Below are 70,370 nucleotides of genomic sequence, written 5' to 3' on the forward strand. Positions count from 1 at the left end.
CTGAAGGAAACTTATCTTCTCTGGTCAGAGTGGGAGATTGTTGGGAATATTGCCCACTTGAAGATAATGAATAAATGATTACTAAATTCGATAATAAGATTACTTTATTAGCATTATATGATTAGTGGGTTGAGTTCTAAACAATTAGAATCAATAACAACTATCTTCCATAGCCTCCGTATCTAACTGAGTCACGTGCTGGGCACCTGAGTTCGGGCGGTGTGCTAAAACATGGTCGATGACTGATATACACCTGGAAAGCTATATCTAAAGTCATATATGTGGAACACATAGGTGAAGGCTGATCACTATGTGAGAGCATTCTACACTTGTGGTAAGTGTACGACCTGGACGGGTCTTGGTGTAGATGTGTCGTTTAAGGACTGTTACGACACACTAACCGAGGCCACTATGATGGTCATAGTGAGACTTGATCTAAATCATGAAGTGATCATGGACACTGGGTTATGTTACTGAGCTCTTTGACTCATTCACTAAAAGGCTATTCATGCTAATCACAGCTTATGTCTTGGGAGTTTTCTCAGAGCATGATTCGAGTGGGAAGTGATTTACAGATACGGAATCCAGCCTTCCTGAAAGAAGGTTAATGTTCACTCACCTAAGAGTTGATTCCAGAACCGATAGATTGCTAGCACTTTCGAAGTAAGTAACGTTCGAAAGAATCTTTAGCTGGGGAAGCAACAATGCTTAGGGATGATATGTATCAAGAAAAGTATAACGGAAAAATTGACTTCTCTTGACACGGGTTGAACCTGGAGGATCTTGATCACGAACTGACTATATCAGTGGACACTCGTCACGATGAGTAAATATAATTCTAGTATAAATGAGAGTTCAGTCTTGGCTTACAAGGTGGAGTATTTGACCAAGATTAGACGAATCGATGGACAAAAGAGAAATGACTATTTCGTCTTTTTCATCGGATTTGTTAAGCTTCTATTACTAGGTCCATAGTCCCCGATTCGGCTCTGATAAAGGCGGATAAGAACTTTCGTATAATAATGTTTATCATTATTAATCTCACTTGCTGTAATTGTGATTGACAGCATTAATTCTGGAAAACGGGTATTCGCAGAATTAAATAAATATTTATGGTATAATTGTTTATTTATTGTTTGATCAAGTAAATAATCAATTATTAATTATTTGTTTATTGTTGGACCAAGTAAATAAATAATTAATTGGGTTTTAAGCAATTGGGTCTTGCACAAAATATGAAAATCGGATTTGGGAATTTTTGGCACTAGGGTTTGCGCAATTCCCCCCTTGGCCGTGTGCCTAAAATTCGAAATTCATAATATTGGTATTTACCAATATTTTCTCTTTAGTTGTTTAAATAAAGGAGAGAGAAAAATATAAGATATTGTCCTATATTTTCTCCTTATTTAAAGGAAAGTATTTATGAGAATATTTAGGAGAATAATATATTCTCCTTTATTATCTCACTAAATAAATTATTCTCTATTTAAATAAAAGAATAATATCTCATAGATATTGATCTGATGGATGAGAGAAAAAATAGGATTCACTAGATGAGATCCAATGGCCTAGATTTAATCCACTAGTGTGAACACAATAAAAGGAAATAAAATATTCTGGAAGATTCCATGAATATCTCCTTTTTACTACTATAAATAGGGGGTCATGAGAAGGCAAAAAGAAGCAATTATTTTAAGGAATTTTGAGTGAAAATTTCGTGCATCACTAGCCTCTCTTGGCCGTGCATCTGCCTCTCCATCCCCTCGGAAATTCGTTTCCATTCTTAGCAAAATAAGAGAGAGATCTCGAAACACATAGTTTCATGATCTAGTGAGATAAAGACTGTGCCCACTCATCTTTCTTATTCGTCTCGGAGATTACGTTTCGGAAGACTAAGGTGTCATCCTCGAGTCCTTCATCAAGACGACGCAAGGAGTAGGCGATAGGATTGGAGCGTTCTGTAGCTGAACCGAAAATCAATGTAAGTACTCGTTTACTCTTATATCGGTTGCTTGTTAATTATAACCATAATTTAATTAGCTTATGATCAGCGTAATTAATTATTTTTCCGCATTAATATGGTTATATGGTGGAATAATCTCAAACGAGTCGCATCGGAGCGATCGTTCGTGTCCGATGCGCGCTCGATCCACCGACATCACACACGTTTAATGATCACCTTGCACATACTCATATTTATTCATGTTTTACGAGGGGTCACTCGATTTCAAGTGATAGCAATTTATATTCATGTGGTAATGTAATTCAACTTCATGCTCTCTCTCTCTCTCTCTCTCTCTCTCTCTCTCTCTCTCTCTCTCTCTCTCTCTCTCTCTCTCTCTCTCTCTCTCTCTCTCTCTCTCAATCTAGAAAAATATGATATATGAACATGCACAAAACTACCTAATTTTTTTGTTTTTGATCTATATATTTAATTATTTAATTCAACAAATAATTGCATCAATATGTAGCATGTTCTTTAATAAACTCATTATTCTAATTTTAATTTATTCTACATTATTGTTTTTTTAAAATAAATAAAAAAAACTTACCATGCAAGTTTATTAGGCTTAGCCTGATTTTTTTTAATTAATCATTCAATTTAGAGCCATGCCAGTCAAATTATGAATTAATGACTCCCCAAAATTAGTTTTTTTTACTCTTTAATAGAAATCAAGGTTTTAAATGGCGTGGAAATCCGGCGAAAATCGGCGACGCCACCGCTATCAGAGCAAAACGACCGACGAAGATTAATTTTGTCGTTTTGCCGTTAATTTTCGTTCGATTTTCGCCAAAATGATATGTCGATCGACCCAAAAACGGCCAATCATTTTTCGTTTCATTTATTGAATAAAAACATCATTTTTTCGTGAAACATTGAAAAGAAACGAAGGAAATGTATATTCTCTGGCGATTTTCGGTGACCCAATTCAAGCGATGGAGACCTACTCGAATCCAACTATAATCGGCGATAATCGTTAATTTCATTGTCGTTTCGTCAAAGCGGTACAATTTCCACAATTTTCCGGCTAGAATTGTAAACTTTCTTCAAGATTTCATGTACGCTTTTTCAATCCTTGAACCCTTATTCGAATTTGTTTATTTTGGTGAGTAATTTGATTTTTTTTAATATAATCTTGTTCATTAATATTGTTTGTATTGTGATGATCTATATCACATATTTTTTCAGATTTTCTTAGATACTTTTGGCGAACCACCACTTTTTTCGGCGACTCAAAAAACTGATTCTCAACCATTTTTTTAAGTAAGTTTATTTTTTATGATCTCAAAATTATATATATATATATATATATATATATATATATATATATATATAATAGATGTTGGAATTGTGATTCTTTGAGAAGTAATTGAAATTGGTTGAAATTGAAATTGTTTGGAATTGAAATTGTTGGAAATGAAATTGAATGAAATTGAAATTGTTTGGATTTAAAATTGTTTGGAATGAAATTGTTGGAATTGAAATTGATTGAAATGAAATTGTTTGAAATTTTGGAATTTTTGGGAATTGAAATTGTTTTGAATTGAAATTGATTAAAAATTTTATATCAATTGGTAGGTATATCCCAATATGAGCGACGAAGGAGTTCGTAAGCATTGTACACAGGTGACAAAAAATCCAAATTATTTCACATGCAATTATTGTGGACATGTAACGAGGGGCGCGTGAATCACGCGGATGAAATTTCACTTAAGTGAAAACGATCCGAAGAAAAATGTCAAGAAACGTCCGAGTTGTCTTGTCTACGGTGGTTAAAGAAGAGGGGGAAAAGAATGTTGTTCATACTATCACAGATAATAGTTCGGCGTAAAAGAAGTGTGGACAGAAACTCATGAGTTGCTACCACCTTTATTGGACTCCGTGTGATGTGCATTGTATTGACTTGATGCTCAAGAATGTGGGCAAACGAGGAACCGCTGCTAAAGTGGTTAAGAATTCCAGAGATGTCACGAAGTTCATCTACAACCATGTGATAGTTCTATCGAAGATGAGAGACAAAGGTCAAGGGGAGCTAATTTGTCCATGTACTAGATTTGCCACAAATTATTTAGCCCTTACAAGTCTGCGAAGTAATCGATCTGGGTTGAAGAAGATGTTCACTTCGGAATGGTGGGATTAATCTTCATTTCGTCTCACTGCAGCTGGACAATTTGTGGAATCAAAAGTGTTGGACAACAACTTATGGCTACATATTGATAATGTGTGTAAGATGTATGAGCCTATGTACTCTGCTTTGCATTTGGTCACAACTGAAGTAGTTTCGACTATGGGCTTGCTTTATCATGTCGGGGACTCCGTCTCGTGGCTCCGGCTTCATCGCATCGCTGAGAGGTTCGACGGGGACACCGTCTTGTTCGTTGAGGACATGACCGGAGGCAACGCTCATCTGTGGAGTCTCTTCGACTTGGTTTCATCGTAGTGTGGGGCTTCGTGGTGGCTCACCGGCCAAGGGCTTGTCGCGGCTTTCTGCCCAAGGGCATCGCGATGGCTCGTCGACCAAGAGCTCGTCATGGCTCGTCGGGCAAGGACTTCGCGGTGGCTCATCGGCCAAGGAATTTGCGGTGGTTCAGCGTCCAAGAGTTCATCTTCGTGTGTGATTCTTATTTTGTTGTTGAAGCTTTCCTCGCGGAGAGAAAAGAGAGTTGCCGTTGGAGAGCCCGTGGTTGTTATCGGGACCCCCTCATTCTACCGCTAAAATGTTAATGCGTTTTTTTTTATCAACATTCACGAGACACGTGTCGGGGTGCGAGCTTGCGACGTGTATCGATCTTGAGTTGCGGACATCGAATCTCATATGGCTCCGAATAGATCATAACAAGTCGGGGATATCCCGTGGCGTTACGATCATGGTGGAGACCTTCGGGAACTCGACGTGGGTGGTGTGATTCGCCGTGATCTTCATTTTCCTTAGCTAAAATAGAAGATACAAAATGTGATATATATATATATATATATATATATATATATATATATATAATGGAATGTTCCTCTTATTAAGTGAAGAACATGAGAATTGAATTTCTCAAGCTCTTGGACACCATTTTAGATGGAATGTAATGTGGCATAATTTTAGCATTTGTTTGTGAAAAGAAATATGAGAGAGAGAGAGAGAGAGAATAATTCTTCTTCAATTCTAGAGAGAAAATAAGTAGATCATTTCTCTTTTTGTATTTTTCTAAATCAAATGGTAGAGATGTGGAGTAAATCTAGCATTATTTTGCGGGTACGTGTTGAGTGAATTTTTAGAGCGAAAGAGAGAGAGAGAAGTTGTAGTATTTTTCTTCTCTTAGAATCGGTTTCTCCTTTCTTCTACATAATGGATGGTATTTATAGGGAGAGTTGAATTTTGACTTGTCTCAGGTGGTTTCACACTGTGGGAATATTAGGGGCTCGGAGCCGTTAGAGGCTCTGCCTTCGGAGCCATTTGTGGCTCAACCTCCAGAGCCGTTTTACGGCTCGGCCTTTAGAGTCGCTTGTGGGAACGTTTGGGGCTTAGAACCGTTAGAGGCTCTGCCTTCAGAGCTATTTGTGACTCAGCCTCCAGAGCCGTTTTACGGCTCAGCCTTCAGAGTCACTTGTGGGAGCGTTTGGGGCTCAGAGCCATTAGAGGCTCTGCCTTCAGATCCATTTGTGGCTCAGCCTCCAGAGCCGTTTTGCGGCACAGACTTCAGAGTCGCTTGTGGGAACGTTTGGGGCTCAGAGCTGTTAGAGGCTCTGCCTTCAGAGCCATTGTGGCTATGGCCGAGCCTACGGACTTTGTTCGCGTGTTCGACGTCCAGAGCGGGTTCGAGAAAGAGCAAGAGATTGACTTTTTTGGCGAGATCTCAGGCGTGTCTTTCAGCCCCGACACGGAGTCGCTCTTCATCGGAGTGTGGGACCGCACCTTCGGGAGTATGTTTCAGTACAACCGGAACTGGGACTTATCATAAGGAAACAAAATTAAACGTGGAAGTTTATTGTAACTGGACCGATGCTAAGCTTAGATCGAATTTCTAATGCTTTGAGATGTCCTAAAGATCTCATGTTTTTTCTTCTAGTGTCAATGTTCAAAACTTAAAAAACTAGCTACTTGGCTTTACTATGCCGTGCAATTTCCAATTACCAAGTCCTGCCAAACCAAATGCCTGCAAGTTGGAATATTGGGTTATAGAAACACCACAAATTGTGGTATTTGAATACGAGGTAGCTCAACACATACGAGAAAGAGTTGCCGCATCTATCATAAATTTCAATTCGGTGTCTCCGTTTCCTTACAATCACAACAAAATGATTCAACGAAAGAAACAGTGACCTAAAAACTAATCAGATTAACTAAGCCTACTGACACGTATAAATGCTGGGTGGGTATTGTTCTCAGAGCCAAAGTTCACTCTTATAAATCTGTGCTCCACAGGCAGCTGCAAATCTCAAAGGTAATTTTCTACTAACCAAGAATCAAGATTGACCTCAACTCCCATTATATCAGAATTACACTATACTTAGTCAATCAAAGAGGTAACAAAGACACAGATTAAAACCCGTGTATGACGAGCTGAACCAAGCTTAACAGTATCCTAAACCTGGGGATAAATGGAGTTGGAAGAATCGGAGTTGAGAAATCATCCATTTAAAGAGTTAGTTAACTAATGAGAAAGCACTATAATAGCATATGGTCCATATTTTTTTCATAAGGAAAGAGTGTTTTGCCCTCATCCCTTCATTAGCAATCGGAACTCCATAATAAAAAAAATCCTGTCATACCTACTAATACTAAATACACATCTTCACTGTGATTTAGTCACCAAAAGGAAAATGATGCGGAGCAAAGAGGGTTCAATAACTACGTAACTTTCTACAACTGAGAAAAGATAAGCAAAGCTATATCGCTCTTCATAAACTCCTTGTTCCGAAAACAAACTACCTTGAAAATACGAATGTAAGAATATGGCCTAGAGAGTTTGTAGCAACGCAGCATTGCGAGTCTTCAATGCTATGGAGGAACCTGCAAGAACCGAGGTTGCTTCTTCCCAACCCCTATTATGCCTCATACACCTTCAAATTCATGCCATGATTATCAAACTGTTCTTTCTCATTTTGTTGGTGCCATAACAGTACAACAAGAAAAATCTTCAAACTGAACTGTGTTCGGAAAGAGAAAAAGAAGTTAAAAAGCAATCTGACAGAATAGGGTTTATCAAGAATTTTAACGAAAGGTAACTCCGAGGGTTGCAACGATTATATCAGGAAAATGACACAATTTTTCCATTTCTGTTTTCCATGTCATTTGTCGCCTGATGATATTGATTACTCGTCAGCATCTCGAATCATAGGTTCCAAAATATTCCAATTTAGAATCTTAGATTCCAAATCAGAACAAAAACAACAATAAATGGAAAAACCAGCAAACTGTTGGTATTCAAGCACCAAAATCGCCATTCCACTTCAGCTCCCACCAACTGTGCTCTAATTTGGGCCGATTAAACAGCTAACACGAAAAAAAGCTCATTTTTTTTACCAGATAAACTCACATTATAGTTACAATATCGTTGCTCGAATATCTGCAGATAACATTCTGAATATGCTCGGCAGTCTGTCCATCGATTGCCGCAATTGAATAGAAGCTCGAAATGAATCGCACATCGGCCTTCGAGAATCCTTGCACTTCTTCCTGCATTAACTTAAGCGTCTCCTTCGTTCTCAGCGCATCACTACAAAAACATAAACTGAATATCTAACCTGAATCTTCATAGTCTACTAAGACTTGGTTGATTAATCACAGCTCACCTTGAAAGAATAAGCTGAGGAATCCAATCCAGTTCTTGTAACTTGTGAGCGATTTTGATTGCACCGGTTTATCCTGTTTTGCTCAGATGCCTGTCATGGACTCATGATCTGCCAAAATTCGACGGGGAAAAAACACAAACTCCATCGTCATTCATTGCAGCCTCACAGCCAATTCAGAACAGAATAATCAAGAGAACAAAGAAAGCGAACGATCCTTGAACGATCTCTAAGCGTGACGAAGAAGAATTAGCCGGCGAGAAACCGGTTCAATCGGAGATGACGAAGTTTTGTCGTCTTCTTTGGAAACAGACCAACCTGTTACTCAAGCCTCTGAATCTCCGGCGACGAACCGAGGATTTCGTCGGATTCAGAGGCTTAAAAAAAATGTCTGGTTTAGCTGTATCACATTCATATTTCATACTCGAATTTTATTAAGAGAGCGAGAGAGAGAGAGAGAGAGAGTGACAGTTGAGACTAATCCGCAGAGACGAAGACGACGACAGTTCGTTTCATTACAAACGACACCAAATGAATTCCCGCGAATCTCTTTATCCTCTTACTAATCAGTGCTTAATTAATTTAATTATCAAGCAGCATCAGCCTAAAGAATACGAATTAATAATAACTAAATAATATTTTTTCTGTACGGATTGAATTTGAGATGAGATGAGGAAGAAATGTCATTCGCGTTTCATAATTTCATTATCTGTTTAGTCGTGTCATGAGGGCAAAATCGTAAAGTGCTTTTTACGGGACCGTCCATCTATACACATGTCGCTCATCCCAAGTCTATATTTTGAGAGATAAAACTAGACTAGAGAACAGAACGAAGACGGTGATGTATGAAACAAACGAAGTAAAAATAATAAATAAATAAATATAATTAAGATATTTTATATTTTATTTTTATTTATTTATAAATAACTAAATAAGAACCAGAGAAGAGAAGTGGTGGCTCGAGAGAGAGAGAGAGAAAGAGAGAAATCGAAACGCCTGAGGGACAACGAAGACAACGTCGTTTCGAGCCGCCATCGCCGCCTCGGTGGAATTCGTGTACGTAATTTTTTCCCGATTCAATCGCTTCGTGTTCTCGATTCGACGATCGAGTTTTTTCCTTTTTTAGAATTTTTTATTTATTTTTTATGTATTTTTACAAATGTTAACGAAGAGATTAGATCGTTAAGGGGTTTGATTTGGCCCCAGATCGCGTCGTTATTAAAGAGCTTGCTTAATTGCATGGAGATTCAGTTTTATTTTTTCTGGTCCGGATTCAGATTATTTTTCTTCGTTTGTGCTTAGATTTTTCGTCTGTGGCTATGATTTGACGGGTTTAGAGGATTTATCTGGTCGTGCTTCAATTTTCATGAGCGAATTGTGCTGTTTAATAGGGTAAATTTGCGGATTAGGGTTTTGGAGTTTCTTTCTTCTTAAGTCTGCTGTTTTTGTTAGGTATATAGGATTGTTAATTTTTTTTTTTTTTAATTTAGAAACTGAGATTACTATGAAATGAGGACTACAACGCTTATAGACGTGTGAAGTTGGTTTCCTTTTCTACTGAGAACTATAAATGCATGCAATTTTCACCTACTTCATATTTCATTGGTTCTTGGTAGCATTAGTAAACCAAGTATATTGAAAGCCTGAATATTTTATGATAATTTTTATTGACTATTTTTGCTCTGGGTTTGTGATTAATCTTAGTTTTGTGTGGTGACCGTGGTGATTGAAATTTGACCCAAAAAAATTTATTGAAATTTTTCATTAGTCTTAACTTGTGTTATAATTTCTTTCGTTGTGAATCATTTTATAATTCCTTTAGGGTTTTTGTTTTACGGTAATTGTGCGTGTAGCTTTTTGGTTTGGTCAGAACTTATTCTGGACGCAACTGCTTGAAACAAAATAATTATGCCTTGTTTCCGCTGTCTTGATGACACTGTGGGAAGTAATTAAGAACACTACAAAAATCACGAAAAATTATGCGTTGCTATTTCATCTCTCTTATGATTATAAACTTATGTGTCATTTTCTTCATCCTGAGACTTCCTTTCCTAATCTTGGACTCACCTCATCACACTTATTTATTGGCGTTGGCTCATATACAGACTCGAAGGTTAACATGGCAGACTACGAAGGGGACGAAATGGATCATGTCGCAGACGATAATGAAATGGAGGAAGTAGATGAAATTATGTATTTCCGCGGCAGAGTTATTGGTGATTCAGAGTCAGATGACGATGACGATGATGAATATGATACTCTGGTTAGTTTTCTTTATATGATTCACATAGAATATTAGCTGTCAGCTTGTTTGTTAAAAGTAAGCAATGTCATAGACACTTTTTTTGTCATTACTATATTTTTTTTTCTCACTTGGTGATATGTGGTGTTACAGGACAGTAAAATTACAGATACTTCAGCTGCGGATGCTAGGAGAGGAAAGGATATTCAGGGCATTCCTTGGGAGAGACTGAGCATCTCGCGTGAGAAGTATAGACAAACTAGAGTAGAGCAGTATAAGAACTATGAAAATGTTCCTCAATCTGGAGAAGGTTCAGAGAAGGTAATGTTAGTTCACCTGTTATTAGTGTGTGTATTACAGACCATTTGCGTTGTTGGACCCTCTGTCACCCAAAGTTTCTTTCTTTTCTAGGAATGCAACGTGACCAAGAAAGGAGGCTCATATTACACTTTTTGGCGAAACAATAGAGCTGTAAAATCAACAATACTCCATTTCCAAGTAAGATTTTACTGTTTCGGCAGCACATTACTGGTTGGATTTGAGTATTTTTCAGCATACTGCACATAGCTTTTGCATTGCCTGTTATTCTGATAAGTGAAAAGTGCTTTCTATTAAGTTGATCAACTGTTATGATTTGTGATTTGTTTAGTTCATAATTTATTGAATTATTGCTTGCCTTTGAATGACTTTGTTTTCAATCATGATTGACCTTACTCTGTTGATTGGTGTCTTTTCCATCTGCAGTTGAGAAACCTGGTTTGGTCAACATCAAACCATGATGTCTATCTTATGTCCCACTTCTCTGTCATTCACTGGTCTTCATTAACAGGGAAGAAAACTGAAGTTCTTGACGTTTCAGGACACATAGCCCCTTGTGAGGTGCTAATATTTTCAAGATGTCATAGTATTTTTTTTTCAAATGCTTGAAATTTCTCTCTCTTTGTATTGTTGAAGGCCCTTGTTTACTTTCTGTAAATGGGATATCTCGACTGATTTAGCTTTTTCTTATAGAAACACCCTGGAAGTCTCTTGGAAGGGTTTAGTCAGACTCAAGTTAGCACACTGTCTGTGCGGAACAACTTATTAATTGCTGGTGGGTTTCAGGGAGAACTCATTTGTAAGGTAAATTAATTTTACTGCTGTCTTTGTTGCCTCTGTTTCTTTCAATAATTCACTTTCATAAGAAGTACAAATGTCATTACTCGTGGAGTATACCATGAATGTGAATACCAGAATGGCAGTAGTTCGTCTATTCTTCAACAACCTTTTGTTGAACTTAGATTTCTTTTCTGGTGTGATAACATTTCCGCGTTCATTGTTTTCCTTGTCAAATTTTCAGTATTTAGATCGACCAGGAGTAACCTACTGTTCCAGGACAACATATGAGGATAATGCAATCACAAATGCTATTGAGATCTATGATAGCCCCAGGTTAACTCTCTTTATCCAATCTCTTTACAAATCATTCCATCTCACTTGTAGTATTGTCTCCTATAAAGAGCTTATCGTATACTTTTGTCTCTTATCAGTGGAGCAGTGCAATTCATGGCTTCAAACAATGATTGTGGAGTCAGGAACTTCGATATGGAGAGATTTCAGATCACCAAACAGTTTACCTTTCCGTGGGCTGTAAATGTAAGTACTTCATTGTTAGACAAGCATGTGATGTAATAAAGAAGTTCTAGACTTACTTGAGAGTTCTTGGTTTAGCGGTCACACCCTTGGTTTATTTCCGAGAGGTCTTGGCTTCTAGACTCTCTAAAGGTACCCATATAGGAATTCGTCGTGTTTCTAGTTCCCCAAATATTGTGGGATCAAACAGTTCACTTTGGTAATAAACCTTAGTTTAAAAACAATTATATTATGCAGAGATTGGGTATTGGTTGAAAAAATTCAGTGGTGTGACTTCTAAGATCTGTACTGTTAACATAAATTAAAGCTAAGAGTAAAGTAATAAACTTATGGACTTAAGAATGAAATGGCTGATTTGAATAATAATCAATTTTAACGAGCTGTTTGGATATTTTTCTTTTGCAGCACACATCTTTGAGTCCAGATAGTAAGAGCATTGTCATTGTCGGCGACAACTGTGATGGGCTGCTAGTCGATTCCCAGACAGGAAAGGTCTGTTTGCCCCTTTGCTCGTTCTCCCTCCAAAACTAAACTCAACTACGAAATGGATTGGGTGTTCTTAACATGTGTTTTTTCGTCTCTCTGTTGAAAATAGAGCATAGCGTCCTTGTGTGGACACTGGGATTTCTCATTCGCATCGGCGTGGCGGCCCGATGGGCGAATCTTTGCCACGGGAAACCAAGACAAGACTTGCCGGATTTGGGACACCCGAAATCTCTCGAAGTCGGTGGCGGTGCTGAAGGGAAACTTGGGAGCCATACGATCGATCCGGTTCTCGTCGGACGGGCAGTTCATGGCTATGGCCGAGCCGGCGGACTTTGTTCACGTGTTCGACGTCCAGAACGGGTTCGAGAAAGAGCAAGAGATTGACTTTTTTGGCGAGATCTCAGGCGTGTCTTTCAGCCCCGACACGGAGTCGCTCTTCATCGGAGTGTGGGACCGCACCTACGGGAGTCTGCTTCAGTACAACCGGAACCGGGACTATTCGTACCTCGACTCTATGATGTGAATTTAGAATAATAAATGATAATAAAAATAATAATGTTGTGACGCTTAGTGAAAAGTTTGTACAATTGGTTTGCTATGCTATGGTATGTGAAATCTATATCCATTTTTCTAATAAACTTTAGAAATATATGGTTGTGGAAGCACAAATGAACGAGTGTCGTCGTCATGCTACAATTTACAGAGAGGAAGAGGATCTTGGTGTGTCTGTGTGTGACTGTTGGCACTGTACTTTATTGTTTACAGTTACTATTTGTCAATAATATTACAGAGAAAGAGTGACGGCATAGTGTAACTTTGCGTATCAGGATATCTGGTAGCCAAAACGGTGAGATGATTTGATTTGCAATCATTATATATTTTTTGTCGACGGTGTCTTTAGTATTTACACAATAGGTCATTGTTTGATTGCAATTAAAATAGTAACGAATGTGATTTAACATTCGGTGCTTTTTTTTTTTTGTGTCAACAGTAAAAAAAAAAATTGGTCAAGTTTCCGGACTAGAGCCCGTAGCGCTAGCTCAAGAAGTTTCATTCAAATTTGGAGAGGTGACAAGAAGCCACTTTCTTTCCATTGTTGAATGAAAGATATAAAAACAACCCTAGTTTAAGCATAAGCATTCCACCTAAACTAGATTCTTAATTTCAAGAAACAAACATCTAATTTAGTTACCATGCCAAGGAGGGACATCGATGAGGACGTCTTCGGTCAGGGGGTTTGAAGAGGACCTATATGGCGTGTACCTCTTCGTTTTCTTGGCGTCAAAGTCTCTTTTTTTTTCCGTAAGATATGTTTACCACAAAGCTTTAATTTACTAGGGTCTCAATTTAGTTTTTTTTTTTTTTTCACTTCTACCATATTATTTGTTTTGTATTTAATTGATAAATTCAATAAAAAAAATATTACACTTATTGAACTGACCATTGAAGCTTTGTATTACCTAGACAACTTAGTGAGTGCTTAATTTCCTCTGATGGTATGTGATACAGTTATTGAAACTATGTCAATCTCATTAGCATCGTGACAAAAAATCACCCAGTTAAATTATTTGACCGTCTCGTGTTAGGGCAAGTTCCGGTTTATGAAGAATAAAAAATAAACCACAATTTTTGGGTCCTCCGCAAAGCTGAATACCGTGTTCTTCAATCCGCCACGAGTGAACTTGTATGGCTAAACCAATTACTCCAAGATTATCAAGCCGCTATCCATTTAGCTTCGAATCATGTTTTCTACGAACGCACTAAGCATATCGACAACAATTGTCATATTGGTGTCACCATATTCCACACTTTTTCTTTCTTTCAACAAGTGGTATCATTTTCATATGTTGTGAGAATAAAATAGTCTTCCTTTCTTAAATATTAAAAAAGAAAACTTTTTTTATGATAATAATAATGTTGATGACAAAAAATAGATACAATAATTGTCTCGACGATTATACAACAAATGCCGAACAGGGTATCAACTATTTTAAATATAAAGATCAGACTATTCTATACTAGACGAATTTCAATACAAGAAGCAATTGTTAAGGAGTTTGATCCTAGTGAAAAATCCAATCCATCCCTCTTTTCTTATGAAAATCCTCTTTTTATAAGGGGGGTTAGATGCGTGGTTTGATCAAATCCACGTTTATGATAACCGTTTCGGTACGTGATAAGTAACTGCTCTCGTAACAGCTTGTCGGTTACTGAGTTGACTATTGGTGTTTACGTGGCCAACGTAAGCCTATTCGATTTGACTAGTCTTTTATTACCGAAGGCTTCTCCGTGTTTTAAAGTTATACCGATCGTTATTCGAAATTTAACTTATGTACATGTTCGTTTCTCTTTATGTGACGCCTCGAACTCTGGCCATTCGGTGTTATGAAATTCCAATCATAACGAATAATATACCACATATCACAATCCGGATGTGGTGGTCTTTATATATATATATATGTACATCAACTGTCTAGAAATCCCATATACCGATATATCATCGTCCAGATTTATATTCAATTCAACCATGCATACAATGAAAGTCATAGTACACAATAAACATAAAGCCATTAATTAATCATACACGTACGCATATATATATATATATATATACCTGTCAGTTACACCCTCCTGGAGCGAGGCCAATCCTGGAATTGTCGACGTCATAGGTGACGGTGTACCTCTGCTGCTGGTGGTTTCCGATGATGGCGACGCCGTCGGTGGCCGCAAAAGCCAGGCACACCACTCCGTTGCCGGCGTCCACCACCGCGTTCTCCGCTCCGACCACCAGCTCGGCGCCGCCGCGGAAGCTCAGCCGGAGCACCGGCGCCGCCTTCTTCGCCGCCGCCATGCCGCCCTTGAAGCACGCGTCCAGGATCGAGATTGCCGGAGCTGCCGCCAGCTTTCCCGCTACCGCCGCCTTGAACGCGTCCCTCAGAGGGCCGTACATTCCACGTGGCAGCCTCGTGATCACCGTCCCGGAGTCGATGATTGTCCTCGCTCCGTCTTTCGCTGCGATCCTTTTCGCGCCCACGCTTACGCCGGCGAGGTCAACGAAGTATAGGCTTGGGTTCTTTGGGTCCGTTATCATCGGCGTGTATCTGATATTGAATAACAAATATTAAATCACGATGATGTATCCATATCATTTGTTTTATTTGACATTACATCATCACAGTTCACAAATTTTTTCTGTTTTAGTACTGATGAATTCTAGAGAACGACTCACATTTAGATAAATTATGTTTTAGTCAAAGATTGTCAAATTCCAACTACTGGGATCCTAAAAATACTAATATACCATAATATACCATTTTACGTTTGGGTGAACCCATTTTTTAAAATTTTAAAATAATTAACCTAAATGTCTAAAATATTTTAATCCACTATTTTTAATACATTTTCTATATGGTATATAACAAATAGTTTCAAAATTAATTTCATCGTCAAAACTAGACAACAAAATTTCATAAAAAGTAATCGTACCTTCAATTTTGTTTATCCAATTTTCAAAGACATAATAAACAAGTTACATAATTTCAATCAAGGTACATGATTTCAAAATATTTAATCGTACTTTCAAAAAACTTAATCAACTTTTATAGCAGAAAACAAAAAACCTAACTAAAAAATCAAGTTTAAATCCCCATCTAAACAGAAAACAAAATGGAAATAAAAACACTAAAAAAGAAGAGGAAGTATCAAAATATTAAATCCACCTTTCTATGACAAAAACACTCAAAAAGAATAAAGAGAAAAAGAATAACAAAAACACTCAAAAAGAAGAAAGAGAAAAAGAAGAAGAAGGTGAACCATTGCCCCTTCTAAACTTTAAAAAATTTAATGCTGAATCTTAAATTTTAAAAAAATTAATTTTTTCTTTAATATTTTATATTTTTAACAAAAAATTGGCTACGTAAGCCACCTAAACTATAAGAATTGTAAATTAGCCAACCTTTTGTAAATACTTTGTAAATAGCCAACTTGCATACGTGGCAGCCCATTAACTACCTAAAATATATGTTTGGTTGTGTTAAATAAGACTTTTATTAATCTGTTAATAAGTTTACTTGACTATTTACAAGAAATTAACCAAATGTGGGCTATATCTCAATCCACTATATCCGTGTGGCTATATAACTTAATAACCCTATTTTTAACTCAAAATTATATAAATTTTTCTTTTCATATATGTACTTTATGAATACTTGTTTTTCTTACACGCCCTTCAAAAATTTACAACTTTTATTTCAAAATTTTATATTTTTAGCTTAAAATTATAGAATCTTTTTTTTCATATTTACCCCTTCTCAATAAAAAAATTTTACACGCTCCTTAGAGAATGTAGGAAAATAGAAAATTTCATCATATTTACCACCAGGCTACAAATTCTAGCTCCGCCACTGCGTGTCTATATATAGAGTACCTGCATCCGGGCGGGCGGAGGGCGCCGAGGGAGAGAAAGCCGGGTTTCCCTGCAGCGGCGACGGGGAGGCAGTAAGAGAATCCGCGGCCGAATTTCCCGGCAGCCTGGTACGCAAGCGACAGGCTGTCCCTAGCGAGGCCGAGGATCCCGGCGGAGCGGCCGAACAAGCCCTGGTTGTCCTGTCCGCAGCCGTACACGAACCCCGACAGAGACTGCGACGGCGAGAGAGACAGCCGGTCGCGGCCGAGGTAGCCGACGGAGAACGAGGCGTCGCCGTAAGACGCCGTGTAGACGCAGGTCTTGTCGGCGGCGCAGAACGGGTCGTTGAGCGTGGCGCGCTTCGTGGCCTTGCACTCCGCCGCGGCGCAGGGCACGGCGGCGTACGAGGATGACGTGGCGGGGTCGAAGACCGGTCCGGCGTGGCAGTAGACCCTGCACGGCTGGCACTGGACCCACGACAGCGAGCTTCCCGTGTCGACCAGGACCGGGTAGTACTTGGCCGGGCTTCCCAGCCCCACTTTCACGAAGTAGTTTCCCGATCCGATCGACACCCCCGAGCTCACGGCCACGCTGACGTGGCCGTTGACTTTGACCTCGGCGCTGATCAGCGAGGCGTGGAGAGACTTGACTCGGCTTTGGTCGTGTGAGAGAAGCTCTTTCAGAGGAGTGGCTTTTGACCCGTACACGTTTAGCCGTGTGTTGTTGTTATAGTCTGCATATTATACACAAGTGAAGTTAAAGATGACGTAATTATTTATACCATGAAAATGAGAGAGAGAGAGAGATATGCCTTGGGAGGAGAGAGAGTGTGTGATGAGGATCTGGAGAAGAAGAAAGCTGATGCGGAGATACAAAACAGACCCCATTTTTTTTTCCTGACAAAATAGTGACAACTCTTTTGTTTATTATTAGTGGCAATGCACTGAAAGCAAGAAAAGAAGAAAGTTTCTATTTCTTTCTATAAGCAGTTGGTTTTTTTTTTTTTTTTTTGTGTGCGGATTTATGTTGTAAATCAAAGTAAGAGAAGTTCAAGAAGATGACAAAAACAAAAATGAGAGCTTTACTTAGAAAGGATGGCTAGCTGGTGAGTATTTAATGACGTATATCAATCAACTCATGCTTCTCTTTTTCATTAAATTTTTGGGTTATTAAGTTATATAGCCATACGGATATAGTGGAGTGAGATATAGCCCACCTTTGATTAATTTCTTGTAAATAGCCAAGTAAACTTATTAACAAATTAATAGAAGCCTTATTTAACACAACCAAACATATATTTTAGGTAGTTAATTGGCTGCCACGTATGCAAGTTGGCTATTTACAAATTATTTACCAAATGTTGGCTAATTTACAATTCCTATAGTTTAGGTGGCTTACGTAGCCAATTTTTTGTAAATTTTTTTAGGTTGTTGGTAATTAAAGTTAAACTATAGCTTGTTTGGTTGTGTTAATGCTTTTTATTAATAATATGAGGTAAATATTATTTACCGCTCTCTCTTTTGGCCGCCAACAATGAATGGAGTGAAGGCATTAAAGTTTTGAAGGAAAGAGAAACGAGTGTCTTTACCAACAAGGCGAGTGAAAGAGACCCCATCTATTTTAAGATGGTCTTGAAGCAAAAAAAAAAAAAAAAAAAAAAAAAAAAAAAATGAATTTGATAGATGCTTTCTAACTAGAGAAACAATGAAATATCATGAAATCCGTCAAGATATTCGTTGACGGACTTGAGAGGTAAGACTTGAGAGTAAAATATTGAACTTACTTTTGTGCTCCTAAGTTTATATATGGGTGTTTAATTTAAATTATAAACTACCTGATAAATGGCATCCTGATTTGATTTTTAGATGGATTACGAATTCTAGTCAATCAAGTTTTAATATCATGTAAGAATTTATTATGAAACATTATCTCTCTAACTAAATTTTGTTTACAATAGGTTGAGTTGATTATAGTCTTATGATCTAGTAATATTTTTTTTTATTATTTTATTCTCGTTATTGGATCCTTTACATATAATGATATAATACGAAACTTGGGTTAAATCATTGAAAAATAAGCGATAAAAAATATATGTGTACTGCAGTGGATATCAATTATTATGGATACGAGATATTTCTTAATGGAAACCGACATGATACACTTTTGACATTCTGTCAACTCACAACCACCATGCAAAGAAAACGTTCTCCTTCTGGTGTTATTATTATTTTTTTTTAAAATTCATTTAATTTTTTTCTTCTTCTATGATTCTCCAACTTGTCAATAATTCAAGTGATATCCCAAAACAATTTTTAAAAAAATTCATTTAAATTTTTTTAAGTCTTAACAAACTTTAATCAAGCAGATTTGTGTGTCTATATTTCTTAAACGCAAATCATCATATCACGTACTTCGGCCACTAAGAAAATAGATAATCAGATTATTGTGGAAACATCTTATGACGATCATCACACTGTCTGTCTCTGTCGGCAGAGAGAGATTAGTTGAAAATAAAAATCAATAAACGGGTATACTATCAACTCATTCAACTCTTACTGATAGAGTGCAGAGACTAATTTATGGCCTAAAATTAAAAGTTAATCTTCTACTCGTCAAATGTGGTTTAATCTTCTTTTTTTTAATCATAAATATTGTATACGAGTGACATGCAATAGCAGTGGGAATCCCGTAGTAAATATATATAAGATCAAAAAACATTATTATAAGGGTTTAAATAAATAATCACATTTATACTTTGACATTACTAAATACCCAATGTTTCGTAAATCTTTAGTGAATAATCACTTCTATATATTTATTTAAAATTCATGAAACGTTGATTATATAGCAATTCTAAACATTTTAATTGGTTACGTACCTAATTTTTTGCTATTTTATAATGTTAGCTTTTACTAATTTTGATATGTAATCCTATAAACCTTGAAATTTTCACGGTATTTGAAAGGGACTAATAACCGATGGCGTCTGCAATTATGATAAAAATGAATGTTGAGAATGAGTTAGACAGTTGACAGCTGTGTTATACTTGATAATCTCCCCCTATTGAATGCCTAATAATATTCAACTCTCTTCTTTCTCAGTGATCTATCACATTGGTAATGGTAGTAGAGTTGGCCACGCAGATCTGGACAGCTGACAAGAAAAATATGATAATATTAATAAGCCCAAACACATCAACGTACTACTTTTCCATTGTCATCTCTATATATTTGGCTACGAATTTACGGGTGGTCTCGTACGGACTAGTGTACGTGTAAATACAGTTTGAATATCATACTCACTACACGTGCTTGCTTTGGCTCATTGTGAATTGGCAAAGCATAATAATGAAAAGAAATGGACGAATTCCATTGCTGAAATGGTTGGCTTTTAATCGTTTATCCGTCAATTCCCTTTTATTATGACTCGACCGCAAAGAAAAACACTGCTGCTAACAATTAATAAGATTGATGATAAAAAAATCCAAACTATTTCGTTCCCTGAAGGAGATCTCTCCGGTCATTCACAAGGACAGTAATAAACCGTAACCGAGTAAAATACATACACGAAAAGAAAAACCCACAGAATTTAACAAACGGAGTAATTATCGGCGAAAGGCATTACCGTGGTCGGAGCCGCCGCCCTGGGAATAGTGGGTTCGGCGGCGGACACTCTCGGCGATGGAAGCGCTACCGCCCTTCTCGGTCCCGAAGGTGCTTCTGTGAGCCTCGTCCAAGAAATTCTTGCCTTTGGCCGTGGCTGCCCGGGAAGCTTCGAGGGCTTCGTCTTCATCGGCCCTCTTCAGCCTCTTCCATCTCTGCTCCTCGTGCACCTCCGCGTCCATTTGCATCTCCCGCAGCCGAGCCGCTCTCTCTTCCTCTGACAGCTTCGGAGCCCCGCCGCGACGCCGGTTCGGCGGTTCTTCCTGATTCCCGCGACCCAAGTTTCGGTCGTTCACTGTCCTGTGATCTGATTGGGTGTTGGGGAGGGATCGATCTCTGTGCTTATCATTGTTCTCCGACTTGTCATCGTTGCGAACGTCTGATCGGCCGCCCGGCGACCTCTCTCGCCGCCTTGAGCTTTGATAACTTTCTCTCTCTGGCTTGTCAGCGTCGAGACTATTTCGTATGTCCTTCTCAGGTGACCGCTCTCGCGGCTTTGAGCTTCGATAACTCTCTCTCTCTGGCTTGTCGGTGTTAAGAACACGCCGTCTATCCTCCGTTTCCCGGGCAGTTCGGGCACCGGGCGACCGATCTCGTGGCTTTGAGCTTCGGAGAATCTCTTTCTCCGCCTTGTCAATGACGTCCATGGGTGACACCTCTCTTAGCCTTGAGCTACGAGGATTTTCCCTCTCTGGCTTGTCGTCATTGACAAGATCGCGTCTGTCTCTAACAGTTACTCTGTCAGAACGACCACTAGGGGACCGCTTCCTGTGATTCGAGCTTCGATAATTTTCTCTTTCCGACCTGTCGTTACCGCGAAGATCTTGTTTTTCTCTTAAAGTCTCTTGGTCGGATCGGTGACCAGGCGGCGATGCCTCTCTGTGTTTCGAGCTTTGATGATGACTTTCTTTACTCGCCTTGTCATTCCTGTGAAGATCGCGTCTTTCCCTCACAGCCTCTCGATCAGATCGATCGCCAGGCGGAGATCGGTCTATGTGCTTTGAGCTTCGATAAGTTTCTCTTTCCGACCTGTCATTACCCAGAACATCTCGCCTGTCTCTTACAATCTCTCGATCAGATCGGCCAATGGGCGATGAATCTCTACGCTCCGAGCTTCGACAATGTTCTTTATCCAATTTGTCATCCCCGTGAAGACCGCGCCTTTCCCTTACAGCCTCTCGGTCGGAACGATCACGAGGCGAATGCTCTCTTTGCTTCGAGCTTCGAAAATTATCTTTTTCCAACTTGTCATTACTTCTAACGTCCCGTCGATGTCTTACAGTTTCTGGGTCAGATTGATCACGAGGTGACTGCTCTCTGTACTTCAAACTTTGATTACCTTTCTTCTCAGCCCGACCTCCTCTCCTATACTGTTCATCATCTTCCGAATCTGAATCTTTATACCTCTGTGAGCTGTTCCTAAGATTGCGACTCCTCATTTCCTCTTCGTCGCTACCAGACAATGACTCATATTCATGCTTATAACGGCGCTTGCTTTTATGTTCCTTCTCCTCACGAGACTTCTTCTTATGCTTCTTCTTCTTCTTTTGCGTCTTCTCTTCAACCTAAAATAATAATCCAATAAGAAAATAAAACCCAAACCCACCTCCAAAAATTTAAATCATTATTTCCACAAATTTAATTTTAGAAGAAACAGAAATTTATTGGAAAGGAAAAGAAAGCTTTGCAAGGCCAAACCATATATCGCAAAGACCAATCTCGATTGAAATCGGTCAAGGAATAAGAACTGAAATGCATGGCAAAAACTTAAAGCCAAAGCTTTGTTCAAGAAGAAGCTAACGCATGAAAAATCTTATTTTAAATAATTTAAATGCAAAACAATGAAAATGCGTTTTCAAGGATCAGCAAGAAAAAGCGACAAAAACGCTAATTGAAGGTAAAGAAGATGAATTGGTGATCAATTGATAAAACTCGAGCCCAAATTTTGAACATTTTAAACACAAAAAATGAAAAATCACGTTCCGAGAATGAGCAAGTACAAGCAACAAAAGCATAAGAATCGAAGGCATAACAAGAAAAATCCATAATCCGATCTTAAGAGCAGATTAAATTCGAGAAGCGATTAACCTAACATCAAACTTACCGATTTGCGAATAAGGGCCATCTGAACAGGGTTGTTCTTGACGCGAGCGAGAGCCTCCTGTTCCCTCTGCCGAATCATCAGAAGCGGATCCGAGTGCAGCTTCCTCCACGCGTCGTTCGCCGACTGAGGCTTATCCTCAAAAAGCGCTCCCGGCGCGGCCGACGGCGGCGCCGCCGCCGAGGACGACGACGGAGCGGCTTCGGTCTTCGACGGAAGGTCCTCGAGAGCCTTGAAGCCATCGGAGGCGCTGGCTTTTCCGACGGCGAGTCCGGATTCGTAGAGGAAGTCCAATCTCTCTTGCTTTCTGACCACACAAGCAAGTATCGAAACCCTAATTAGCACATGTATTCATTCGATCGATAATTCGATATGTATGTATTTGATGGGAAATAAGGGCTTACGGTACGAGTCCGGCTTGTTCCTGGAGAAGGCGAAACTCGGCGCGGTCGCGCTCTTCGTGGATCTGCTTGCGAAGCTCTTCGAGCTTCTTGTCCTCGGCGTCGCGCTTCTGCTCAGCCTTCCACACGTTCTCGATGTTTCGAAGGCTTCCTGTGTGCCATCCTTTCTTGTTCAGGAACTTCAACGCCATTCTTCTTCTTCTTCTTCTTCTTCTTCTTCGTCTCTCTCTTTCTGTCTCTCTCGGTCGTTCTTCGAATCAAATTTCCAAAACCCAATTACGGTGTCTTCATTTCTAGGTTGTGGTTGTGCTGATTCTTTTGTTCGAGTTTAGCGCCTGGTTACTGTCGTTTTCTTTTTCATATCGGACCGCTCCTTCATGTCGTTTGCCTATCACAATGCTTCAAATAATTTAAAAAAATTATCCATAAATATAAATATGGGAAAATAACACATTTATACCCTGTGTTTTAGTGAAATGTCGAGTTTAACCCTTGATTTTCAAAAATGTCGAGTTCATACCCTCTGTTTAACTAAAATGACGAAATTATACCATCTGTTTAACTAAAATGACGAAAGTATACCTTGAAATAGACAACAGTATCACAAATATTCTTTTTATTGACTTTTCATTGACGTTGACTATAATATTTATAATATAAACACCAATTATCTTTATTCATTCGCGCCATATATGTAATTTATTTAAAAACTAAAAAATAAACAACAGTCTCTTAATCGTGAAGAACACAGAAAGAGGCAAAGGGGTAAACATCGATAGTTGATAGTCATCAAAATCGCATATTCGAACAGAGAATCCAAGATTTAGAGTTACAATTCGAACACGGAATGAAGTCATTTCTTAGGCGGTATGAGTTTTATTATTTAATTTCAATTTAAGGCTATTTTTATTTCAAAATTGAGAATTTGGAAATTAGGGTACTGATTTAGATTTGATTCGGTTTTTCTTATATATAAGAGTTAATATCAATGAAATGGAGATTTGTGACGTTGTTATTCATTTCAGAGTATAATTTCGTCATTTTAGTTAAACAGATGGTATAATTTCGTCATTTTAGTTAAACAGATGGTATAATTTCGTCATTTTAGTTAAACAGAGGGTATGAACTCGACATTTTTGAAAATCGAGGGTTAAACTCGACATTTCACTAAAACACATGGTATAAATGTGTTATTTTCCCTATAAATATAAATATAAAGTGAGAAATTGCCTCTACTACCACTATTTGATAAGTTTTTTCCAATTTTTCACCAAAAGCTTAAGTTGACCAAAAATACTAGTAAACCATTTGTACAAATACAATTTTACCCTCAACATGATGTCAATAATTGACATCTATTGTTGACATCTATTGTTGACATCTGTGAGTTTTGAGTTCTCTGTTTGTTGACATAGATGTCAACAATTGACATATATTGTTAACATTATGTCAGCAATTAACATCAATTGTTTAGGGTAAAATTGTATTTGTACAAGTGGCTTAGTAGTATTTTGGCCAAATTAAACTTTTGGTGGAAAATAAGAAAAAAATTATCAAATGGTGGTAGTTGAGGCAATTTTTCTCATATAAATTCGAAGAATTTGTTGCAATTCGCAACAAGTCAATTTCTTAGCTTATTTTAAGATTTTAACCAAAGTTTTATTTTATTATAATAATAGTCCACCAAGTCGAAGAAATTAAATTAATTGTTCAGCTAATTAAATTAACAGTTCAATTAATTTAATTAACTTCGACTTGATAGGCTATTTTCTTAATAAAATAAAACTTTGACTATTCTTAAAAATGAGGGTGGGCTATTGGGTTACTAACCTAATTGCCGCTATAAAATTTTAGGCTGAAAATCATTTTAAATGAAATTGTTTAATTTTATTGTAAATGAGATAAATGAAAATGAAAAAAATTCTTCTATTTTTTATAGTATGCGTAACGTTTTTTCGTTTTATATGAAACAAAATGTGTGTTTTTTAATTCAAGTTTTGTTTAGGGAATTCAGATTTGTTTGGGCATCTTTTTACTTTATCATAGTGGATATTAAAAAAATATATGCTAAAGTTGTCAATGAAAAATTCTAATTTCATCGAAAGACATTCAATCGGCTGAGATGTTAAATGCTGAACAGATAGTCATATTTATAAATGTCACGCGTTGTGTAGAACTGAAATCTTCAGCAGTTATTTCGTTGATAGTTCAAGAGGCACATGAAAAAGTTTTTTCTATTATGCTTTCCTTGTTGCTATTAGAATACACAAATTTTATTGCATTGGTGATAACTTTACGGTGTTGCAGCCAATATTTTACCAGGAGGTCAAACGGTTCATTTTTGTTTCAAAATTCTGTCAAAATATTATTGTATTCAGAATCAAAAAACTTTAATCTCAGCTCTAAAAAAGTATGGTGTATAATGATGAGCTAAAACTATCTTGATATTTATAGTCTCTTATGTCATTTACATTATCTCGGTAACTTTCTTATTTGCTACACAAGCAACATATTTCCCCATAGTTATCTCTTAATTAATTAACTTAGATATGCTTTTTTATTATCCAATAAGGGACGAAAAAAAAGTATCGCACACTACTCAACAAGAAAAGAAGTTGCCACAAGTCGACGATCAAGATCAACAAGACACACCGCAAAAGAAAGATGTTGATCACTCCTCTTCAACATCCACCTCCAACAAAAAATCAAGACTTAAGTAAACTTGTCAACAAAACGCGGACTTTTGAATTCTTTGGTGAGAGAGTATTTTTCTCTTTTGTGTTTTGAGGTGAGAGAGATGAGTAGAGTTGAAGGCTTTCTATTTTTTTTATTCTTTTTTTTTGTGATGTCGTAGGAGTGTAGTAGCTTTGAATGATTCACTTGGTTTTTTTTTTTTTTTTTTTTTTTTTTTTTGTCTCAAGTGTGTTTGAAAAAGAGAAAGTTAAGAGAGAAAAATGGTGGAGATGGGAGGTATTTATAGAGGTTTTATATTGATGTTGAGTGGGAGAGCCATTTGGTGGGGCTCAGTCGAAATTTGGCCTAAATTTAGCCCAAAATGTGTCAAGGACGAGTAGATTGGCGTTTTAGTGGGAGAGCCATTTTTCGGGTTTCTGAAATCTGACCCAAGTTGGCATTTCTTCCCATTTCTTTTTACACATCAATTCAAAACAAGAGTTTTATCAAATAAGCCGACGGCTACAAGGACAATAAAAAAGAGTTCAAGGACTTGTATAAAGAGCAATTTTATTTCCTCAGCAATTAAAGTAATTACACAAAGAATACTTCACAAAAGGTGTAAAAAAAAATTGAATGAACACAATACATCAAAGCTTCAACGAATTTAATTGAATAATCTGGCCTCTTAAACTCCACTCATCCACCTGAAAACACCATAACAACCCTTAAATAATATGCTCATTTTCAATTCAGTATTTTTTGAGAGGAAAAAAATTTAAACATGACAGACAATACAGAGATCTTCAGCACTACCATAACCATAATGCATTAACTTAGTGGCAAAGACAAACCTGTAATCTGTGTGCTTTGGACAACAAAACTCCACAATCCTCAACAAGACCTCTTTCACCGCCAACAATTTTAGCTAGCTCTGACATCAAGATTTCTGTTTCTGCTGCCTGAAATATTACATATATAATAAATGGCAAGCAAAGAATAGGAAAATTGTGAGTATGTGAAAAACAAAAAACAAAACAAAAATATCTAGGAAAACTTCATATTTATTTCCGTGTTGTCAAGTCTCAGTTTTTACACTATATCTCGAATCTTATATAATCCCTTCATCTCAAGTTTAACAACTTAAACTATCTCAATATAACATATGTTTCATTGAAATGAAAACAAACGAGAGAAGAGGAAAAACTAATGAACCTTGGGGAAAAGATGTTGAGCATTTGAAGCCATTGAATCCATCACTTTCATGGCCGAGTTCAGAGACTCCTGTAACTCATTGACGTTAACCTACAATTCAAACATTTCTCGTGATTCAGTCTTTTATAATCATTTGCATAGTCAAAACACACATTCAAATAATAAGCAGCTCTTCAAATTCCTTGGGATCAAGAAAAACACACACACACACACCTTAATATTCCCTCCAAGCGGGAGTTGAATCGAGGCATTGACCAAAGCGTGAGTCGTTTCTGCCAATGAAACTGAATAATCCCCATCAAGCTCCGACCATTGATCCAAATACGGAACCTATAAACAACAAACGAGATCAAGATTTAAATGCTTACACAATCACAACAGTTAAAGGGATAATAAATCCCATAGAATAAAGTCTTACCTGGGCATCAAGGATCGCAGAAAGAGTCTGCGTTCTTTGCAAAATCCCGAGTTCCGTTCGCTTCTTCGCCACCGACTCGTACATTTCCGACATCTTTACCCGGAGAGAGTTAACTTTTGTCTGCAGTGTTACCACCCACCAAAAATGTCATTCAAAGTTTCTACCCAAACAGCCACGCGTTAAGAATTTGGCACATAAAGTCCAATGATAAGACCCAGCAAGCTTTATACAAACACAAATTACCCATCTCATAACTAATTGATTTTGAGATAGAACCACGGACCTGAGTCTCTCTTTCGAGGGCTCGAACGGAGGCCTCGGCTCTGGCGTTGGCGTAGCGCCATTGCAGGTAGCGATTCTGAAGCAGCTTCAAGGAGTTGTAATCGTCCTGGTGGCTCGGCGGCCCCGCCTTCTTCCCCGCCGCCGCCTTCCTCGCCGGAAGAGGCAGGCACGGGTCTCTCCCCGGAAGCCTCTCTTCCGGCAAGTTGAGATACCGAGCCGAAGAAAAAGGCGTGATCTTCAACGAGTCCGTGCTCGCCCGGGACTTGACGAGAAGCTCCGGCAGAGACTGCGTCGACGAGCTCACCTGAGCCGCGTTTTCACGGCACTCTTGTGCGTAGATCGAATCGGAGGCGGCGGCGTTGTTGTTGGGTCTCTGAGGCGTGGCTCTGAACCTGGACGGCACCGAGATCGAGCGGTCCAGGCTGGCGGAGAGCATCGACACAGGAGTGTCGGGCCGGGCCATGGATTTCTTCGAAGGCGGGTGGTGCGGGACCGGAGTGTGGCGGTTTCCGATGTTCTCCTTCATCGGCCTCGGAATCCTCTGTTTCCGGAGATTGGTGGGAGGGGCGTTTTCGTAATTGGCCTCCGAGGAGGCGATCGGAGCTCGCGGCGACGAAGGAGGAGTGGGAGCTGTGGAATTAGGATCGGATTCGCCTAGGGTTTGCTCCATGTCGAGCTGTCTGCGGCGGCGATTGGCGGAGGAGGATCGAGGGCGGTTATCGGAGGCGTTCGGGATCGGAGTCGAGCCGAGATTGTTGTGTCTGTGGACCGGAGATCTCGCCGTCAAGGGGTTATGGTGGTTTTGGTGGTGGTGGTGAGGGGATTCGGCGGAGGAAGAGACTTGGGGAGACATGAATCTTGAGCTCACTTCCCTAACCCTAGGCCGTCGGGGAGGACCCGGAGTCGGCGCCGGAGCCGGCGCCGGAGGATTCGGAGCCGAAGAGCCGGCGTGATTATCGGCCGTTTGCTCTCCCATGGAAGTTTTATGATTCAGGATTGTCGTCGGGAGTGAAAAAGGAAGAAGAAGAGCGAAACCCGAAGAAAGCTGAAGAAAAATGTTGGTACTGGGCTAACTGGGAGTCTCGGGACTGTTTAGGGAACTAGAAACTAGCCGTTATGCGTTTTCAGTCTACTTGTAACGGGTCTTTTCTTTTTTTTTCGATATTATTATCTTCTTTCTTTTCAAAAGGGGGGACACGTGTGTCACGTGCCGCTGCCTAATTGACTAACGCAGATTAGTGGAGTATTCTCTCCTTTCTTTTTTTTTCTCGTGATCATTAGTGGAGTTATTTATTTTTTATTTTTTATTTTTTAGGGAAGGATACCTTATATTAGGAGTGATGGGGGGGAATAAATTGTCGTCACTTGTCTTCTCATTTTAATGTGGAAATTGCTAGTGTTGCGACCACGAAAGTCCTAGAATTCTGGAAGATAGAATTTATAGCTTGAATCGGGCTAGTTTCATTATAAATAGGGATACTTCATTGTCATTTTTACTAATCGTAAATATATAATGTCTAAATGTTTTTTTTTTTAATTTTTCCGTAATGTTTATATATATTTTTTTAGGAGAAATAATTCACTGTTATGTTATGGATTCTATTTAATTTACAGTTTCATTTATAAAGAAAATGATCAAAAATAATTATTTATAGATTAAAAAAACACTATTTTTAAAACAATCACTATTTTAAAAATATTACACTTTAAAACACCAATTATCTATATTATTGAAAATGGACTCCGCTAATAACAATTTTGATATTTTAGACTAAAATAATAGCAACTATTATGATCTATTTGATAGACAACTTGAAAAGTGTTTTCAGTTTTTTCAACTCAAATAGTAGAATAAAGTAAAGTAGAAAGTTGTTTGTTCCACGTCTCACTTTTTTAACTCCGAAATTTTTCAAGTAGTATTTACTTTATGTGAACAAAAAGTAAAAACAATTTTTTGTTGTTTTTACTTTTTGTTGTTTTCTAAATTTTTCACTTTGTTTTTCCTGACATCTCTCTCTCTCTCTCTCTCTCTCTCTCTCTCTCTCTCTCTCTCTCTTCAATTTTACAACAAATTTTTTTTATGGCTGTAATGGAAAATAAGGATAGAGCATCTGTGAGAAGCTCAACGCCGTGGCCGAACTCCTCGGAACCTACGTGGGCTGCGCCATGGTGGCGCTGAGAGCGGCGTCTTACGCGCCGTTTGTGGCGATGGCGGCGTTGGCGGGGCTCGGGATGAGGCCGACGCGGTGGGGGGCTCGGGGCTGTCGATCGTGGGCCGCGCCATGGCGGCCGTTCATGGCGATGGCGGCGCTGGCAGGGCCCTGAGCGGAGCCGACACGGTGGGGGGCTCGGGGTTGTCGATCGTGGGTTGCGCAGTGGCGGTCGTTCGTGGCGATGGCAGGGCTCAGGGTGGAGCCGGCGCAGTGGGGGGCTCGGGGGGAGGGAGGGGCAGACTGGGGGCTGCGAGCACGGTGGTGACAAATGAGATCGGAGGGAAAGTGGCTCCATCTTTGCCAAACAGCCCAAAAGTGACGAACATTCCCATTTGATGTGAAAAAATGTTTTGAAAAAAAATAATTTGATATCAAACAGCTTTTTGGATGTAATTGCAAAAATTTATTACACTACAATTGTAAAAAAATAAAATAGAAAAGTGAACTTTTTTTTTTAGTGAACTACCAAACAGATCATAAGTTTTTGGACACTTTTATATCTACTTAAATGTAGATTCGTAAGTCTACAGTTTATGATTAGTATATACTTTCATATTTACAGTTAGTTACTAGTAAAATTGTCTAAAAACTTTTAGTCTAAATTATCAAAATTGCTACCGGTTCAAATCATTTCCCTCTTATTCCCTTCATGCTTCACCTCAGAGTAACCTCTATTGTAATTTGGGCTTCACAATTTAGCCCAATGCATTTGAAAATGGGCTTTAACAGTACTAAAGAGTTGAGACGGTTAATAGGCCTTCCATCGAAGTTCCAACAAGTTGCGACATCATACATGTGAAGAAAATGTCCAGCACTCTATTCGGCAGAACAGATCATGTGCCTCGTGTGAACCATAAACTCCTTTGGACCACAAGACCAAAACAGATAAAGAAAGTCAACGATAACCTAACTCACAAGATAACCCAATGAAAGAAGAAACACGTGTATGAATTAAATTTCTAAATTTCGAAATCTGGAATATTACATCTGCAATGTGTATGGTATAGATCAGTGGTGGTCAAGTGAATCAATGTGGCTGATAAGCTAAGTGACGTACTGAAGAAGATAAACGTGACATCCAAAATAAGGTTTGCTACTATATTTCCTAGAACAAGACTGTGTTTATTATGTACAAGCCCTACTCCATTATTTGTATACGCTGCTCAGTAATGTATCAGCTGAATGTTAGGCGTGATCACGGAAACTCTCTCATCTAGAACTAGAACTAGGCCTTGGCTCATCATCTGTCACAATGAACAAAGAGCATTTAGAAATAATTCCGAAACAAGACCATGTTCATTACGAGTTCACGAAGATATTTACTCGTGTACTATACTATAATTGAATAGGACAGGAATTAAATATATATATATATATATATGAAATCTCGAACAACATGAATTAGTCTTTTTACCGTGATCTTCCTCATCTCCGTTTTGGCTTGTAAAGAACGGGGTCAGATAGTTGCGATCCAATGCAGTGAATGAAGTTGTGCTGCATTGAACCAAAAGGGAAGAGGATTGTTAGTAAAGCCAAAGATTACGAAAGAAAGATGTTTATTAACATATAATACCTCTTGTGGAACTCCTTAAGTTTCATCTTTATCGAGTTTCCGGAGGAGGATTGTGGTTCCTCATCGTTAGGAGGGGAATAATACCCATCATTCCCAGCAAAAGTCCGGATTGGTGCACGTGGAGGAAGATAACTAAGGTTACCATCAAAACCCTGAAAATTAAATAAATAAAGTTTAATCGGTATCATCGTGGAAAAACTCCAAACTATAACTCAGTTCCGGGACACCCTTTGGCAGTTGCCAAAATTCTGGCTTGTAGATCTAATCCATTGTATCATCTCCAAAATCTGATCTTTCACCGTCGGAACATTTGAGTGTGTACTATTTATTCATTTCTAATATACTCGCTCAAAGTTCTTGCTTTATGTCGTTCGAAATTAGCTGATCCATATAAGTTCCACAGAAACTTGACATGGGATCGAACATAAATAGATCGTAATGAAATCGCTCCTTTTTCAGACTAGTAGTACTCCTATGAAGCTTCATGATATGTCATATCTAGCATTACAGGTCGAAAACTATCATCTTTTTCCAGTACATACCTCGCCTAACGTGTCATCAGACACATCACCGACCACTTCTAGAGCTTCTAGCATCGGACCTGTAGAGCCCCCAATCAGTAGCACCTGAGACATTGTGAGATAACACCATGTAAACCACCATCGTTCCAAGGATTAGGGTGATTTAGATAGAAATGAATATACGTGTATACATGCATGTGTACATGAATGTGATATGCGAAAACTCAAATGAGTATCACTACCGTCAAAACAACAATGGCAGTCGTTGCAGTGAATATGGTCTGGCCATGTCCATCTGGAAGATCATGAACAGATTGTAAAGCAAGGGCAAAAGCCATAGCTCCTCGGAGTCCTTCCCAAGCAGAACACTTTGTTAGGCACTACATTATAAAAAATTATGGAATCCAGATAACAAATATATTGCACTCTTTCTTACCACTGTACCAAAGGGCCTTCTGGTGTTTTAAAGGTATTTTTCGATGAGCAGGTCTCGCCAAATTGACTAGATATGCACACGAAAAGACATTTACTGCCCTGCAAAAACAATTCAAAACAAGATCTTGAGATCAGCAGCGACCTTAGTACAGGAATTCTGATATAATTAGGATTGTGAAGCGCAAGAAAGGAAACAAACCTCGCAACTACAATGAAAATCTGAATTAAGAGAAAGTTAAGAAAAAAAGGATTGTTCTGTTCAGATAAAAGAACCGAAACTTCAAAAAATAAACAGATCTTTCAAGGATACAATTGAGAAAAAAATGAATCCAACATGTGACCAGCTATGTTGTTCCATGGCAATATCAAATCCCATGTATATGAATCTGCAGGTCAAAGGAAAAAAAAGTTATGAATGAGTATAAAAGCGCAACACGTACATTTCCTTCAAACACACAATATTTCCACACTCACACAAACAAATGAGAAAAGAAAATGGTAAGTTCCCTTACATAAATGTCTCTGCTAATGATGATATCAAATGGAAAAAAGCAGATACGAATCGTTGAGAGTTTTCTGACAAATTTGAGAATGTATAGTGCTTCATAACCTGGAATAGAAATATTGATACTATCTTGCTTAGGCCATAGATACAGTAGGTGCTTAAACTAAGAAGAAGAAAAAAAAAACCAATAAATTTTCGCTTACCATTCCTGTGAACAATATAGAGACTATACCAGAGAGACCAAGACCTTCTGCAAGCATATAACTGAAGAGGATAGACATCAGTCTCCACAATATAGACACTTTAAGTTCTGCAGACTGTGCAGATAGAAAAGAGTCTCTTACGAAAAATAGGGGAAAAGTACAACAAGACAACACTCCAAGTTCTGCAGACTGAACAAAGAAAAAGAAGAAATTAAGCACTTGAATTCCTTGAGAGGTAGAGATAATTGACAGAAACCCAGCAGAAAAAACTGTTAAATAAGCACTCACTTGTCAATGTCCAGCCCTGCATACTTAAAAAGGTTCTGCGAAATTAAGGTTCCACACTATATTTGTTATCAACTCTGGATGCATGTAAGAGAGGCATTAGAAATGATAATAAAAAAAAATGATACATCAAAAGGATATCAAAGCCGAAATAAATCCAACGCCAACCCCTGTAAAGCAATAAACACATTTTAATACCATTAAATATGCTATAATCATTAGAAAACATCCAAGTTTGTAAAATCCATGTTAAAGCTTCCAAAGAAGGAGATAAAGACAACAGAGTGAGTAAGCAATGCTATTCCTTCTGTTACTTTTTCATTTAGTATTCAGAAATAACAGAAATTCTGCTTAATTCCAACAGCCAAACATGAATAAATCCAATATATCTTGAAGGTAACAAATATAGTGAACAAGAATGAAACAAATTACAATCTTCCCCAGGGCATGAGAATATCTTTAGAATGGCTATCATACATAAGTTAAAAGATGATATGCATCTATACAAGTCCGTGGGTCTCTATATATTATGCCTTTGACTTTTATAGCCTAAAAAACTGACCTGCAGACATTGATCCAACAAAGGTCTCAAGAAACCTGAGTACCACCATGAAAATGTTTTCATTAGAGGAGGCGTTACTTTTTACCATTGCCATGGTCCTGCATGGAAAAAAAAATACATTTGGGTTTAAGCCAAATTCAGTTTATTCTGCCGGCTCAGCAAAAACGTTAAATTATGGTGAGCATACCTGTACAACGAAATAGCCATCTGTTGGATATCACGACAGGAAACAAACAAAAACCAGTCAACAATGCTCAAATACACAAATTAAGGATTCGCATTCGAACACCTATCACGTGAATGTATAATCTTACAGCATCATTCAAGACAGACTCTCCAAAAACAAGGGCATACAGGTTCATATCTGAGCCAAGTTCCTGCGATAAATGACATTACGCATGCATTGCATTATATCGTCTGCACAGTGTAAAACCACATGCTATTTCGTAGGAGAATAATATTACTTGAAATATGGATAGGACAGTGACAGGATCGGTGGCGGATATAAGAGCACCAAACATCATGCACTCCACAAAGGGAAGCCTGTACATGAGAAATGCTAGACCACCAAGGTAACTGCACAACCATTAGGCAACCCAAAATCTGAAGACTATGTTTCTTTTCCTTCAAGCAGAAAAAAAAAATGTAACACTGGCTCATATCGTCAGCAAAAGGAAACTTACACTAAAGACCCAGTAACAATGGAAGCTATAAAGGTTCCTAGGATAGCAAATGTAACAATGGCTCCGAAATTCGAGAAGAACGGTTTCTACAGCAAAAAAAAAAAAGAAAAAAAAAGAACCACATCATTAGGCGTTTAGCAATGAATTTGAACACAAAATTATTAAGGAAAAGCCACGAATACTTTCAAGACTTACAGGTGAAAGACTGAACCCTGACTGAGTAAGAGCTAGTTTGTCAAAGAAAACACATATATAATAGCAAAGAACTATTCATCCTCAAACAAAGAAAACATAATGATATTAAAAAAAACAGTGAATACATAGAATCTGTGGTTTGGATATAATATAATTGGAGGTAGGAGAAACAAGAAGAAAAACTCCTCGTGAAAATTGAACCAAGCCCTGCACAAATCAAACACCTAAAAATAATCAATAATCTAAACTCATAAAGGGAAAGAACTCGTCATTTCTTGCAATGTAATTTTGTGATCAGATCAAACCAAAACCTTATGCTATTTTCAGTATTCGAGACATTAGCAAGTCCGCCAACAATCAAACCTGTGATAAGAACACCGTGAAAGAATTAAGTTCCAACAATTTAAGGAGCCCTAAAAACAGAGCTTCAACTAAGAAAAGAAGATGAATACCAATCAAGAGCGAAGCACTGGCCTCGGGAAGGTAATAGAATTTATGGCGGCGTAAGACGTGGCCGAGGACGAAGGAGAGGACCAACATCATGATCTGGAGAAGGATTCCGACTCCGGCGGCTTGCTGCTCCTTCCCTGGCGTCGGCGCCGGGACGGAACCGTTCGACTGCGACGGAGATATGCTCACCCCCATCAGTTGAACGTCCTGCGCCGCCATTGATGGATCTTCGACGGTATCGCCGAGCGTACGTTTTTAGCTTCGTTTCTTCTATCTATGGCGGTTTTTTTTCGTTCTTGAGATTGAAATTGGAATTATTTTTTTCCCGGTGGAAGTTTCGAGCGTTTTTTCTTTGTGTGTACGATCTCTCTCCTTTTTCTTCTTGTAATAAAATGCCCTATAAAGAGAAATTTAATTAAGTAAACCTCAAAGTTAACAAAATATAAGACTGACCTATTACTTAAAAAAATATCTGAAATTAAACTTTTATCTTTATTTTGAATAAAAATACTCTTATAACTTATTTATCCTCCCTTCCTCTCTTATTCCCTTTCTTCTATTATCCGTCACTGTGACTCGTAAATTTTTCTCTAGCTCTCAAATCCTTTCTAATTAAGTGGATTTTATCGAATCATGAATAAATTTTCTTAGTTAGTCGTTTTAAATAAGTTTTTTTAATAGTATAACATGTAGGGTATTATAATATCTGAATTACATAGTGAAAAATATGAATTTTAACATTTTATACAATGAAATACGATATTATACGATATTATACTATAAGATACGATGAGATTTAACTTGTTTGTACGATGAAATTCAAAAACAATTATGAAGTTATATCATAATATACGTTAGTATACAATATTATATGATAGAATATGATATTGTACGATGAGGTACGATATTGTATGATGTACAATGAGGTACGATGTTATACGATGCTGATATAGTAGGATATCGTATAACATCGTACGAACAATTTTTTTGGAAAATACAGAATTCCATCGTAGAGTATCGTATCATATCGTACACCCTGAACAATTCCAACGTATTGTATCGTATGACATCGTATACTATAGTATGCACCATAAATTTTATCGTAACCTATCGTATACTATACTGCAAGACCTTTTGTCACTAAAAAGACATGTCGTTCTATCAACATGTTTAACATCCCCCGTTAATTCGAGCACTCCCCTCCAATGGTCGGACTCCCAATCGATTCCTAATGCTTGAGAAGAAAGTGGACGAGAGTGGTTTGGTGAAGATGTCGGCGATCTGATTGTGGGCCGGTAAGTGGCGAACTTGAAGAGATTGATCTTGGACTTTCTCACGGACAAAAAACAGATCAAGCTCCATATGTTTTGTCCGGGCGTTCTGTATTAGGTTGGGTGAAAGGAGGACAGTGATGAGGTTATCGACCCGGGTTCTTGACTGGAGGAAACTTATAATTCCTGAAGAAGAGAGCGCAGCCATAATATTTCAGCAGTGGCTGTGGCAAGGCTTCGATACTCTGCCTTTGTGGACGACCGGGATACAGTGGGTTGCTTCTTGGAGCTCCACGTCACTAGGTTTTTGCCAAGAAAAATGCAGACACCACTGGTGGATCGCCGGTCATCAATGTCTATTGCCCAATCGGAATCGGAGAAACCAATGATGTCGAGAGATTTGTCATCAGAGAAGCCTGTGATTTCGAGTGAATTTGAATGCTGAAGAGTAAGCCCAAATTGAAGAGTTCCTCGCAAGTACCGGAGTATTCGTTTCACCGTTTTCCAGTGAGGCTGTAAGGGAGTGTGCATGAATTGACTGGCTTTGTTGACGCTAAAAACTTATTTCCGGCCCGATTATGGTAGCATACTGCAGTGCGCCAACCACACTCATGTAGAGGGTGACGTCTTCGACTGGGTCTCCACTGTGGGCAGATAGTCGGAGACCGGTGATCATGGGTATTGGTATAGGATTGGTAGTAAGCATGTTGGTGCGTTGAAGTAGGTCGGTGATGTATCGTTTCTGAGATAGATGAATTCCAGTGGCGGTGTATTGGACCTCTACTCTAAGAAAATAACTTAGAGGACCCAAATCCTTGAGAGAGAAGGCGCGATCGAGGGCGGTGATGAGACATTGTACTTCTTTTGAGTCGCACCATAAGGTACTCAATCGAGGAGAGTGAAAAACGCAGGAATATGGATGTGTCCGCTTTTGATTCTTTGAAGCCAAAACTGATGAGTGTTGATCTAAGTTTCTCGAACCAAGCCCGGGGGCTTGTTTTAGACCGTAGATGGCTTTGTGGAGTTTGCAGAAGTGATGATGAGTTGATGAGATTTCAAAACCAAGAGGCTGGTCCATGTAGACGTCATCGATCAATTCACCATTCAAGAACGCGTTGTTGATGTCAATTTGGTTTATTGGCCAGCCCCAGGACAGAGCAATCGTGAACACTACTTAGACAGTGACCGGTTTCACCACTGGGGAGAAGGTGTCGGTGAAGTCGAATCCAGGTATTTGGTGAAAACCTTTTGCTACGAGGCGCGCTTTGTACCTCGTGATTCTTCCTTTAGAGTTTCTTTTTACTTTGTAGATCCATTTACACCCGACTATTTTCCGGCCCATAGGTGCAGGTGTCAAGGACCATATTTTATTTTGGCCGAGAGCACCAAGTTCGGCTAGCATAGCTGTTCTCCAATGTGGTTTGTCAAGAGCTTCCTGCAATGATCTGGGTTCATCCTCAAATAAATTGTAAGTGTCATGAGTACTGGTGACATAAGCTTTAGGCCTGTGAATCCCTGCTTTACCACGCGTGACCATGTGATGAGTGTTAGTGCAATCTGGAATTAATACAGATGGTGCAATATCTAAAATAGGTTGCTCATGAGAGGGTGAAGAGTTTTGAGGAGTGTGGTTTGATGATGGTGAGGGGCTGTGAGAGATGGAGGTAGTGGTAGATGAGTGGGTTGTGTTTGATGATGATGATGTAACTAAAGGTGTCGTGTTTTAGTGTGTAGGTGGAAATACCTGAGGAGTCGGCAGCAGTGGCAATGGAGGCGTGAGCACTGGTGTATCGGTTCCGGGCGGTGATGGGGCTGATGCCGAGTCTGGGAGTGGTGAGGGGGCAGAGCTATATGGGAAAACCGACTCATCGAACACAACGTCACGCGAAATATAGGTACATCCATCTTTGGTTAGACATTTGCAGCCTTTGTGTTGGGGCGTGTATCCGATGAAGGTGCACGGTTGTGATCAGTATTCGAGTTTGTGTTTGGTATATGGGCGAAGGTTGAGGAAGCAAAGACACCCAAAAACTTTTAGCATATCATAGTTTGGTTTCCAGTTAAGGAGCTTTTCGTAGGGACTAAGAAAGTTCAAGACACTTGATGGGAGCCGATTTACGAGATATGTGCCGGAGAAGAATGTATCGTCCCAGAATTTTTGGGGCATGTTGGCTTGGGCTAGGAGAGTGAGACCGGTTTCGACTATGTGGCGGTGTTTGTGCTTGGCTACTCCGTTTTGCTCGGGTGTGTGTGGGCATGAGACTAGGTGATCAATTCCTAGGGAGGTAAAGTAATCAGTTAAGTCTTGAAATTCCACTCCCCAATCGGATTGGACTCTCTTTATTTTCTGGTTTAGTTGAAGCTCAACCTTAGATTTAAACTTGGCAAAGGTGTTGAATGCATCGGATTTGTTTTTCAAAAAATATATCCAAGTATATCGTGTGTGAGCATCAATGAAACTAACATAGTATTTGTAATTGTTTCTTGACAGGACCGGGGATGGCCCCCAGAGATCACTATGAATGAGTTCCAAAGGTTTTTCGGTGATAGTTGAGGCAGGGGAGTATGGTAATTTGTGAGATTTTCCTTGTTGGCATGCCGTGCACAGAGTAAGTTTTTTTTACAAAGAATTATAACAAGAAGACATAATTTTATTGATAACTTTGATGTGTGGGTGACCAAGACGTCTATGCCAAAAAATAACATCATTCTTGTTTGTGTTGGAAACACTTTGATTGAAAGCTAAAAACTTAGACTCTATGGACTTAGTGTCGGAGACACTTTGATTTAAAGGAAAAACTACTGACTTATGTGGTCTATGGATTAGGTTGACACATGGAGTGGTGGCAGAGTGAGTCTTTGTGGCTTGTGTGTTGGTGGCTTTGGGGTCGAGGTTGAACCAATACAGCCCATGCTCAAGTGTCCCTTGAAGAAGAACCTGCCGAGTTTCTTGATCCTTAACAAGGCACAAAGATGGGTGAAATTCAAAGAAGACAGCATTATCGGAGGCAAATTGAGAAACACTGATTAGGTTTTTTGTAATTGAAGGTACGTGTAAGAGATTATTCAGAACCAAATATTTATTTTGAGAGGAATGAGTAGGTATTAAATATGAGCAGCCAATGTTAGAAATTGTAAGACCCGTACCATTGCCGATTTGTACTCTGTTGTTTCCTCGGTACTCATTCGCGAGATTTAGGTTGCTCAGGTCGTTGGTGACGTGGTTGGAGGCACCAGAGTCAGGGTACTAAGCATCATCATTTGCTTAGTCATGAGCTGTGAAAATAGCAGCGAGAGCTGTCGGATTATGCCCCGTCGAGATGTTGTTGTTAGCATCGTTGTATGAGTTTCCATCGTTGTCATTGAAAGAGTTTTTGAAGCGATTGAAGCACCGAGCTGCTGAGTGTCCCCTGTTTGCCGCAGATTTGGCAAAGGAGATAGTTATAGTTGTGTCGGCCTTGGCCTCGTCCTCGTCCTCATCTGCCACCGCGTGTCGCCGGGTAAGTGTTTGTTGAAATGTATTGGCTGTTTTGAGGTTGGTTCTGGCTTGGATATGGGCGAGGAGTTGTAGGACGGCGCTGTGAGTTGTAATGGGCGAGATTGACACTTGGGAGATGAGACTCCGAGGAAGAGTTGGGGTTTCGATCAAGGCGTGCTTCAAAGCTGAGAAGTAATGATCCGACGTCGTTGAGGGTGAAGGGCTCGGATCTGGTTAGATCCCATTCTAAATAATATCTCTATAATCAGGCTACTAGTAAAGAATCCTATTATGCTTCTCTTCTGCCAAGGTTAGTTATGGAGATGACTACTGGGTCGTATTCACTTCCGAGACCAGTAAGAACATGAAGGATTTGATCCTCGTCGGTGAGCTTGTGCCCTGTTGAGAAGAGCACATCCATACACGCCTCCATATTGGAGAGGTAATCTCGCATAGATGTTGAGCCGATTTCTCGTCCCAACAATCTATACCAGATTGTTTCGAATTGTCTCGTATATTTATTTATTTGAATTAAGGGTCTCATAATCCGATTATGAAGATTAAATCGAAATCCGAAAGAAATTAATAGATAATACGAATTTGAATACAGAAAGAGCGAAAGAAAATTCCTTTTATTGATTATTGGATGTAAACCTTACAAGAATAGGAAATTCGAATGAGAATAAGCAGGAAAACTCCCAATAAAATGATGAATCCGGAAAAATATATGGTAATCTTTCGAAAAAATATTCAGTAGTCGTAAAATGAAAATGGAACGAGCTTTTATAGCTAGCTCGCTGATTCTCCAGCCTCTTTAGACCGATACACGTATATGTGCAGAGCCAGTCTTCGATCCTCCAGTCTCGCATATATCCCCATTTTTAGGCGATTTGACCGTTTCTTGGGAGACCACTCGTTTGGATTAATTGGTGGGACCGTCCAGGAACATGTATGGGCCCGGGTCGAGTTGGGATTCGTCCTTTGATGAAGTATTTCTTGCTATTGTCTTGGGCCGATCTCGCCTGCGCCTAGGATTTTTAGGCCGAACTGGGCTTTGGGCCGAACTAACGATTATCTTGAGTCCCCTTTGGGCCGAACTTGCCTTGGGCTTATTTGGTCCACTTCGCCTGGAGGAAGGGAGAGATATTCACTCCCACAATAGACATGTTTCCTTTCTTCATTGTTTGCACCTGGAGTTTGTATTGGAGAATCTTAGCTTTGGATTGGCCGGCGAAAGCTTGTTCAAGGTAGGACCAGATCTGGTGAGAGCTGTGGAGATCAACAGTTGTCACCAGGATGGCTTCACTGATGGAGGCAAGGAGCCAGGAAGCTAAGAGCTGGTCTTGTTGCTCTCATTGAAGAAAAACAGGGTTTGGGAGATTGTTTAGAGTTTGGGGTGGTGGTGGTCCAGGTGGAAGAAGAATGTCAATGAGGCCATAACCCCTGACAGCAGTGATGACTTGTTGACGCCATAAGAGATAGTTGGTGTCTGTGAGTCGGATGGTTAGGATTTGATAACCAGAGTTTATCATTTGGGGAGGAACAATAGGTATTATAGATTGAGGAATTTGTGGTTCGTTGAGGACTAGGTTAGGGTTTATGTTTGGGTCGGCCATTTTGGTTGTTTAGGCTGAAAAAGGCTCTGATACCATGATAGAAAAGTAATAAATGCTATTCAAAGCAGAAGAATAAAATCAGCCATATCATTCTCATTCATTGCAATCAGTATTTATACAAGGTAATTACCAAGGAATGCTGAGGAATATTCTCTGCTATTTACAGCCCAATGCAGTTGTGATTTGTACGGATATAAGGTTGACTATTGAATTCCTGCTAGGGTTGTACGAGGATGAGATTCTGATAATCACAGACACTTCAAGCTGTAACGTAGACTGTTCTAGAATACTGTAGAAGTTACTGAGGTATATCAGGGACCATGGTGTAAAACGACTGCAAGACCTTTTGTCACCAAAAAGACATGTCTTTCTATCAACACGTTTAACAGTAATCACTAGTCTAACTATCTACAATGAGATTAAACACGAAAAATAATGGAAAACATATTTTTTGGGAATTTTGGGAGCTCGAACTTTTGGGCTTCCACCAACACCGAAACTCGAACGCAAAGCTTCGTACGCCATCGCCGATCCTCGTATAGTATCGTACGACATCGTATGGCTTTGTATTCCGTCGTACACCGTGTACGTGGTCGAGATTTTTTTTTGGTGTAAAAGAGAGAAATCGAGTGAGAGGATGAGAGAGTGAATGAGAGAAAATTTGAAAAAATGGGTTTATTTGTTTAGAAGGGCATTTTTGTCCATTTTGAGACAAAGTTAATTTTCATATTTTTTTTTAAGTAGGAGGTCTGTTTAATTTAAATGTGGATCTCAAAAAGATTTCGTATAAGAAACGAGTATTAATTATATGATAATAAATGCAAGAATAACCCGAAGAAATAATTAGCTTTATTTATACTTTACTTTTGGGTACACTGGTCGAGCTCGTTCAAATAAGAATTCGAATGACGAGCTCGGAAAATGCAGGTATATAGAGAGCGGATATTCGATAATAATAAGTGATGTCCAAATTCTCTCCGAAAGAAGGAATTTATATTATGACGAGATGCAAGATCATCAACGACATGTTGCCTCGCCTACTATCACGTCGCCCTCCCATTTGAATGAGCTTGGAAGAAATCGTCAATTCTCCGAGTTTATATTCGAGATTACTTCTCCCGCGTTGACTTTGACTTCGTCAGGATTCATTCCTACGGTGAGCCGAGTTCGTCGAATCATTTAGGCCGGGTCCAAATGATTTCTTTATTTTTATTCAGTTATAATTGATTAAATTCGATAATTAAATATTGAAAATTAATTATTTACTTTGTTTTCTATTGGATGGACATTTTCGATATTGGGTTGGGCAGCCCAATATCTCATTTGCATTTGAGCCGAAATCTACCCACACAAGATCTACTTATGATATTTTGTTACCTTTAAAGCCCACTTAATGAGATTTCTCTAATTATTTCGAAATTCATCGTTTCATCTTTTTTTAATTAGTACGTCTATTTTAAGACATTAATGTGTCAGAGTAGTTAAATGAGAGATCTTATAGTTATAGTTAGATAGTCGATTAAATTTTAACATTATATAACAAATACTTACAGCAAATACAGGTATCAAAGTATCAATACTTTTCTAATCCCATCAAATACTTTTTTTAATAAATTACTTAAATACCCCCTGAACTATGACCCGAGTCCACAATTGCTCCCTCATAAAAAAAAGTGATCGTCTGTTTACTTTTAATTCTTATTTTGTGTCAAAATCAGTCCTTCCATCTAATTTTCTCTAATTCTGTTATGTTTTGAGGGTAATATAGTAAATGTAGTGATTTCATTTCTTTATTTTATTTTCATTAGGTGCTGAGACACACCGCCACGCAGATTGTCGCCGCCAGGCTGGCGAGGTTCGGAGATGGCGATCTCTGCCGGATTCGCCTAATTGTTCGTGGCGGTGGCGGCAAGATTCCGGCGCCGGAGACCGGAGTTAGCGAGCACAACAAAAAGGAGTTTAAAGACTTACATCCCTAACATCCGTTCTCTCAAATAGAACCACCCGACCTCCACGATCTCCAATCTCTTCCGTAACTCTCCGTCTTCCTCTCTCCATCAACCCCGACCTGTATCCCTTCCGTGCCGTCGCCGAATCTCGGGCCAAGACCGCCCCGAATCCGCCGGAGCGAGCGTCGTCGAAGACGCCGCCGAGTCGGAGTCCAGAAAGCACTGGCTCTACGGGAGGATGGTCAGGAATCAGCAAGTTAGGGTTAATACTAATTCTTCTTCGTACGGTCGTGGCTATGGCGGTTCTAAGCTTCAGAAGACCAGAGCTGGGGCTAGTTCCGCTCCTCCGCGCATACCATCTCTTCCTCGTTCATCTCCTCCTCGCTCCTCTTCTTCTTCATCTCGTCGCGGCGGCAATGGCGGTGCTAAGTTTCCCTGGAGCACTATGAAACCCAGTTCTCCTTCTTCTTTCAATCGCGGAGATGACGGAGCTAAGTTTCCTTGGAGCAGTATGAAATCTAAGTTTAATTCTGGTTCTAGATAGCCCTAATTTTTTTTATGATATAGGGTTTTTGAGTTGTAAGCTGGTTGGATTGTCTGTGTTTTTTTTTCTGTTATGTAATAATTGGATTTGACACCGAGGATTAAGAATTTGTTATGCTTTCTTTCCATTATAGCGATATTTCTCCTTGGCCTGAATTTAAAGCAGTGCAATTTAAAAGCTCGGAATTTTGTGTGCTTTCTTGTAGTAAATCATTTCCCTCGCTCTGAATTTGAATCAAAGTGATTGAAAAGCTCAGAACCTTGATGTTGAGAGAAGAAGATGAGTGTTCTTGCGTTATTTTGTTGGAAATGTGAAGATTTTTTTTCATTGATTCAAAAATTAGAAAAAGCGACCGGCTCAGGGCTTTCTTTAAGTTTATTAAGGACATTTTAGATATTATACCAAGAAATAAGCTTAGGTGGCAAAAAAATCGAGCAAAAACATAGCAAAATGAGAGAAAATTAGACGGAATGACTGTTTTCGACACAAAATAAGAATTAAAGGTAAACAGACGATCACTTTTTTTTATGATGGGGCAATTGTGGACTCGGGTCATAGTTCAGGGGACATTAGTAATTTATTCTTTTTTTTTTATATTTTGATAAATTATTTATATATAGGGGTCAAAATTTATCAAGGTATATATCCTTATTTTTTATAATAAAAGAAATTAAATTTCACTATTAAAAATGACTATTTTGCATATTTTTTTTCATATATAAGAGCAAAATACTTCTAATCAATGTTAATGTTGATCAACACTTGAAACTTTATATGATTCGATTCAGGACCAGACTCTATAACTGCGTGTGGGTCAGATGATGGTGAAGTTTGTTGGGAATATTGCCCACTTGAAGATAATGATTACTAAATTCGATAATAAGATTACTTTATTAGCATTATATGATTAGTGGGTTGAGTTCTAAACAATTAGAATCAATAACAACTATCTTCCATAGCCTCTGTATCTAACTGAGTCACGTGTTGGGCACCTGAGTTCGGGCGGTGTGCTAAAACATGGTCGATGACTGATATACGCCTGGAAAGCTATATCTAAAGTCATATATGTGGAACACATAGGTGAAGGCTGATCACTATGTAGGAGCAATCTACACTTGTGGTAAGTGTACGACTTGGACAGGTCTTGGTTGTAGATGTGTCGTTTAAGGATCGTTACGACACACTAACCGATGCCACTATGATGGTCACAGTGAGACTTGATCTAAATCCTGAAGTGATCATGGACACTGGGTTATGTTACTGAGCTCTTTGACTCATTCGCTAAAAGGCTATTAATGCTAATCACAGCTTATGTCTTGGGAGTTTTCTCAGAGCATGATTCGAGTGGGAAGTGATTTACAGATACGGAATCCAGCCTTCCTGAAAGAAGGTTAATGTTCACTCACCTAAGGGTTGATTCCAGAACCGATAGATTGCTAGCACTTTCGAAGTAAGTAACGTTCGAAAGAATCTTTCGCTGGGGAAGCAACAATGCTTAGGGCTGATATGTATCAAGAAAAGTATAACGGAAAAATTGACTTCTCTTGACACGGGTTGAACCTGGAGGATCTTGATCACGAACTGACTATATCAGTGGACACTCGTCACGATGAGTAAATATAATTCTAGTATAAAGGAGAGTTCAGTCTTGGCTTACAAGGTGGAGTATTTGACCAAGATTAGACGAATCGATGGACAAAAGAGAAAGGACTATTTCGTCTTTTTCATCGGATTTGTTAAGCTTCTATTACTAGGTCAATAGTCCCCGATTCGGCTCTGATAAAGGCGGATAAGAACTTTCGTATAATAATGTTTATCATTATTAATCTCACTTGCTGTAATTGTGATTGACAGCATTAATTCTGGAAAACGGGTATTCGCAGAATTAAATAAATATTTATGGTAGAATTGTTTATTTATTGTTTGATCAAGTAAATAAACAATTATTAATTATTTGTTTATTGTTGGACCAAGTAAATAAATGATTAATTGGGTTTTAAGCAATTGGGCCTTGCACACATGGAAAATTCGAATTTGGCTATTTGGCACTAGGGTTTGCGCAAATCTCCTTGGCCGTGTGCCTAAAATTCGAATATTATAATATTGGTATTTACCAATATTTTCTCTTTAGTTGTTTAAATAAAGGAGAGAGAAAAATATAAGATATTGTCATATATTTTCTCCTTATTTAAAGGAAAGTATTTAGGAGAATAATATATTCTCCTTTATTATCTCACTAAATAAATTATTCTCTATTTAAATAAAAGAATAATATCTCATAGATATTGATCTGATGGATGAGAGAAAAAGTAGGATTCACTTTTTGAGATCCAATGGCCTAAATTAAATCCTCTAGTGTGAACACAATAAATTGAAATAAAATATTCTGGAAGATTCCATGAATATCTCCTTTTACTACTATAAATAGGGGTTCATGAGAAGGCAAAAATAAGGAATTTTTTGAGAGAAATTTCGTGCATCACTAGCCTCCCTTGGCCGTGCATCTGCCTCTCCCTCCCCTCGGAAATTCGTTTCCATTCTTAGTAAAATAAGATAGAGATCTCGAAACACCTAGTTTCGTGATCTAGTGAGATAAAGACTGTGCCCACTCATCTTTCTTATTCGTCTCGGAGATTACGTTTCGGAAGACTAAGGTGTCATCCTCGAGTCCTTCATCAAGACGACGCAAGGAGTACGCGATTGGATTGGAGCGTTCTGTAGCTGAACCGAAAATCAATGTAAGTACTCGTTTACTCTTATATCGGTTGCTTGACTTATATGCTCTCGTGAATTAAATTAATTAAACATAACTAGATCTTGTTAATTATAACCATAATTTAATTAGCTTATGATCAGCGTAATTAATTATTTTTCCGCATTAATATGGTTATATGGTAGAATAATCTCAAACGAGTCGCATCGGAGCAATCGTTCGTGTCCGATGCGAGCTCGATCCACCAACAAGTGGTATCAGAGCTAGATGTTATGATTAATTAATCGATTCGTTCTTGTAATTAATTTAAATATGGTTTGAATGAAATTATATGTGGATGTGAATTTCATGCAATTCAATATATGATATGTGAATTGTGATTCGTGGTTTGATCGTAGAATATTTGATTCTCGCTTTTCTAGATTTTTTTGTAAACCCGAAATTCAAAGAGTATAGGTTTTATGTAATTATTATTATTATTGTTGTAATCCGATGGTGCGACGTTCTTGATCACGACGATCGGCGAGAGACGGACACAAAACGAAGAAGCATGACGGACGAAGAAAGCCTCCACGACTACGCCACAAGAAAACTTGTCACAAAATTTTGTGACAAGTCTCGGCGGTCCTCTTCGTGCCGGGCCGCGCCCTCGTGGCGGCGGCGGTCCGGTGCAGCCTCAAGTCTAATCTTGACCTAGGTCAAGATTAGAGGATTCGTCCGGGCCTCAGCCCGGAAACCCTAGTGGGCCCACGAGCCCACTCATAAAAAAAAAAATTTACCGAAAAAAAAAATTAAGTTTTTTAATGTTTTATTTAATTAATTATATGGGCTGAGCCCTAATGATTTTTATTTAAAAAATTACAAAATAAATGATTATGATATCGATTTATTTTAAATGGGACATTAGAATGGGCCCTTACTTAATTACTTTTTCGATAAAAAATTAGAAAAATTAAATAATTTGATATTGATTTATTTTTCTAAGGGACATAAGAATGGGCCCAATTGAATCCATGGGCCAATATGATTGGGCTCATCTTGATTTACTTTATAGAATCAAATAGGAAACGATCAATCCGAATCAAACCATTCTTGCATGCTCTTGCTTGTTTATTTAATTACTATGCCATGCTTGAATACTATAACTTAGATCATGTATCGTATGTTAATGGTTGTCATGGGCTTTCATTCATTAAAATTGTCTTATTGGATTAGGATAGCTAATTAATGAATGAGTTGAACGGATCGGAGAGCTCTGTCACCAAGCCGATAAGAGGCTAAGCTGAGAGGTACTTAAGAAGACCTAGTGTCTCACCTTCTCTACTGGGAGCTATATCGAAACATCTGTTTTTAAGGGTAGCTTAGAAACACTCGAGTTTTTAATATGACTTAGTTAACTCGAGTGGATCACCTAGATTAAAGTTAATGCTAGGAAAATTAAAATACTGAAAGTATATTGAGTCGTAGGTCTCCAACATTGACACAACACCGTGAGGATGAAAGATCCCCCCGTGATCGGCGGTTTTCTAAACATGGTGGTCAGTTCCATTCGGAAGGGCTTTTCTGATTCCAATACCAAGGTTGTGTCTCTGACGATAGGTGGGAGGGTTGATCTCTGCGTGTACTAGTTACGCTAGTACGTATGAGCTAGATTTCTTTCACTGAAATGTTGGGTTGACTCATGCATGAACCAACCGGTGGTTGCTCATGTGGCCAAAGATTCCTATAAAATTGGTAGTTAGTGAGCATAGTTATGAAGGTACATGTACTATGATTGCTCACTAATCTGAGATGGTTCTCATGTTCACTACTAGATGCACTCCGTTACGTCACCAGAGTGAAACGGACTGTGGCTATTAGTCGAATTACCTTGGAATATAAAAACTTGGTTCTTTTGATTAGTATTTTATCCCGTGCATGTTTGCATTATAGTTTTTATTTCCTAAATTATATTGATAGTTGTTTCTTTTCATATTGTTAATAAATGTACTTTTATGTTTTTAGTAATCATGTCGAACCCTATTATGGCCCTGTTGTCGAAAGACGTCCTGATTGGAGATAACTTCCCTAAGTGGAAGTCGAATCTCAACATTGTGTTTGTGAGTGAAAGCATTCGCTTTATCCTCACTGAAGACAGACCTCCTCTTCCTACCCATGGTGCCTCCAAGAACTTGAGGGAGGACTATGACAAGTGGACTACTGCCAATAACAAGGCGGCGGCGTACATGCTCGCAAGCATATCTGATGCGTTGGGAACTAAGATGGAAGGGAAGGAGACCGCTGTGGAGATCCTTGACTCGTTGCAACAAATGTTTGGGATGCAAAGCGAGCAAGCCCGCATTGAGCTCATCCGTAAGTGCACTAGCACTAGGATGACCGCGGGAACTCCGGTGATGGATCATGTCATGAAGATGACTAACTACTTCACCGAAGCTGAACTCCATGGGGCATAGATGGATGAGGTTACTCAGGTGGGAATAATCCTGAATTCCCTTTCGAGTGACTTCATACAGTTTACGTCTAACTACATCATGAATAAGTTGACGTATGGACTGTCTCAGCTGTTGAATGAACTACAGACTTTCGATTCTATCACTCGACATGGGAAGAACAAAGGGTCAGCTCTCTATGCTGACAAGAGTTCTTCGCCTAAAACCAAGAAGAAGTTGACTTCTGGTGCTGAGTCATCTAAGGCACGTCCGAATACTTCAAAGGGGAAAGGTCCCGCTAAGAAGGAAAGGAAGAACTTCAAGAGAAGTGGAAAAAGGAAAAGAAAAGAAGCGAGAAAGCATTGGTAAATGTCACCACTGCAACACTGAAGGCCATTGGAAGAGGCATTGTCCTTTGTACTTGGCTGAGCTTGAGAAAAACAAGAAGAATGCTGGTATGGTACCTTAAAATTCATGATTAAAGATATCCTAAAAATGTTTTGAGGATAATTATTCATGAGCATACTTCTTTTCTTGTTGTAGAGCAGATCTGATGGAGCACACATATGTAGACGAGCTTGCTGAACAATGTCGGATTCAAGCCCGAATTGTAGAGAAGCTCATGCTCCGTTTGAAGATCTAATTTTCCGCTACTTTTATTACTTTCATTTTTTGATTTATTTTTTGAACATGGGATGTGTCATTTAATAATCCGAGGTTTTCTGGATTGTAGCCTTTATGGCTATTCCAGAAAGGATGAATCTTTCTTTCTTTATGTTTTATTACATTATTTATGAACACATGGTTGTGTCTTTAAATATTTCCTTCTATAATTGAATGCCTTGATTGCTTTTATGATATCTGAATATGCATGAATGCTTATGTCCTTATGAAAAAGATATAGAATATGAAGGTCACGTTTTTCCATTCATATGCTATATAGAAGCACAATAAATAAATATAAATATTTTCTAAGTTATTATCTCTGTTAGAATTTAATTAGCTTTTATTGCTTCATTAAATTCTTATGTTGAATATGTTTTATTGTTTAAGAACTATTTAGAGCTTTGAAAGCGTCTAAATAATTAATACCATTATTCGACAATGACTTGTGCGAATAATAAGTAATAAAGGAGACACAACTAAGAGTTAGTGTTGATGATGAATTAAATTAGTGGGAGCTTCCTTAATTGGAACCTAGTCACTAATATTCGTATTGATTGAGTGGGAGCATCCTTGAATGGAACCTAGTCACTCTAGATTTATTGATTGAGTGGGAGCATCCTTAATTGGAACCTAGCCAGTCTAAAATTCAATAATCGAGTAAGAGCATCCTTAGCTGGAATCTAGCTACTCTTATTCATTGACTTAGTGGGAGCATCCATAAATGGAACCTAGCCACTAAATAACCAATATTATTGAGTGGGAGTATCCTTAATTGGATTCTAGTCACTATTGTTCAATAAAAGAGTGAGAGCTTTCTTTAATGAAATCTAGTCACTTGTTGTTCAATAAATAGCAACATCCTTCATAGGATTAAACCCATCATTGAAGATGGCATCCTTAACCGGAATGTATATGCTATTATTCAATAATCAATGATTACATTGCCACATAAATCAATGAATTAAAAGAAAGGATAATTTTGAATTATCTTGTCGTTAAAATCAATAACCTAGTGGGAGCATCCTAGAATGGATCCTTGTCACTCTCATCAACAATAAACTTTCCTTAATGGAAATACATGATCTTGAGATATCACTCTCGATCATACTAACTTGTCTAAAAGTTATTAGTCCATATTTAATAGATCTACCTGTTAAGCTATTAGCTTAAAGGAATAGAGATGTCTATAAAAGGATTAATGAAATGGTTTAAGCTTTATAAGCTATAAGGTAAGGGATTGAGCCCTTAAGGAGAGACATTATCATCAATGATACTCTTCTTTCTGATACCACAAACCACTTCATTAGGGATCTTCAAAATTGAAGATGAACTGTCCTTTGAGGATGAAGTTCCAATAACATAAAGACATGGATCGAAGTAGTTATACTATTAAACCTTTTGAAATATGAAAGGTAGATCCTAAGTACTTAACAAACTAGTCATGATTGTACATGGATGTTTGTTATAATCGATATTTTGAGAATGATCGAAAAGTGAAGCTCCTAAACAAGTGTCATGAATAAAGTCATTACTATTATAGTTCTAGACCTCATTATGACACAAATAAATTGACTGAGCTAACTGTTTCTAAAATTAAATTTAGAAACGACATGCTCGTTCCATTATGTCTCAAACATACTTATTGATATAAGGTATGAGCTCAATGTTGAGACGATCAACATTGTCTTTAAAAAGGACTAATAATTAGACCTTAGACAATGTCGTATTTCCGAGAATAACTACATGTGTTGTAAACATTGTAATTTCTGGAAATAGTGAGATACTTAGTTATTTAAATATAGTAAATCCTTAAAGTCCTGTGTATATATTGAATATGAACACGACAAACAAAGATGAACTATAAATAACCAAGTAATGGAAATAGGTCAATAAAGTTCTTATTTAAACACGTTCAATAAATCACACTATAGTAAGTGGTGATGAGATCAAACCATGCAATGGTGCAACCTGTTTTGGCACCAAAGGGATGTACACCTTGATGGGGAGACTTTTTATCTTTAGATATAAAGTCTGGTGTATAATCTAAAGGTATGCGAAGTGTTAATTTGTTCTAAAGTAAATTTATTTACTATGGACAATTTGACTTGATCTTAAATGGTAAGTCAAAGATCACTTGCAAAAATGCATGAACTAGAATAATGGGACATATGTCAGATCGACATAAATGATAGAGTATAGATAAAATGGGAATCCATATGATGGGAATCTCAATCCTGGGTCAAAGTCTAAACCGTCTATAATGATGGCAAAGAATTAAATTGGCTGAAGGAAACTTATCTTCTCTTGTCAAAGTGGGAGATTGTTGGGAATATTGCCCACTTGAAGATAATGATTACTAAATTCGATAATAAGATTACTTTATTAGCATTATATGATTAGTTGGTTGAGTTCTAAACAATTAGAATCAATAACAACTATCTTCCATAGTCTCTGTATCTAACTGAGTCACGTGTTGGGCACCTGAGTTCGGGCGGTGTGCTAAAACATGGTCGATGACTGATATACGCCTGGAAAGCTATATCTAAAGTCATATATGTGGAACACATAGGTGAAAGCTGATCACTATGTGGGAGCATTCTACACTTGTGGTAAGTGTACGACTTGGACAGGTCTTGGTTGTAGATGTATCGTTTAAGGACCGTTACGACACACTAACCGAGGCCACTATGATGGTCACAGTGAGACTTGATCTAAATCCTGAAGTGATCATGGACACTGGGTTATGTTACTGAGCTCTTTGACTCATTCGCTAAAAGGCTATTCATGCTAATCACAACTTATGTCTTGGGAGTTTTCTCAGAGCATGATTCGAGTGGGAAGTGATTTACAGATACGGAATCCAGCCTTCCTGAAAGAAGGTTAATGTTCACTCACCTAAGGGTTGATTCCAGAACCGATAGATTGCTAGCACTTTCGAAGTAAGTAACGTTCGAAAGAATCTTTCGCTGGGGAAGCAACAATGCTTAGGGCTGATATGTATCAAGAAAAGTATAACGGAAAAATTGACTTCTCTTAACACGGGTTGAACCTGGAGGATCTTGATCACGAACTGACTATACCAGTGGACACTCGTCACGATGAGTAAATATAATTCTAGTATAAAGGAGAGTTTAGTCTTGGCTTACAAGGTGGAGTATTTGACCAAGATTAGACGAATCGATGGACAAAAGAGAAAGGACTATTTCGTCTTTTTCATCGGATTTGTTAAGCTTCTATTACTAGGTCCATAGTCCCCGATTCAGCTCTGATAAAGACGGATAAGAACTTTCGTATAATAATGTTTATCATTATTAATCTCACTTGTTGTAATTGTGATTGACAACATTAATTCTGGAAAACGGGTATTCGCAGAATTAAATAAATATTTATGGTAGAATTGTTTATTTATTGTTTGATCAAGTAAATAAACAATTATTAACTATTTGTTTATTGTTGGACCAAGTAAATAAATGATTAATTGGGTTTTAAGCAATTGGGCCTTGCATACATGGAAAATTCGAATTTGGCTATTTGGCACTAGGGTTTGCGCAAATCTCCTTGGCCGTGTGCCTAAAATTCGAATTTTATAATATTGGTATTTACCAATATTTTCTCTTTAGTTGTTTAAATAAAGGAGAGAGAAAAATATAAGATATTGTCCTATATTTTCTCCTTATTTAAAGGAAAGTATTTAGGAGAATATTTAGGAGAATAATATATTCTCCTTTATTATCTCACTAACTAAATTATTCTCTATTTAAATAAAAGAATAATATCTCATAGATATTGATCTGATGGATGAGAGAAAAAGTAGGATTCACTTGTTGAGATCCAAGGGCCTAGATTAAATCCTCTAGTGTGAACACAATAAAATGAAATAAAATATTCTGGAAGATTCCATGAATATCTCATTTTACTACTATAAATAGGAGTTCATGAGAAGGCAAAAATAAGGAATTTTTTGAGAGAAATTTCGTGCATCACTAGCCTCCCTTGGCCGTGCATCTGCCTCTCCCTCCCTTCGGAAATTCGTTTCCATTCTTAGTAAAATAAGAGAGAGATCTCGAAACACCTAGTTTCGTGATCTAGTGAGATAAAGACTGTGCCCACTCATCTTTCTTATTCGTCTCGGAGATTACGTTTCGGAAGACTAAGGTGTCATCCTCGAGTCCTTCATCAAGACGACGCAATGAGTACGCGATTGGATTGGAGCGTTTTGTAGCTGAACCGAAAATCAATGTAAGTACTCGTTTACTCTTATATCGGTTGCTTGACTTATATGCTCTCGTGAATTAAATTAATTAAACATAACTAGATCTTGTTAATTATAACCATAATTTAATTAGCTTATGATCAGCGTAATTAATTATTTTTCCGCATTAATATGGTTATATGGTGGAATAATCTCAAACGAGTCGCATCGGAGCGATCGTTCGTGTCCGATGCGAGCTCGATCCACCAACAAAGTTCTCTAATTCATCGTCTTTGCCTTGTTAAAAAATGATTTTCGACTCCCCGTCACCTGAGAAAATAGAGATATACAGACTTAAAGGATGCAGAGGAATTTATCCCAACTTGCGCTTCAACACTGAACATTAGTCCGAAAATTTAAATGAGATAGAGGATCTAAGTTCATCTCGAGAATGGAGAGAGAAAGCATATTTTTCTAGCGAGAGAAAGTGAAATGATAGAAATACATTTTTTTAACTCAAGATAAATATATTTTGAACTTCGTGAAGACGGAAGCTAATTATAGAAGTGCTTTGAGGTCATGAGGATTCTGAGGGACTTTGTGGGCCTTGAATAGTTGGGCCAATGCGCAATGGAAGCTTTGGTCATTTTGAGTCCAAAACAAAATTTTGGTCAAGGGCTTGAAGGGTGGCAAGATGGCTTGCTCAGCAAAAGAGTGAGTGGCATCTTGAGTCATCGGCGTAGGAGAGTCCACAGAAAAGGAGTTGGCGCTATGCTTGGAGTCCCTGGCGTGGGAGAGTTTGTTGTCGGTCGTTCTCGAAAAATCGAGAATATTAAATTTCTAGTGATTGGCAATTAATTTCACGTCAAAAGCCCAATGGACCAAATTCCAAGAAAAAGGCTCAACTTGGGCCCGGGAGCCAAAAAACCCGTCTAAGATGGGTCAGGTTTACGGGACGCGTCGATAAGGCACGCGTCGCACGGAGCTCCTGGTGCGTCGCGCCCCTGTCCATGTCAAGCTTCTCACGCACGCATGGTCGAAGCCTGACGCGTGCGACCGCATGCTGATTGATGCACTCGCAGCATCGCGCTAGCCATCGGCTAGACGTGCTACTTGTAGAAGGCTGCAAGTCTCTCCCAGGCTGCGAATTTAAAATTATTTTTCTGTATTTTATGATTTTTTGTGATCCACTTTTCATCTCTTTCTCGTAGAAGTTTTTGAATTTTTTTTTGCGCTATTTTTGTAATTTAAGCATTTGGTTTTTATCAATATATCTCTTTGGGAGTCTTTTATAAAATAAAATAAAAATTATTCTGTACTCTATAATTTCTCTGTCCTCTACAATGATCATAATTTTGGAATATAGATATATTAATCGATAATGCTAATTAAAAGTTTTTCTCAACGGTCATAATTTTGGTATTATATCTAAAACCTTTGAAATGTATATGGTCACATGGGTGCTATGTAATAACAGGCCTGAATAATATTTATCGTTTTTAAAGTGTTTGTTTGATAGTGCATTTTTTAAACTAATCAAGGTCTAAAGTTTTATCACAAAAATTGTGTTCCAAGTTACATACAATCATTTTTTTTAATTTATTTATGTTTAAACAGACAACAAAGACTAAATTCAATTATACTGTGTAAATTCTAAGACGAAACGAGACATATTTTGATGTTGAGTTTCAAAGAAGCACGTCAAAATATTTTGGCTTTCAGACATAACTTGGGCAATAAGAAATGTTTGTGTAAATTAATCATTTTTTTTTTCAAAGGGAAAACACCATAAATTGCATAATGGAGAGCCAAAACAACAATTTTATGTGATTAGTGGATGCAAGTGGAACCACTTGGGGAACTCTCCAAAACAAACACCTTCACAATTGAAATAAAAAAACTCAAGCAGCAATGACATGAGCCATATGGTTCACAACCAAGTCAAAACGTGGTTCATGTCACCCTCATGTACCGTCAGCGCATCGACGGCCTCAAGACTAACTTGTTTTTTTTAGATGTAACAGGGATTATTCTATTTTCCTAGCTTGTGTGACTAATAGTGATTTTGAGATTATTTCAAAACTATCATCATTGAAGAAACTCTATATCAAAATGCAAAACTTCCTTTTTATTCCAAAACTACGACTAACATATAGGTACCCTTAATTTTCAATCATTTTATTGAAATGATTGTCAATAATTTATTGGATGTCAATAAATTTTCAAGAGATATCTGTTTTTTATTTGAGGATTTATTGGCATGTTTGTCAATGAATTAATGAATTTCTATCAATTTTTTTTAAGATTTACAAAGTGTAAAAAGTCATTTAAAATTTGAAATTTATTGACTTAACATCCAAGTTTCACTTAGTTTATGTACTAATAATGAGTGAGATTTTAATATTGAACTAGTTTATGAGAGAGAAATATTGAAATTAAACAAGAAAAGAGAGGGGAAAAAAAAGGTAAACACTTTTATACACAAAATAACAAGTCAAAATTTTAGAATAAAGATGAGTTAGATTTTGGTACAATGTTTTCGTTAATGGTCATGTTTTTTAAATAATCCTTGTTTTTATAAAAAAAAAAATATTATCCTACCACATAAGCCCAAAGGAAATGGCCGTGTCCATGAGTAAATTTTGGTATAAAATTTAAAAACGGCACATCTACAATCACTTTTTGTCAATCTTGTCACAAAATTAAGTGTTTTGTGACAACGTATGGTAGCAAAATACTTTTATAATTTTTTGACAAAGTGATCAATTTTTTTTATATATATAGAAAAAGAAAAATTTACCAAATTTACTAGAAATAATTACGAAAATAATGAATTTAGGGTGCAACATTTACAACATAGTGACTATTTTAAATATTTTTAAAAAATTGTGTTTTCAAGCGGTAAATAATTATTTTCCTTATGAATTAAATTGTAAAAAGTAAATAATTTAAATAGTTCCTAAAAAAACGATTGTTTACAACTTAAAATATAAGAAACAGAAAATTAGAAAAATAACAAACTTAAATGTTTGACATTGCTAAATAGCCAACGTTTGGTAAATCTTAAGTAAATAGCCACTTTCAGACGTAAATCTTAAGTAAATAGCCAACGTTTACTATATGAAAGTAGCTATTTACCTAAGATTTACGTCTGAAAGTGGCTATTTACCTAAAATTTACCAAACGTTGGCTATTTAGCAATGTCAAACGTTTAAATTGGCTATTTTCCTAATGCACCCTATAAAAAATGGTTACTATAACCAATTACCACAAATTTACTATCCATATCCCTAAGCCCAACAACTCAAAGGCCCAAAAGGATAAGATTTGAAGTTAATAAATATGTGTATTTGTTATAAAATAAAAAAAAATAAAAAAAGGGTTATAGAGCTAAATAGCCTCTTAAAAATATACAGTTTTGGATTTAGCCAACATTTGGTTGATTTTGTGTTAATAGCCGGGCGAATTTATTTACATAGTTAAAAATACCAATATATCCTCGCAACTGTTCCCGCCCGTTCCCCTAACGAAAATAAAATCAATTAAAGCAAATCTTTGGATAATAACTGACGCGTATTTCAAGGGCCTTCATTAACGCTGTGATTAATACTGAATATACACGCATCTTCTCTCTCATTCAAACACAATTCAAAAACGAAATCCAAAAAAAAAAGCGAGCTCTGGTTTCATCCCCGACCGGGTCGCCTCGGAGGCCATCAACTCGTTCCTGACCGTGATCCACGCGATCATGGTCCAACAGTCCGAGGAGCTCAAGCAAAGGAAGAGAGCCGAGTCGGTGTCGAGGGACTTCGAGCGGAGAGCCGGGGAGCTGAGGACGCTCGAGGGGAAGTTCGGGCCGTACTCGACGGGCCCCGCTTGGAAGAGGAGCCCGGTGGCGGAGAAGCGGGCCCGGGTCGAGCCGCTGAGGGCGAGGGCCGAGGAGGAGAGGACTAGGCACGACAAGTCTGTGGGCGTGACGAGGACGATGACACTCAACAATCTTCAAATGGGTTTGCCTCACGTCTTCGAGGGCATGGTCGGGTTCTCGAGCGTGTGTATGAACGCCTTCGAGTCTGTCTATAATCACGCCAAGCCCGGGGGAGCTGGGTCGTCCGATCGCGAGGTCGGCGGCGATGTCAAGAGGTTGATGATGGCTTAAGGCTTTTTGCTTTTTTTTTCTTATTCTTGTACATATGGGATTAAAAGGGATTGGGGATTTGCAAGTGCTTGCTTATTTATTCGTGTAAATAGGTAGCCTATTTACAGTATGTTCGTGTAAATAGAAATCATTTTAACAGTATATTCGTGTAAATACGAAGCTTATTTACAGTATATTCATTGTAAATACAAAGCCTATTTACAGTGTATTCGTGTAAATAAACTGAAAAATTCTGGAAATATTTTGAGCACGAAAATTCTGGAAATTATGACAATTAATGGCTGATATCTTTCAAAATCTGCTCAAAATTCAAATTTCAAATTTGAAAACTTCCCTATTCGGTTTCAATATTTAATTCGAATTTTTTTTAAAAAAATGCCTAATTAAAATAGCGTAAGGACAAAAAGGTAAAACAAATTCAATTAATAAGCTGCCACGTAAACAAGATGGCTATTTACGGGAAATTAATGAAAGGTTGGCTAAAACCAAATTGCTAGTGTTTTAGATGAGTAAACAGCTAATTATTTGTAAAAAAAACTATCTGTACTTTTTTTTTTTTTTTTTTTTTATTATTAAAAAGTGTGTATTTATTGTTCTACAAAAGAGCGTCTCGCCTTCTTCAAGCATTTTCTTCTCACAGGGTTTATGAGATTTGACATTTTTGTATTTTTAATCTTATTTTAACATCGACATGTTTGTAACTTTCTATGTTTTTTTATAAGCACGACAAGTATAAAAGTATATATTTAAAAAACAAAGTTGAAATCCACTGTAGTTGGATTGCATAACGTTTGACAAAATGCATGTGGGTGAGATTATTTATAAAAGTTAATTAAGATTTCTTATATTTTCATTTTTATAATTTTTTTTTTAAATAATCCAATGATTCATAATCTTGTCAGGCCAGACCAATTACATGCCCTCCAAATTGGTAACTTCCTGAAGCAAAAACTCATGTCCCTTCCCCCACAAATGATTCGATTTTGGTATATTATATTATTACGGGTAATGCCATCACACAAGACACACACTCAAATGAAAGACGGAGAGAAGAATAGACAACAAAAACAAAAAGGAAGGGAAAAAGAGAAAAATAAAGTTGGAGAAGTCAAAAGTCAATAATAGACAGGTTTTTATTTTAGAAAAGTATTCCCTCTTGTCGAACACACTTGCAAGATATTGCCAACTAGGTTTCTAAATAATAATTAATCTATTCATATGGTTTCACCTTTTTTTTCCTCTTTTATTTGATGCTGAGTTATGGGTACACGCAAGTTGTATTCTTTATTTGGTGATATGTTTTTTTTTGCCTTCACGTATGTTCATTTATCACTCACTCGCGCTCAACAATTGTTATGTTAATTACACATAATGACCAATTAATTATTCATATCATCGCCTGAAATCTTTTGAAACCGCAATCATTTTACCTTTTTCTTTATAAATTATACACGATAATATTCGAACATTTAACCCTAAATAATCTTGACCTAATATCCTATTCTCCCCTCAAGCATAAATAACTTTCTATTAATTTTTTAAGAGGGTCCCATTGACCAATCGAGAACCAATTAGATCTAAAGCATCTCCTGACCCATTCTGTTGTGCCTAATATCCAATATGTTAATCTAAAACAAATTTGTGTTGTGTCTAAATCCGGGCTTATGATACGGAAGAGAGTTAAAAATCTCATATTTCCGATCTTGAAAATCGAGTGGAAAGATTTCCTTTCGTTGGACACGTGGTAGAGCACGGAAACAAGAGAAAATCCTTCATGTGTTCCACTGATTATTTGACTTTTGATTTTAATATTTTTTATTTAAAAAAAAAAAATCGATCGTTGGATTTGTGACCTTTGTAAATCCAACGATCATAAATAAACCTGGGTGAATGTAACTTTGGAAGCTGAATAATTTTTTTATATAATTTTTAATCTATCTTTTTCATTCTCTTATAAATATCACCATCGTTCACATCATTTATTCACACTTCACAATACAATCTTCTCATACTCTCTTCCACTACTCAAAGTCTCATAAAATTTTCTCATATATTTATTTTTATTATAAAGTTTTCATATATAATTTTCTTATGTAGTTATCAAATGTATTTTTAATATATAGTTTTAATTATAAAAAATGTATTCTTATCATCGAAACTCCTCTCGTCAAAATATATGAAATAGGTTTGTATTTGTAACTTTGGAATATATGAATAAAGGTAGTCTTTCCTCCACCGAGGCCATTTTCAATAAATTATTCTTCGTTTTTTCACTTTTATATTTTAGTCATTTTTTAAAAAATACTACATTTTAATCCTTTAAAAAATATTTATTTTTATATATTTTTTAAAATGTATTATGGAAAAAAAAAATTCCCTTCTATGATGATTTAAATTTTGGTTAACACCGAAAGAAATAATTTCTTCCAATTCTATTAAAGTGGATTTCCACTTGCTTTTGCATGCCCAAGTTTAGTGGTGTCTAAGTATTCATTTGTATCAATTGCCGCTGATTTATCCTCATTCTAATAAAAAATAAAAAGTCTCGTACAATTTAAAAAAAAAATTATAAAAGTCTAGCCTTGCCCGTGAAATGTTAAATTAGATTTATTGTCTTCTCCAAAGACATAATTACATTTATCGCGTGTATGATAATCTAGCAAATAATATTCTAACTTAGTGGAGTGATGATCTAACCGCAGTTTATGAGCAAAATCCAGCATTTTATAATCGATGAAAGTGTATGTTTATATATATTAACATAAACTTTTTTAAGCACGTAAAAGTACACGTAGAGTGTAATACACACAGAAACATTATACATATATTATATCATACATATGAAATGATCATCGATCATCATCACCAGCAGCATCAACACACTACCAGCCGCCCACAAACAAAGTAAACGCTTTTTTGAAAGGAATTCATTAAAATATTTTTATCATTTAAAAAAAAAAAAAAATGTCTGACGTCACTTTCCATTTTCCATATCTCTCTCTTTCTCTCTCTATCTTCTTTTGGAGAGGATCAAACAAATGGGCGATCTTCATTTCTCCACACTCAAACCAAGTCACCACCACCACCACCATTACCACCACCACCACCACCACCACCATCGCAACGACACTCCGTTCGTACGACAACGACAGATGAAAAACGACAGTGAAAAATGATTGTGAAGATGATGATGATGATGATGGTGGTGAATTCTTCTTCTCTGAGGCCTCTTCTTTCTCTGCTTCTGACTCTTGCCATTCTCTGCTTCTCTCTTCTGAGCGCCTGCAACGAAAGGGACAAAGCGATTCTCTTGGCCTTTTCGTCGAACCTCACGGCGTCGCCGAGCTCGATCGGGCGTCTTGATTGGTCCGAGTCGACGGACTGCTGTACCGGCTGGGAAGGAATCTCCTGCGACGCCGATCGCGACCGAGTCACCGTTCTCCGGCTCCGCTCCAGAGGACTCGCCGGTCCGATTCCGCCGGCGCTGGCCGGTATGAGCGGGTTAAGCGAGCTCGACCTCTCGCGAAACTCTTTCTCCGGTTCAATTCCGCCGAAGATTCTCACATCTATGGGAGAGCTCCGGGAGCTAAACCTAACCTACAATCGCCTGCGCGGGAAGCTCCCGGCGGTGATCTCCGCCTCGCTCAGGACCGTCGACCTCGCCAGCAACTTCCTTGACGGAGTCGTACCGGGCTCCGCGTTCGGAGCATCGCTCTCGTTCCTCAACGTGAGCAACAACAGCTTCTCCGGCGAGATTCCCGATTTCTGCGGCTCGGCGGCGGCGGCGACGCTGAGAGTGGTGGATTTCTCGTTCAACAGGTTTACCGGTGAGATCTCCCGCGGGATTCGAGGTTGCTTGGGGCTACAGGTTTTCCGCGCCGGGTTCAATAACCTAACCGGACTGATTCCCAACGAGCTCTACGATGTGGTCTCGCTCGAGGAGATCTCTCTCTCAGTGAACAGTCTCTCCGGGAGTATAAGCGACCGTGTAGTTTCTCTCCCTAAGCTCAGGATCCTTGAGCTCTTCTCCAATCAGCTCATCGGACCAGTTCCGGAAGAGATCGGACGGCTGACCGAGCTCCGGCGTCTCCTCCTCCACATCAACAACCTCACCGGACCAGTCCCTCCGTCGGTGAACAACCTGACCAACCTTCTTAGGCTAAACCTGCGAGTCAATTCCATGTCCGGCGACATCTCGAAGCTCGACCTCTCGGGCCTGCAAAAACTCACAATCCTAGACTTAGGCAACAACTTCTTCTCTGGCGGGATTCCGGCGAGCCTGTACACGTGCGCGTCGCTCACGGCCGTCAGATTCGCCGGAAACAAGATGAGAGGAGAGATTTCGCCGGCGATTTCGTCGCTCAAGAACCTGACCTTCCTGTCCATCTCCAACAACAGCTTCAGCAACATCGCCGGGGTTCTCAACTCTCTGAAGAGCATCCAGAGCTTGACGACCCTGATCATGTCCAAGAACTTCTTGCACGAGGACATGCCAGAGGACGACAGCGTGGTCGCCCCCGACGGGTTTCCGAACCTCAAAGTCCTCGCCTTCGGAGGCTGCTATCTCAGAGGTAAAGTCCCAACTTGGCTCTCCAAGCTCCGCAAGCTTCAGGTACTCGACATCTCAGTGAACTCCCTATCCGGTCCAATACCGGCCTGGTTAGGCACTTTTCCCAACTTGTTCTACCTAGACCTGTCCGTGAATCCCCTCTCCGGCGAGTTTCCAAAAGAGCTCTGTTCTCTCCCGGCTCTCGTATCGGACCAGTCAGCGACTGTAAGCAGGCCCTACCTAGAGCTCCCCGTCTTCGTGATGCCAAACAACGCCACGAACCAGCAGTACAGCCAGCTCTCGAACCTCCCTCCGGCGATCTACCTCAGCACCGCCAGCCTCACCGGAGAAATCCCGACGGAGATCGGGCAGCTCAAGTTCCTCCACGTCTTGGAGCTCAACAACAACAGCCTCACCGGACCGATCCCCGACCAAATCTCGAAGCTCTCCAACCTCGAGAAGCTCGACTTATCGAGAAACCGACTCTCCGGAGAAATCCCGTCCTCCTTGAAGATCCTCCACTTCCTGTCCTCCTTCAGCGTCGCCTTCAACGATCTCCAAGGGCCGGTCCCATCGGGGAGCCAGTTCAACACGTTCGCCGGCCCAAGCTACGAGGGAAACCCGGGCCTCTGCGGCCCGCCGATGGTCCAACGCTCGTGCTCGTCTCCGACCGCGTCCCAGACTCACCCCCGCGGGAAGAAAAGCCCCGCCGGGAAGAAAATCCTCGTCGGAATCCTCGCCGGGTCGTTCTTCGGCCTCGCCTTCATCGGCGCGGTCGTCCTCACACTCTGGATCATCTCCTCCCGGAAGATCCTCCCCCGAGTCTCCGACAACGACGACAGCTTCGGCAAGTCCGAGCTCGACTCGTTCTCGACCCACCCCATCGACAACTCGGACGACAAGGACTCAAGCCTCGTGGTCCTCTTCCCGAACGACGCCGACACCGTGCAAAACCTAAGCCTCCTCGAGATCCTCAAAGCCACAGACAACTTCAACCAGGCGAACATAATCGGCTGCGGCGGGTTCGGGCTGGTCTACAAAGCCACGCTCTCGGACGGGACAAAGCTCGCGATCAAGAAGCTCTCGGGAGACTTGGGGCTGATAGACCGCGAGTTCCGAGCCGAGGTCGAAGCCCTTTCCACGGCCCAGCACGAGAACTTGGTCTCGCTCCAAGGCTACTGTGTCCACAACGGGTGTCGCCTCTTGATCTACTCGTTCATGGAGAACGGGAGTCTCGATTTCTGGCTCCATGAGAACCCCGACGGGCCGGCCCAGCTCGACTGGCCGACCCGGATCCGGATCCTCCGCGGGTCGAGCCGGGGCTTGTCGTACATGCACCGAGTGTGCGAGCCACACATAGTCCACCGAGACATCAAGTCCAGCAACATCCTTCTCGACTCGGACTTCAACGCCCACGTGGCGGATTTCGGGCTCGCCCGGGTCATCCTTCCGTACGAGACCCACGTGTCGACGGAGCTCGTGGGGACTCTCGGGTACATCCCGCCGGAGTACGGGCAGGCGTGGGTCGCGACTCTCAGGGGAGACATGTACAGCTTCGGGGTCGTGATGCTCGAGATGCTCACGGGAAAGAGGCCCGTGGAGGTTTTCAAGCCCCGGGTCTCGAGGGAGTTGGTCGGGTGGGTCAACCAGAAGCGGGCCGAGGGAAAAGACCACGAGGTCTTCGATGGCGTGCTCCGGGGAAAGGGGTTCGAGGACGAGATGGTCCGAGTGCTTGACGTGGCCTGTATGTGCGTTAATCACAATCCCTTTAAGAGACCTGATATTAAGGAAGTCGTTGACTGGCTTGCAAATGTTGGCCAGCAATGAAGAGTACTTAATCACTGAGAAGAAGAAGAAAAAGAAGAAAGAAAATAAAATTCGCATATATATGTGTGTGTGTATATTACCACTTTACCACTACTTGCACAGAAAAGTATCTGTTTTTTTTTGTTTTGTTTTGTTTTTGTTTTTGGGTTCCTTGAAATAGTGCAGATAAATTTAACAATGTTGTTGTTCTCATACTGTTTTTGAGCATCTCTGTGAAGAGAACTATGATGCAGTGAGTGATTCTACCGATTCAATTTTTCACATCTTATATATATATAAAAAAAAAGGTGTAACCGTGAAACCATTTTGGATCTTTAAGCTTCTTTTTTTGTATGTTGAAAATCTGAAATCAGCATATGAGAGACTGATAGTTGTGTAACACTCGACAAAGGCAAATTCTCAGTCATTTTTGGCGGGCCAAAGCTGGAGAAGGGAAAGGCGACTAAAGTAACAAACCAATATTAACTATGAAGGTTCGTGTCTATTTATAGCATTGGCTGCCAAAAAGTCCCACGTAATTGAAATTTGAAACACACAAAAAAAGCCAAAAATAGAGACCCAATCTTTAATAGCGAGTCAGCAGGCAAAAGTAATAAGAAGAGACTAACAAACAAAAGGCATTTCAGTCTGAAATTACTAGGCATTGAATTGAATAAGTTTGAAAGCAGGAAGAAAAAAGACTTATTGACTTCAAGGACATTTCTTTCCTTTTCCCAACGAGACTTCTGTTTTAGTGGAGATGTTTTTTTTTTTTACTTTGTTCAGGGGAAAAACGGGTATTTCAGTTGAGAAATTTCATTTTCTAGACTCAAAAGTTATTGAAATATCTCAATTAGACCCGCTAGTTAAAAAATATCCAAAATTGGACTTTTGTACCAATTTTGGACGAAAATACCCTTAATTCAAAATGAACCCTATCTCCATCTTTTTCATTCTCACTCTCACTTTCTCTCCATACCAAAGAACACAAAATCCGACGAGTTCCAACGCCCACCACACCAAATCCGACCGAAACCACCATAAATCCGACCTCCACCGACGAAAATACCCTTGATTTGAATGAGATTTGGAGGTGAATTTTTTTTTTTTTTTTTTTAAATCTGGGAATTTTTGATGAAGATCATCGGAATCCATCGGATCCGATGGATTCCGACAGATTCCGACGGATTCCGATGGATTCCGACGGATTCCGATGGATTCCGACGGGATTCATGGATTCCGACGAGTTCCGATGGATTCCGACGAGTTTCGATGCATTCTGATGGATTCCGACACGTTCCGACGAGTTTGAATATTTTTTTTAATAACTTAAGATATTTTTTTTTTTTTTTTTTTATAACTTAAAGCCCATATAACACTACTAAACAAAATTCATTCTCTACTTATTAGTATGTTGTTCATAATTAAAAAAAAAACTAATTATAAGTATGTTGTTCATAATTACAAAAAACTAATTACAAAAAAAAAATAATTATTGGTAATGTTGTTCATAATAAAAAAAAACAACTAATCATTAATTTAAAAAAAAACAACTAATTATGTTCTTCATAATTAAACATGTCGGAATCCATCGGAACTCGTCGGATTCCGACATGTTTAATTATGAAGAACATAATTAGTTGTTTTTTTTTAAATTAATGATTAGTTGTTTTTTTTTTATTATGAACAACATTACCAATAATTATTTTTTTTTTGTAATTAGTTTTTTGTAATTATGAACAACATACTTATAATTAGTTTTTTTTTTTAATTATGAACAACATACTAATAAGTAGAGAATGAATTTTGTTTAGTAGTGTTATATGGGCTTTAAGTTATAAAAAAATAAAAAAAAATAAAAAATAAAAATATCTTAAGTTATTAAAAAAATATATTCAAACTCGTCGGAACGTGTCGGAATCCATCGGAACTCGTCGGAATCCATGAATCCCGTCGGAATCCATCGGAATCCGTCGGAATCCGTCGGAATCCATCGGATCCGATGGATTCCGATGATCTTCATAAAAAATTCCCAGATTTAAAAAAAAAAAAAAAAAAAATTCACCTCCAAATCTCATTCAAATCAAGGGTATTTTCGGTGGAGGTCGGATTTATGGTGGTTTCGGTCGGATTTGGTGTGGTGGGCGTTGGAACTCGTCGGATTTGGTGTTCTTTGGTATGGAGAGAAAGTGAGAGTGAGAATGAAAAAGATGGAGATAGGGTTCATTTTGAATTAAGGGTATTTTCGTCCAAAATTGGTACAAAAGTCCAATTTTGGATATTTTTTAACTAGCGGGTCTAATTGAGATATTTCAATAACTTTTGAGTCTAGAAAATGAAATTTCTCTTTCAGTTTCTCTTTCGGGTTTGCGTGCCTTTTTAGTTCTCTACGACAATTTCTTTGGGAAGTTAATAATATTATTTAGGTGTTTAAAGAGTTTGACTTTTATACATTAGTGATTTCTTTTATTTTCTTTCCTAGACAGAGATCGAACTTTTATGATATTTATTTATACGAAAGTCGTCTGTCTTACTTAATATTTAATGCATGTGCTGGCGGAGTTGGTAGCCATCTCTCCTCAAGCTGTATACAAATCTAAACTAATATTCTTCTTCTTCTTCTCTGTACTAATTTTTTAATTTTGTCTGTTACTGAAATCCAATATAAACTCGTCATCATTAAATTTAAGTTTGAATGTTTTATTTTTCTAAAAAACAAAGAAGAGAGATTCGTAAGTGATTAGTCACTTCTTCTCGAGAGATCAATTAAAATTTATAGCTCAATTACTATTTTATTTAAGAAAATCGTCAATATTATACCAAATTTCCAGTTTAGCCTTTTCGACTAGTATTTGAAACAATAATTAATTTTATTAATGGTTACGATAATAATAATTAATCTTATTAATTATAACAATAATTAGTTTAATTAAAAGTAGCAATAACAATAGTTAATCTTATTAACGGTAACAATTAAAATAAAATATTTGTAACTAATTAGGTCACTTTAAACATGTGATTTTGGATCTAACCTATGTTTGACAATTTTTAGGGATATAGCCAAATGACTTATTTAGCAATAATTAAGGTCTGATTTGCTCTTATTTATTAACAAATTCGTCACTTTTTCTCTCCTATTTTTTTCAAATAATTTTTTTTTTCATCAAAACTTCAAAAATTCGTATCTTTCTCATACGAACTTGAAATTGAGTGATTTCAGATCTTACAAATTCGTGGCGTCAAGATCTTCAAAAATAGACCCATTGTGTTTAATGAAAAATTATATTTATGTCGATAATTTCAAAAAATTTCAATTATTTCCATATTTAAGGTAGTAACGTGATTTTTCTACATCTATGGTATTAAACATGATTTTTCATCAAACACAATTGATCTATTTTTGAAGATCTCAGCGTCAAGAATCCGTAGGATTTGGAATCACTCAATCTCGAGTTCATATGAGATAGATATGGTTTTTTGAAGTTTAATGTAAAAAAAGTGTAGGAAAAAAATAGGAGAGAGAAAATGACCAATTTGTTAATAAATAATGGCAAATCATACTTTAATTATTACCACACAAACCTGTTGGCTATTTCCCTACAAGTTGTGAAACATAGGCTAAAAATAAATTTTATAGTTTTATTTTGGCTGTTTTGCTACATTGCCCTTAAAATAATTAAGCGTATTAACGGTAACAAGAACAATTGTTAATATGATAGTCAATCTTATTATCGGTACTAATAACAGTAGTTAATCTTATTAACGGTAAAAAGAACAATAGTTAATTTTATTAGCGGTAACAAAAACAATAGTTAGTGTCATAGTTAATCTTATTAACGAAATAATGGTAGTTAATCTTATAAACGGTAGCAATTACAATAGTTAATCTTATTAACGGTATCAATAACAATAGTTAATCTGATAATTAATCTTATTATTTGTAACAATAACAATAGTTGATTTTTATTAAAAATAAACAAAAACAATAGTTGATCTTATTAAAAGTAACAAGAACAATAGTTTATTTTATTAACAATAACGATAATAATAATAAATCTTATTAACGGGAAGAATAACAATAGTTAATCTTATTACCAATAGCAATAACATTTTATTAACGGTAACAATAACAATATTTAGTCTTATAAACGATAACAATAACAGTAGTTCATCTAATTAACGATAACAATAATAATAATTAATCTTAACGGTAGCAAAAACAATAGCTAATCTTATTAATGGTAACAATAAAAATTTATTAATGACGCACCAAGAAAACACAAACTTGAATTGGAATGAAAATCACAAAAAAATTAGGGAAAGCTCGATTATATTCTTAGTCTTTTATCCTCCAATTCAACAAGATCTTATCCAAACGAGACATACAAGCGCTAGTCCAAAACATGAATATAGGCTCAAATGTATGTAAAAACAAGAAAATTTGACAATTCACTATCTTTAATATTACCTCGCACACAAGTGTGATATCAAACGAGATTTTGCAATTATTTGATAATTATATTTCACTTCTTATCGGCGCCAAAGCCGGCCAAATCTCGAACAACACATCCCGAGTTGACATCTTCGCGACCTTCCAACACTCTCGGACCGATGATCACCTACTCCGGCCCTGGCGATCGCGAGCTCTCCACCGAAAACGACGAAGTTTTGAGAAAGAGCGATGCCAACCAAAGCCAGCCAAATCTTGATCAACACATCCCAAGTCAACATCTCCACAACCTTCCAACACTCTCTGCCGATAATCTTCTGCTCCTGCGCAAGAGACCGCGAGAAAGGGCGTTCTCCGCGACGCCGACTAAATTCGGTCAAACCTTGAACTGCGTATCCCGAGTGGACATCTCTGCGACTCTCCGTCGATAATCTCCAGCTCCGGCATTAGTGGTGATTTGGGGGCTTGAAGTGTTGTTCGATCGGATGATTGAGAAAATCTGCGGATTTGTGTGTTTGCGAAAAAGATTTGGGCCTGCGACTTAGGTCGGCGGTGAGCTCAGCCGGCACGCCGTGGTTGATAACCTTGAAGAATCCGAACTCCTTGCATGCCTTGACTATGGGCTTGAAGTGTTGTTCGATCGGATGATTGAGAAAATCTGCGGATTTGTGTGTTTGCGAAAAAGATTTGGGCCTGCGACTTAGGTCGGCGGTGAGCTCAGCCGGCACGCCGTGGTTGATAACCTTGAAGAATCCGAACTCCTTGCATGCCTTGACTATGGAAGCGCCGACGCCGGAGTCCGAGAGGTCAACGACGAGGATTCTGCTGAAGAATGTTGTGTTGGCTCTGCAGATTTTGATGGGAGAGAAATGGGTTCGTAGAAGGTGAAATTGGGTTCTGATGATTTTGGGTATTTTTTATAGAAGTGTATAATTAGAATATTATCACGGTAACTTTGAATTTGGACTATTTTCTTAATAAACTAATAGTTTGACTATAATTTTAAACGAAATGGCTGTTTGATCTAACCTTCAAAAAAAAAAAAAAAAACTTCACTATTAAGTTGTGGATACATAATTTCATTTATAATTTAGTTTTCCACAACTCATCCTCCTACAACCTCCCTATTTGATTTAATTTTATCTCCTACAACCTCCCTATTTGATTTAAGTTATAAAATTAAGATTCTAATATCTAATATCCAAACATTTAAGTATATAAGTAGGTCTTTACTACATTTAGAAGATACTTTTTGTGATTTTCCTATATTATTATGGATGAAACAAGTAAATAGGAGGTTTTCTGTCTCCGTTCCTAACTCCCACAATGTATTGTATCCTGTCACGAACAAATCTCCAAAAGTTCAGATTACTCCTAAAAATCAATTGAACGCTTCTTTCAACATAAAGCTTTTCAACGTTTGCGCTCATGAACTGGGGGAGTAAATATCTAGTAATATTTACTCAATAGAGCTATATGAATAAGAGTGGTAAAGCCACGTGTATTGTAGTATATAACGCTTGTGTAGTAAACATAATCACACTTTCATAATCACTCACCCCCTTTGTCTTTTCTTCTCTATATCTCAATCATCAAACTCCATATTTAAATACGATGAAAATA

The 70,370-nt window shown here is 38.2% G+C and overlaps 6 protein-coding genes, 1 long non-coding RNA gene and 1 pseudogene across 8 annotated transcripts; 3 read left to right on the forward strand and 5 right to left on the reverse strand.

Moving 5' to 3' along the window:
- Nucleotides 1–7,073: 7,073 nt before the first annotated feature.
- LOC149385535 (uncharacterized) lies at nt 7,074–8,580 on the reverse strand. Of its 2 annotated transcripts, XR_016301175.1 has the most exons (3): nt 7,787–8,215; nt 7,531–7,710; nt 7,074–7,141 (listed from the first exon to the last, which is right to left on the reverse strand). It is a non-coding gene; the product is annotated as an uncharacterized LOC149385535 (long non-coding RNA). The 2 variants fall into 2 exon arrangements; XR_016301174.1 differs by having other exon boundaries at nt 7,074–7,710; nt 7,787–8,580.
- A 47-nt stretch (nt 8,581–8,627) lies between these two features.
- Nucleotides 8,628–13,030, forward strand: LOC149385536 (putative WD repeat-containing protein C2A9.03). Its single transcript, XM_089625020.1, has 10 exons — nt 8,628–8,839; nt 9,889–10,046; nt 10,179–10,346; nt 10,437–10,523; nt 10,770–10,904; nt 11,037–11,147; nt 11,365–11,456; nt 11,555–11,660; nt 12,063–12,149; nt 12,253–13,030. Exons 2-10 carry the CDS (start codon nt 9,903–9,905, stop codon nt 12,664–12,666), a joined length of 1,344 nt encoding a protein of 447 aa, XP_089481146.1. The 5' UTR covers nt 8,628–8,839; nt 9,889–9,902; the 3' UTR covers nt 12,667–13,030.
- A 1,593-nt stretch (nt 13,031–14,623) lies between these two features.
- Nucleotides 14,624–17,648, reverse strand: LOC149385537 (aspartyl protease family protein At5g10770-like). Its single transcript, XM_089627432.1, has 3 exons — nt 17,360–17,648; nt 16,570–17,281; nt 14,624–15,244 (listed from the first exon to the last, which is right to left on the reverse strand). The coding sequence occupies exons 1-3, from the start codon at nt 17,433–17,435 to the stop codon at nt 14,761–14,763; spliced, it is 1,272 nt and encodes a 423-aa protein (XP_089483558.1). The 5' UTR covers nt 17,436–17,648; the 3' UTR covers nt 14,624–14,760.
- A 2,088-nt stretch (nt 17,649–19,736) lies between these two features.
- Nucleotides 19,737–23,058, reverse strand: LOC149385538 (uncharacterized). Its single transcript, XM_089626022.1, has 3 exons — nt 22,716–23,058; nt 22,315–22,618; nt 19,737–21,775 (listed from the first exon to the last, which is right to left on the reverse strand). Exons 1-3 carry the CDS (start codon nt 22,901–22,903, stop codon nt 20,153–20,155), a joined length of 2,115 nt encoding a protein of 704 aa, XP_089482148.1. The 5' UTR covers nt 22,904–23,058; the 3' UTR covers nt 19,737–20,152.
- A 2,795-nt stretch (nt 23,059–25,853) lies between these two features.
- LOC149385539 (QWRF motif-containing protein 6-like) lies at nt 25,854–28,489 on the reverse strand. The gene is made up of 6 exons (XM_089625086.1): nt 27,302–28,489; nt 27,019–27,138; nt 26,814–26,930; nt 26,601–26,690; nt 26,240–26,347; nt 25,854–26,092 (listed from the first exon to the last, which is right to left on the reverse strand). The coding sequence occupies exons 1-6, from the start codon at nt 28,274–28,276 to the stop codon at nt 26,036–26,038; spliced, it is 1,467 nt and encodes a 488-aa protein (XP_089481212.1). The 5' UTR covers nt 28,277–28,489; the 3' UTR covers nt 25,854–26,035.
- Nucleotides 28,490–30,440: 1,951 nt separating this feature from the next.
- LOC149385540 (sodium/hydrogen exchanger 6-like) lies at nt 30,441–35,336 on the reverse strand. Its single transcript, XM_089625385.1, has 22 exons — nt 34,928–35,336; nt 34,787–34,838; nt 34,623–34,682; nt 34,476–34,500; nt 34,281–34,366; nt 34,062–34,173; nt 33,912–33,974; nt 33,785–33,804; nt 33,598–33,695; nt 33,177–33,205; nt 33,039–33,070; nt 32,892–32,939; nt 32,751–32,811; nt 32,555–32,652; nt 32,353–32,428; nt 32,242–32,261; nt 32,044–32,141; nt 31,850–31,959; nt 31,629–31,712; nt 31,087–31,238; nt 30,928–31,007; nt 30,441–30,757 (listed from the first exon to the last, which is right to left on the reverse strand). The coding sequence occupies exons 1-22, from the start codon at nt 35,142–35,144 to the stop codon at nt 30,723–30,725; spliced, it is 1,656 nt and encodes a 551-aa protein (XP_089481511.1). The 5' UTR covers nt 35,145–35,336; the 3' UTR covers nt 30,441–30,722.
- Nucleotides 35,337–57,531: 22,195 nt separating this feature from the next.
- On the forward strand, nt 57,532–57,942 carry LOC149385541 (protein ALTERED PHOSPHATE STARVATION RESPONSE 1 pseudogene; annotated as a pseudogene).
- Nucleotides 57,943–60,889: 2,947 nt separating this feature from the next.
- PSY1R (Leucine-rich receptor-like protein kinase family protein) lies at nt 60,890–64,572 on the forward strand. The gene has a single exon (XM_089625660.1). It carries the CDS (start codon nt 61,115–61,117, stop codon nt 64,316–64,318), a length of 3,204 nt encoding a protein of 1,067 aa, XP_089481786.1. The 5' UTR covers nt 60,890–61,114; the 3' UTR covers nt 64,319–64,572.
- The last annotated feature ends 5,798 nt before the right edge of the window (nt 64,573–70,370 follow it).

This window comes from Urtica dioica, chromosome 9 (genome assembly GCF_054948205.1).
Source record: "Urtica dioica subsp. dioica isolate 48M chromosome 9, U.dioica_male_clone48M_v1_H2, whole genome shotgun sequence".
In the NCBI taxonomy this organism is placed as follows: domain Eukaryota; kingdom Viridiplantae; phylum Streptophyta; class Magnoliopsida; order Rosales; family Urticaceae; genus Urtica; species Urtica dioica.

Coding starts and splice junctions, on each gene's coding strand:
- LOC149385539 (XM_089625086.1), bottom strand. CDS start 28,276: ATGGGAGAGCAAACGGCCGATAATCACGCCGGCTCTTCGGCTCCGAAT. Junction 26,691..26,813: donor CGCTTGGAGGGAATATTAAG/GTGTGTGTGTGT, acceptor TTTGAATTGTAG/GTTAACGTCAATGAGTTACA. Junction 26,093..26,239: donor CCAAAGCACACAGATTACAG/GTTTGTCTTTGC, acceptor TGGTGTTTTCAG/GTGGATGAGTGGAGTTTAAG.
- LOC149385538 (XM_089626022.1), bottom strand. CDS start 22,903: ATGGCGTTGAAGTTCCTGAACAAGAAAGGATGGCACACAGGAAGCCTT. Junction 22,619..22,715: donor GAACAAGCCGGACTCGTACC/GTAAGCCCTTAT, acceptor TTGTGTGGTCAG/AAAGCAAGAGAGATTGGACT. Junction 21,776..22,314: donor TGGCCCTTATTCGCAAATCG/GTAAGTTTGATG, acceptor TTATTATTTTAG/GTTGAAGAGAAGACGCAAAA.
- PSY1R (XM_089625660.1), top strand. CDS start 61,115: ATGATTGTGAAGATGATGATGATGATGATGGTGGTGAATTCTTCTTCT.
- LOC149385537 (XM_089627432.1), bottom strand. CDS start 17,435: ATGGGGTCTGTTTTGTATCTCCGCATCAGCTTTCTTCTTCTCCAGATC. Junction 17,282..17,359: donor ACACTCTCTCTCCTCCCAAG/GCATATCTCTCT, acceptor TATAATATGCAG/ACTATAACAACAACACACGG. Junction 15,245..16,569: donor CTCCGCCCGCCCGGATGCAG/GTACTCTATATA, acceptor ATTCAATATCAG/ATACACGCCGATGATAACGG.
- LOC149385536 (XM_089625020.1), top strand. CDS start 9,903: ATGGCAGACTACGAAGGGGACGAAATGGATCATGTCGCAGACGATAAT. Junction 10,047..10,178: donor ATGATGAATATGATACTCTG/GTTAGTTTTCTT, acceptor GTGGTGTTACAG/GACAGTAAAATTACAGATAC. Junction 12,150..12,252: donor TCGATTCCCAGACAGGAAAG/GTCTGTTTGCCC, acceptor TGTTGAAAATAG/AGCATAGCGTCCTTGTGTGG.
- LOC149385540 (XM_089625385.1), bottom strand. CDS start 35,144: ATGGCGGCGCAGGACGTTCAACTGATGGGGGTGAGCATATCTCCGTCG. Junction 33,975..34,061: donor CTGTCCTATCCATATTTCAA/GTAATATTATTC, acceptor CATTTATCGCAG/GAACTTGGCTCAGATATGAA. Junction 31,960..32,043: donor GAAGGCCCTTTGGTACAGTG/GTAAGAAAGAGT, acceptor CTGCTTGGGAAG/GACTCCGAGGAGCTATGGCT.